Source organism: Anser brachyrhynchus (genome assembly GCF_964034855.1).
Source record: "Anser brachyrhynchus genome assembly, chromosome: 2".
NCBI classification, from domain to species: Eukaryota; Metazoa; Chordata; class Aves; order Anseriformes; family Anatidae; genus Anser; species Anser brachyrhynchus.
The window spans coordinates 148582461-148654549 of NC_137695.1; the positions used below are offsets into that span (position 1 = coordinate 148582461).

The window sequence follows — 72089 nt, forward strand, 5'->3', positions numbered from 1 at the left end:
CTTGGATATAGGACTTGAGGGTATACTAAGTAAGATTGTGGGTGTCATTAAATTAGGAGGAGCTGTTGACTCTCTCAAGAGTAGAGAGGCCTTGCAGAGAGATCCTGACAAATTAGAGAGCTTAGCAGTCACCGACTGCATGAAGTTTATCAAGAACAAGTGCCAGATTCTGCATCTGGGAAGAGGCAACCTTTGACTGTACATACAGACAGGAGGACAAGAAGTTGGAGATCATCCCCATGGAAAGGGATCTGGGGGCTGGTCAGCAGCAAGTTGAATATGAGTCAACAGTGTGCCCTGGCAGCCAAAAGGGCCAACTGTATCCTGAGGTGGATCAAGCACAGCACTGCTAGCTGGTTGTGGGAAGTGATGGACCCACTCTGCTCTGCGCTGGTGTGGACTCCCCTTGAGTACTGCGTGCAGTTTTGGGTGCCACAGTATAAGAAGGCCATAAAACTATCAGAGAGTGTCCAAAGGAGGGCTAAAAAATGGTGAAGGGTCTAGAGGGCAAGATGTATGAGGAGCAGCTGAGGTCCCTTGGTTTGTTCAGCCCAGAGCAGAGCAGGCTGAGGGGAGGCCTCATGGCGGCCTGCAGCTCCCTCACGAGGGGAGCCTAGGGGCAGGCGCTGAGCTCTGCTCTCTGGGGACAGCGACAGGACCCGAGGGAACGGCATGGAGCTGGGACAGGGGAGGGTCAGGCTGGGGGTTAGGGAAAGGTTCTGCACCCAGAGGTGGTTGGGCACTGGGACAGGCTCCCCAGGGCAGTGGTCGTGGCACCGAGCCTGCTGGAGTTCAAGAAGTGTTTGGACAATGACCTCAGACTTATAGTTTGATTTTTGTGTGGTTCTATGTGGAGCCAGAAGTTGGACTTGATGATGATTGTGAGTCCCTTCCAACTCAGGATATTCTATGATTGTGTGATTCTCTCTACCAAGAAGTGTTTGCTTAGCAGCTGTAGATGAGAGAGGACAGCAGCAAGGGAGGAGACCAGGCCTTCTGCTTTCTCCTTCCTACAGTGAGGTGGACATATTTGACATTTTGTACAGAAATTGCAGTGAAGATAGTTTTAATATGTTATCAGAGAAAATGCCTAAATGAAAGAGACCCGAACCTGTATGAATATAATAACTCTTAACTTCATCACAGCCTCCAGTGGTCTCAGACGCCATGACCTTAAGGCAGATGCTAAAAAACATTTTCTGGAAAACCAAGCATAGGGGTCACAAGTTACATGTACCGGGAGAACAGGTATTTTACAAACCTAATTCATCTACAGAGTGTATCTCAAAACTTTTACCATATCTCTACAAGTCTTAATTTCTTATGATAGAGGTGGGATGGTCAGGCGAACCTGAAACCTCATTGGGAACAAGACTGGACTTTTAGTTAAACTATTTCCATTCTCAGCTCAAAGAACGGATCATTCTGTTCATGTCAATGAGTTCACAGGCCCAGAATGGGGTGGGCGAGTTGTGAGAAAACCTGTAGGAGAGGAAACAGACCTCGCTGTCCTGTTGTCAAGACATTGTACCCAGACTTACAGGACTTGGGAACAGAGAACGCAGGGCTGCAGCTTGTTTTTATAATATGTTTTCCAGGCTGGGATTTCATCCATTCCCTCTTGTCAAAGTAAGGACTCAATTCTTAACAGACGATATCCTGAAGTTAGGGCAAGCAAAAATTTAGGCAAAAGTAATATCTTCCATGTAAAAACAAACAATGATGCAAGCCATCATAGGGAGGTGCTTGCTGCTGAAGCCACACTAAATATACAAGACATGACAAAGAAACATGGGAAGAGTAGGTCTACAAAGTGCAAAGTTTACTAGCAAGCCCTGGATGTCCTGGTGATATTTGTTTATTTATCTGGAAGTGGTCTTAGTGATTCCATGACTAACATCTTAATTAATGAAAACAAGTGCTCTGGCCACCAAATCACATTGATGATGATTGTTATTTTATTTGAAAGTCTTGAGTAAGTGAGGGAGTTATCTCTAAGAACAGTCTGCAGAATTATCAGTGATATATTTTCTTGCAAGGTTTTTAGTGTGACACTACAGAACAATCTGTTCCTGACTGGTGGACCTGGGGCGTTGTGCCCTGGCTCTTCTCGTTCTGGATGCAGCTTTTATAACACAGGGATGGGGCACCAGGGTTGCTGCCTCAGACCCTGGCTTACCAGTTTCCACATAGTTTTTTTTTTTTTTTTTTTTTCCCTCCATTCACATGTATATCCGGTATTGCTCCTTTTGGCATCTGTTACTTTTTGGTTTAATCTTCTGTACCTTCCTTTCCTGCAAAACCATGACAATATAATAATATTATATGAACCTGCTCAGACTTTCAGACTTGCATCTCTGGGAATGTGCTTCTTAACTGTTTTTTTTTTTTTCCTCTTTCGCATACTCCTGGGTTTAACGACAACAAAGACCTATATTTTAACACATTTCTTCAGGCAAGGAACTGAAGTTGAAATTGCAATTTTTGAGATTGTGACTCAGAACCAGACCTGAGTTGAGAGCAAGGGGAAAAGGAGGTTTCCCTAGAAAGGCTCATTTTATCTATACCAGTAATAAGATCTATTAAGGTCAATAAATGTAAATGTCAGTGTAGCTGACCTCTTGCTGATTTTCCTACCTTTTTCTGCTCTGGGAAAATTTGTGCTCTTGTTATTGGTAAAGTTTCTGGGAGTAACTGTCAACTTGCAGCAGGACCTTTCTTCTTTCCTTCTTTTCACATCTCCTTTAGTTTTGCCCACTGCCCTGTGAAATCTCAGCCAGCAAGTCACAGAGTTTATAGGGCTTTCTTCTTGAAAAAGAACATATTCTCTGTTCTTCTTCCTCCTCACTTTTTTTAAGGATTGTGAACTCTCTTTTTGCAGAGCTTCCATGACCTGACTTATTTTCCATCTTTCTGTATTCCTTAAAATCAGACCAAGGTAAATCTTTAGTCCAATTAACCTCCTTTCTCTACATTTTACCCAGATTATTCTCTGAATTAACACACAGCCTAAATCTACTACTTTTCCTTCCCAGTAGCTTAAATCCCCCCACTGACACCACATGCTGTGTTTAACGTGTTTGTCTTCTTCTCTCATAAAAAGCCTCATCAGACTGATCTTCCTGGTCTGTTAGCTTTTAAAACTTCCCCTGTGAAATCACCCAGAAAATTCTCCCCGTCCTCATCCACACAGCCACCCAACTTCCTTCAGACCTTCAATTCCGGGCAATTGCACGCATCAGAGAAGATGATGCCTTCTCCCTTCTGCCTGCCTTTCAGAGCCATGTGGCAGTTGGGTTCTCCCACCACCCTTAGGCAATAATTGCCATCCAGCACCACATTTTGGTGGTCCTGAGGAGGAACATCAGAGTCTCTGGGTGGGTGTTGTCCATGGCTTTTCTTCCTCCAGCACCAGAGCTTGACAATCTCTTGCAGCCAGGATGCAGTATCTGTTCTTCGACTGAGCAGGTCTACAGAGGGAGTGGGAAGATGTCAGGAGCAAGACCTGCCTCCGGATCTCCTTCATCTTCCACAACTGGTCCTACTGCAAATCTCTTTTTCTCTCTAGTGTCTCTTCCTGTTCCTGTGATTAAATCATAGAGTTTTTCAATCTGGAAAAAAAAAAAAAAAAGGATAATGGACGCAGAATACAGCACAGTTCTGTAAAATGAACAGGGAGTTAATGTTTACAGTCTTTCAGAACATAAAATCTTAGGGGGCACCCAATAAAATTGTCAGGCAGCACAGTTTAAAATAGATAAAAAGGAAAACATTTTTGTGTGGCCTGTAAGTTACACTGTGGCCAAATAAATTAAATGAATAAATTCCAAAAGGGACTGACACATTCATGGTGGATGGGTGTTTTGGTAACTATTTAATACTATGCTCTGGATGTAATTTCAGTCTCAGGAAATCTCTAAGCTGTTGATTTTTGGAGGCTGGAAGGCAATAAAAGGACTCTATATGGCCTTATTCTTATACTTTTGTTTCAGTATCTGCTAGTAATCACTGTCAGAGACAGGATACTTGGCTAGACAGGCCTTTGATTTGACTGGCTATGGCACTTACATTTTTTAACGCATATTGAAACAGCTTTGCCCAGAATTTGCAGTCACAGAGTTTCTCCTGATCTGTGTGCTACACTCCTGCTCTTTTGCTGATAGCCAAGAAAGACAACTTATTCACTTACAAACTGTTTTCTTTACCAAAATACCTGGGAGCCTCACGCAAGGAGCAGGTCCCAATTGTGCCAAAAGCTGTTCAGATACAAACCAGAACAGCAGTCCTTGCTTAAGTAAGCCTGCAGCAAGAAAGGCAGAGGTTTTCTGATACTGGGATTTCTGGTGTTGAACTCTGAGTTCAGTCTGTCCCAAAAAACATAAAATTTGCCTGGAGGCAGAATATCACTGAAAGATGCTCTAAATCACTAACAGGTAATAAGACAGTGAGAAAGTTTTCATATCTGTTATGTCCCTTAAATGGGGTGTGTACATTTAATGTCATTGTACTGAAGAGGGCCTGTAGCTGCTAAGGGTTCTTTGCATCTCAGCTTGCTGAGCCCAGCAGCTCTCACTGATGTGATTTCAGTTCATAGGTCGAAATACAAGTCATGGCATCATAACCCCCAAACCTACCCACAGCCTGGGAAAAACAGTTTCATATGACCCTCTTCTACAACCCTATTAAGTAAGACTAAGGATGCTTACAAAAAGCTAAGAATCAGCAAGCAATACATGCAGTGTATGTAGTACACAGTAAACAATTACATACAGTGTTCACAAAGAAAATGGAAACACCGCTGAATTCACCTGATCCTTAGGCTATGGTGCAAGCTGAAATCTCGGAGTAGGTAAACGAAATGTTCCCCAAGCATGTCCTTTTCCTATCCTGCTCTGAAATGTAGGGTGTGAGGAATGCAGATGTGCATGGAGCAAAGCCAAATAAAATATTCCCTAATATTTTGAGAAATAAAGCTATTGTCTTTTGGCATTAGCACAACAGTACATGCAGAAAATTTCAAAGACACATTAACAGAATCGGTGTAGATCTTACTCAGCAGTTTCAGCAAATTCTGGGCCTTTTCCTTTCTTTTTTGTTTGCTAATTGGTTCTTCTCACTATTCCAGGGTTCTGCTGGAAAGGACAGAAACACAAAAATCAATTCTGCACAGGGCTGAGTGCCGTAGACTTGGCTGGCTGGTGTGGAAGATAACGATACCCTGCACCCATGCACAAGGTCCCTGCTGCCTGGCAGGATGAATCCTGCTAACAGGTGTGAGGCTGTAAGCTATTGACGAAGAGATTCAACTGTCATAAGTCCCATAAAGTAGTAGCATTTGGCAGATTCTCTTATTAATGACACTATGTTTGCCAACAACATAAATTAATAACACTTGCAAGTTAACAAAATTCAAATCATATGAAGATTTTCCTGCATTCTGTCCAAAAAGCTCTTGTAAGAGGCTGATTCATCCGATACCATTTCTATCCCAAGAGCAAGGGAAGATAACTTTCCCACTCTTCCACTGTGGGAAACAGAACCCAAAATCAGTACAGATTTAGTCCATTTGGTGTTTGCTGACATACACTACCTTTTTTCTATAAGTTTCTCTAAGCTGTGCTTGTTGCTACTTTCTAAAGAAGTGACTGTCCCTGCATTGTAAGGCTTCCCATATGGTAGAAATCCAGCTAATCGGATTGATTTGAGAAACAGAAACAAAGAATTTTCCTGCTGTCTCAGAGCCATGTGGCTGGAAGGTCCCTGAGGATTAATGTGCGAAATCCAAGCCCTGGCACTGTGGTCTTATTTTAGGGAGTTGCAAATACGAACAGAGCGAGAGTTCTGCACTTCCCCCGGGGCGTGATGACGGCAAGATCTCAGAGCATTCACTAATAAATCCATTAACTCTTACAGCCCCTCATATTTTTTCCTCCCCTTGTGTCATGAACATCTGGCTAATACTCAGGACCTTTCAGGACTGTTTTTTTTTTTCCTCCTTTGGAAGGAGACATCGGTATCATCACTCAGGTGTCATCTTTGCTGTCACCTTGTTCGCATCCAGTGAGTGGGCACAAGAACCTCTTGCCCCACGGGTACTAGCAAGTGTCAGCAATTCCTTGCTCAGAAATCTCAAATGTACCACTTTGGAGAAGATGTAAGGAAAGCTCTGCCTATCCTTTTCACCCCTCAGCTGCTCCTCATGTCTCTAAATCCCCTCAGACCCGTACTTGTACGCTGGTGCTTTCCTACAGAAAAGGGAGCCCAGGGACACCCCTGTTCTGTGTGGGATGGCTTGTGCCAGTGCCGGGGCCTGTGGTTGTGTCCTCCTGCCTGGGAGTGCGGTCAGACCAGGAAGAACTTCATGATTTGTTTTCCAGGGCTCCCCCAACTCTTCTCTCTGGAGGTGCTGACCAGGTCCAGGAATCTCACACTGGGGTGGCAAAGTCTAGTTTGTCTACAGCACCCCACAAGCTGGAGGTGTTTTTATGGGATATGACAAAGCTTTTGCTATTCTTTCTTAAAAGATGTCTGGATGAAGGCAGGAGTGCAAACATGCTCCAGGACAAGGGTGTTTAAAGCTTCCCTTAATTCTTTTTCTTTGAGTTTGTGCACCACTACAGATGATTGTGGAATGTCCCATTCCAGTGACAGCATCCCAGTGCCTCATCACTGTGCTTTCTTCTGGTTTTCTTGTCCCTTGAGCATTTTCTCTGAGCTATCCTGCAAAACAAATGCCATCTCTTCATTGATATTTGAAAGATCTTTCAGTGAAGTCATCCTTTCTCAGTCCAGGTTGGGAACAGGCTGCTCCTTTCTACAGGGAGTATGGAGGAAATCTGGGAGGAAGAGAAACACATCACTAGGTTATCACGCTAGAGGTATGCAAACTACATTTACACATAAAAAAACTATTCTTTATATGCTTGAGATTCCTGAGAGCAGCCAACAAGGCAACAGCACACCTTCCCAGTTACAAGCTGTGCCTTTGAGGGCCAGCAAACTGGGAACAGTTCATCTGCATGCTGTGACATAATCCCCTGCCTTGCATTAATTGTACCCTGCCATCTTCCCAGAGACAATTTGTATCTGTACAGTTCCTTTCCTTTCCTTTCCTTTCCTTTCCTTTCCTTTCCTTTCCTTTCCTTTCCTTTCCTTTCCTTTCCTTTCCTTTCCTTTCCTTTCCTTTCCTTTCCTTTCCTTTCCTTTCCTTTCCTTTCCTTTCCTTTCCTTTCCTTTCCTTTCCTTTCCTTTCCTTTCCTTTCCTTTCCTTTCCTTTCCTTTCCTTTCCTTTCCTTTCCTTTCCTTTCCTTTCCTTTCCTTTCCTTTCCTTTCCTTTCCTTTCCTTTCCTTTCCTTTCCTTTCCTTTCCTTTCCTTTCCTTTCCTTTCCTTTCCTTTCCTTTCCTTTCCTTTCCTTTCCTTTCCTTTCCTTTCCTTTCCTTTCCTTTCCTTTCCTTTCCTTTCCTTTCCTTTCCTTTCCCACAATGCATCCAAGCTCTAAAAGAGGCAATGTGTTATACATAAAAAGAAATATACATTAAAATGACTAATGGGGCTTACATAGATGTGGTAATGGATGTCACACCCAGACTGACCTCCATATGCTTCTTTTCCTTCTGTTTTTCTCTCTGGAGAATATGATTTCAGTTTTTATCAAATGCGTAAAGATCTTCCAGTTTCAAGGAAATGTTTATTTCATAATTGGATCTGCTATGACATTACTCAGTTTCTGAATATTGCCATTTTTTCCATAGATCACCTGTAATTTCCATGTATACATTATACTTCAGAGAAGAAAATATAGATTATTCACTTTCTAAGTCTTCTTTTTTAAAACAGTTTTCCAGGGTGAATTTTATAGGAGTAAGGTATATAATTTTCAGTCAAAGTTTTAAAAAATAGTTGATAAAATCCACACATTTAGATGTGTTTATATAACATGAAAGAATGATTTATTAACTTCCTTCTTCAAAAAATAATACATGTAGCATAGTCCTTTGGGTTTTTGGAGTCACTCTTTTTCCTCGTCTAGGTCGTTAGCGCAAACTCATTTTCCTGTGAAGTAAAAATATCTTTTTGTGAGAAAACCATGACTCTTAGAGCTTCTGGCTACAGAATGAGATTTGATAGAAAGGGATACTTTTCCTTCTGCTTCTTCTGGTCAAGTTAACTATTTAATGGAAATAGGCAGGTGAAAAGTAGAAAAAGATTTCTAACACTGCAAAAGAATCAACGTGAAATTAACTTTCAAACTGAGTTGCATTATTAAAATGTTATTTACTGTTGAAAATCTTCATACAGACACACTTGGGTTCATTTTTAAAGTGCATTTTGCTAAAAGCTTTTGCATAGTTTTTCCTTTAATTATAAAGAGAAGATCAGAAAACTGTTTTTTTTTTTGTTTGTCTATTTTTTCTTTGTTTTGTGGAATCTTCACTACTGTCTGTCACTACTTACCTTTATGACTGATCTTTGTTTTATGACTTTCTCAATCTATTAAAGAAATGAGCAGGTTGAAACAGCCTTCCAACTCTACATGTAACATCAAAAGTAAATTCAATTTATTTTAGAAAGTGCCACAGAGGTTTTTATAATAATACCAGCCAAATTTTCCTAATTAATCTCCCTCCATTGTAATTGGAAGAAAATTGACACTTTTATGCCTGTGTTTCTGATCTGCACGAACAATCCATCATTTAAAATATTCATCAGTTGAAGCACTTATTATGAAAAACAATTTGTGGATACATATTTTAGCTTACAATTACAAAGATCTGTTGTGTTTTTGTACATAAAAAATCATTTCTGTTCTTTGTATAGAAAGACAATTCAGTTACTTTAATCTTTCAGATGCTTAAGTGCATCCCTTATATTAATAATTTTTTAATAAATAAGAAAAGAATTAATAACTATCTGAGTTTAAAGACATGTAAAGGTAACACCGTCTGGTTCATACTCCATCATTGTTCTGTCTTTTTTTTTTTTTTTTTTTTCCTAGAGCTCATGTGAAAGTGAATTCTTTCCAGGAATTTGTTTTTAATTTTCTAACTCAAATCCTACCAAGTCTCCTGCTAACTGAGCAGTGTTTACATTCAGTCTGCTGTCTAAAATGGATGGTGTTGATTAGTAGTTGAGACTATAGAAAGACAGTAGATAGATGCTGGGGGTGACCTCCCTCACTGGGGTTCTAAGGTTTAATTCAGAAGTATTAAAATTCTTTGAGATCTTTATTGTACATTATAGGAAGGGAGCCTGAAGCCCATGCTTCCTTGGCACGAGGACAACATGACACTATTTTTGGCTCACTCTCTTCCTGCCCCTTTGACCCTGGCTTTCTTAGCCACACCAGTTTTGACAGCACGAGAAGAGGGTGTTGTTTCCCTGTGCTTGTCCTGCCTAGTGCTCCTGGGGGAGGCTGCAGATCCGAGTTGGAACAGCCTCTGGTTGAGGAGGGGGAAAGTTTCAAGCTTCAGCTTTCAGGTTAAATGCTTTAAACCTCTGGGCTGTTACATGAGGCAACGGTTCAGCTTCCCTTTCAGACATAGGGCCTTACTTGAAGATTTGCTTGTTTCAAGCAGAGATTAATGCTACAAATACACACCTTGTTTCTCCAGAGGATACCTACTAGACTGGGTCCCCTACCCACCCCCCAGGGACATGGGTGGAAAAGTGACCAATTTGCAAGTCCTAAAGGGCTGCAGACATCACAGAGGCACCAAAATGCTCAACTCAGAAGGGGTGGCAGACGACCAGGCTGCCAAGTACTGGAAGCACGCAGTGAGCTTTACTGGGGAGACCAGCATTTGTGGCCCTTCGTATCCACTGCAGATTTCTGTGAGGTCTTAAACTAAACATCTCAATTCTGCCTCCTCCCCCCTTAAAGCACCTCCAGCAGTTACTTTGATCCACTGGACTTCAGCAGGCCGCTGGGCACACACAGTTAGGCACTGCCTTTACATGACGCTTCCTGAACCTGAGGTAAAAGAGGCTGCCTGTCCTGCAAAAGTTGTTTCAATGCATAGGTTATTCCTTGGGAAGTTTCTAAGCAGGACTTTTGGTTAAGCATAAACATATTCTTGGCCAACTGATGGAGTCAGATGTTTAAGAAGTTCCATAAAAACCATTATCTAGCTAATTCTTGTCGTTGGGAATTAACAAGCTGACTTCTGCCAGGATCTGCACAGAAAGGGAACTCTGTAAAACAGGATGAGGCAGGACAGAGATTTCTGCAAAACTGGGTTATATCCAAAATGACTTACTGAAAAAAAAAAAGGTAATATTTTTTTTTGTTCCAAACCAGTACTAACTAAAATTTCCTTTATATCTGTGTGTCATACTGAAAAGAATTCAATAGGCATTAAAGATTTTAAGGAGATTTGTGTTTTATGCTGAATGCTCAATATTTCTTATGGGAGGTTATAAATGCTTCCTTTCTCCCGTAGATTTGTGAACCAAATGAAGAAAAATATATCCTGTTGCCAGAGTTGTCTGGTGTTTATTATTATTATTATTAGTAGTAGTAGTAGTAGTGGTATTATTTTATTTATATTATTATTTTATATTTTATTTCTTTTATTTATAAGTAACATAAAAATTAACAGCTTCATTTAAAACCATTTATTTGTTTTCTATTTTTCAATGCATGTTTCTGTTGTGGGAAAGATAGGTAATAAGCTACATGATATTTGTCTGAAGCAATACTGAAACTATGCGTACATTCACTAGCATCTGTGTAGTTTGGCATGCCATCACTTCAGTGTGGATTTTGGGTCTTGACTAATGGAATCACCCCCTTTTTCATTTGGAAAATTAAATTGCTCATTTGGACTGGATACAGCTGAAACCAAGTGTGGCCCAGTGGTTGTGCAACAGGCATGAGGAATGGTTGACTTCTATGCACAAGGTTTATGGAACATGTGGCAATTCTATAGAAGGGCAAAAATCTCAGGCAGTTAGTCTTTTCCCACATGGTTTTATCCTTCAGGGCCATAGGGCATCATTTACAAAAGCAAATCCAAGTGGCTTAACTTAAAAGGAATATAAACAGAAAGACTTTTTAGATTTGGATATGATGCAGCCTTTTGATCATAGGATGCTGCTCCTTCAAAGCCCATTGCTCCTTTTAATTACCAGATATTTAGTCTTTTAATTCCTTGTAGTCACAAAGAGAGCAGAAGAGAATCCTTTGTAACCATCTCCTTTCTGTTTTTCTCGCCTTTGTGCATTCCTGAGAGTAAAGTTTGATATGAATTCTGCTTACTGTAAGAATGCTATTGAATTGACGTATCACGGCTTATGTGAGTTGCACATCTCTACTGTGGCCTTAACTGATCTTTCTGGCCTATGACTAACTTTGACCAGACAATTAGACCAACTTTGACCAGGCAATTATAGAGACCAAGGTAATTTCAGGATAACATTTTTTTTAATTTATTTATTTTTAGAACAGTAAATTAGAATGCAAACTGGCTTTCAGGTTTAAGAAAAGAAGAACAAAAACCTGATTCTTTTTGGTATGGTATTGTAACTCCCTAAACCATGAAAAACCTGAGACTGAGTAGGAATTGCTGCCTATAGTTTGAAAGTGTAAACAGAGAATCAGTTGAAAATTGAGTATATCAAGAGAACAAAGGGGAATGAAATAAGTGGAGAGCTTCCACCACTTTCCTGGGAATCAGTATATCTACACTACTAACAGATTGGAACAGCTGTAGTGATTTAGCTGTAGTAACCTGGTTTTGTTGTTGTTTTTTTTTTTTTTTTTTTTTCTGATATAGCTAAAAACAGAATATAACTCTATTGTTTTAGATGATAAAATGTTCTAACAGCTTGCATTCAGATTGGTCTTTCTAGGAATTCTCAATCCTTAGCTGGCTGTGTTTCCTCTGGAATACTTAATCTTTGTCTGACATGAACAGGCAGTACACCCCAAGAACATTGTAGTGTTATCAATTCCCTTACCCCACCAACACCACAAGCAAGAGCCGTCAGGAGAGTAATTTGAAAAGACACCTGGTTCCAACCTGGTTCATGGTATGACTCGTTGGGTTTGGCCCCTGGACTCTGCTCAATATTGGAGATTGTCAGGTTTTTGCATCTACAGCTATTCTTAGTGTCTTGGAGATATGGGCAAAAGGAATTGCTACAAAAAAAATACTGTATAGCAGAATATTGAATGGGGGAGCAGAGCAAATAAAGTATAAATTTATTGTACAATCCTTACAAATTATGTATGGAGGCTAAAAGTCACATTGCTTGTGACTAACTCATATCCTTGACTTGGTTTCACTGATGAATCAATCCTACCTTTGATGTATGCCTCTGGAGAAAAGGATATGCTCTCTGTTTCTGAACATATGTTAACATTTCCTAATCTTTCTTTATTTTACTTACGTTACCAGAGAAAAGGAAGGAGGTTTTGGAATAATCCCAGTGATATGCAGAGACAAATGATCAATGCTTCCTATCCTGGATGTTTGATTAATTAATGTAGTCTAAGACAAATGGAGGGAAAATGTTGCATGTGTGGACTGTATTTGAAATAATCCCCTAAATTCAAAAACTTTGCAATTAGTTAAATATAGCCAACTTTGCAATTAGAAGTTGTGTAAGGCTGTCCCTTCATGTCAGAAATCTAAAATACTCTGAATAACTAGGCTGTTGACTGCATCTGGAAAACTAAGGGTAACAGAGAGATAGCAAGATGAAGCAAGAAACATATGGTCTTTGTCAGCCTAACAAGGAAATTATATAATTATCATGAGGTTGATTCAGAGTCTCTCCTTTTGCATATTTAAACTAAATTGGTTGTAGAAACTACCAACATTAAGACTGGAGACTAGTAATTTTATCTCGAATATTCTTCAGTTTATTAGTTTCCTGGTAGACATATTGACTATTCCTTGTTTCACTGTGGAAGATCCCAGAAAATGCCTCAAACAATCCTCAAACCAGAAGGTTTGTGCCTATAGAACAGAGATGCTACAGTTCATGGACAGATTTCCAACCCCTCATACTGTAAAGTCTGTGTTTGTGTTTTGTGTGTGTGCACTAATGGTGTGCAGCACTACTTTATGTGCTTGTGTGGCCATTCAAGTGTGCTCAAAAAGCTTGTTCAGTCTTCAACAAGACGAAGATTCCATATCACTGCTTTGTAAGAACTAGCATCTCCTCAAATAACAAAGGACAAAACAACAGCATGAGTTTCCAGGGGAATTATGCTTGGGCAACACTTCCACACTTACTAATGCCTCACCAGCTAAAGAACATCGACATTTCTCTTGGTATTTTGAAATTCACACCTGAGAAAGATAATGCAAAGCAACGGAGCTTGGGTTTGTAAAAGAATCAACGTCTCTTCCTAACAGATGTTATCCTTTGATTATGCAATGATTCAAAAAGGCAGCAGAAGATTGATCATATTCTGTGAAATCACTCCCTGCACGGCTGTTTTGTTGGGCACTGGAGAAAGTGCATAGCTCACATCTGAGTCTCAGTGCTTTATAACTGGTGACTGAAAAGGTAGCATCAAAGTCTTTCCTCTATACTAGGGCTGTGTGGGACCGCAGAGGACACAAGTCTTGGAGGTGACCTCTTTCAGATGGGATTTAGAATGGAGTCATGAAAAGTAGTGGAAAGAGGCCCTGCAGTGGCTTTCTGGGTTATGGTTACATGGGCTATGAGTTTTGTAGGTTGGTGGCACTGATAGCAATATAGCAGGTGCTAACAGACACTTCAGGCAACAAAATTAATAAGAAATATGGTGCCAGGCTATAATGAAGCACAAGGAGACTCATGAAAATCCCCAGTATCATTATATTCTTTGGTTAGAGTTGTGACTAAAAGATCTTTGCACCTTTGTATGAGGGGTCTTACTGTTAGAAATGCTAAAAGAATGTGCATCTCTATTTGAATTTAAACTTCTGCTTAATGTCTTTGCTATAACTACAGAATCAGAACAGTCCACATTCAGATCATCCACTTAAATGCTGCCATCCTTCAAAAGTAGAAAGTTCAGTTCAGCATATGGACCATCCCAGTCTGGCAGACCTGGTTCCTTCAGTGATAGAGTAAGAGAAATAGGTGATTCAATGTCAGCTGGCTGCAGTAAGGTGGTCTGCATGTCTATGCTAGGGCACAGATGTGTCTCATCCTGTTTTAAGTGTATAGGAACGAGTCTTCACTTCTCAGTCTGACATTGTTACAAAATCCTCTTTGGAAAAGGACCAAAAAAAAAGGCAACCTACCACAACTGCTTGGAATTGATCTGAAACAAGAAACATGAAACAAGCAGGGATAAAGCATAATTTTTCTGACTGTAAAACAAAGATATTCTTAAATTGAATTCTGGGGGAATCAAGCCATAGATCTGTACTGGGCAACTGAACTAAATGTGCCCCGGACTAGACTATCTCTAGATTTGCCTTTAAGAAGACAGATAAATACCTGTTCCAAAGCGTGTTTTCCATATGTGGCTAAATTGCAAAGCCGTTTCTCACCACTTATCACCCTGATCCATCTGGATGGCTTGCGGGGCTGAAGGAAGTGGGGTGATGCTGCAAGCTCAGAAGGAAACCAAAACAATACCAGGAACAGCTTTATGACACTCCACCATGAAGACCCAGCCCTGCTGCAGCCCAAAAGACTATCACGTTCTATCTCAGTGCTTCACAAATATTTTTGTCCAAGATGGTGTCCTCCCCACATCTGTCCATTAGTTTTGCAAGTTATTTAAACACATGCTAGCTAGGAGACAGACTCAGGTATATAGTTTCCGCTGAATGGACTGCAGAGCAAAGGCTGCTGGAGACCAAGGGAGAAATCAGATTTAAGGTCAAGTTAATGATCTTGGCATCACTGGAACAGCAGTTTCCAGACTGAATTCCTGGTTATTTTAGTTCCTTTGCTCCCTCCATTGTCCCAGCCTGCTCATCACCCCTGGTGCATGTGCATTAGTTCACACTCAGAATCTTTCTCAGCATGTTTTGCCTTGAGACCCAGCTACAGTTCTGGGAGGGTTTACTCCAAAGACTGCTTCCCACTGACAGTACAGATGAGATAGCACCACCTTCCCTCCCATATGTCCCCAACACCTATGTCAGTGGGTTTTGCACCCTGAAATTCCACCCCACCGTCTACAAACACAATCCCTCATCCCAGATCTGCAACCCAAACTGTTGGGTCATGCTATGAAGAGTCCCCTCAGGAAACTAGGATGCAAACAACTGGGCAAACTTACTGCTGCAAAATGCACATATGGATAAATGTCTTATGGCTTGCAATGAAAAATAACAATTTACACTTTTAGGTCTTGTCCTGGGCCACCCCAGGGTCCTTATGGAATGTAGTCCACCAGAATTTCAGTGTTGATGTCAAACTAGGCATTTATTTTGTATGGGACAAGTAACTCCCAAAAGGTATAGAACTCTACCTTCTGTCTATACAAGAGGCTAGAGTCTATACAAGAGGCTTATTTTTAAACATTTATGGGAAGGTAGGAAAAATTCTACTCCTAAGAATTGTTCCCTGAGTTTATTTGTTAAGCAAAGACCACGATGGAAGAAAACAACATTATTCTATGTGACATGATATTATAAATATTAACTAACCATGCAGTGATTTTATGCATGCATAGTTGAAAAACATTTGAAAGGGCTGTAACTTGCAAATGTAGTGGTCTCAGTGCAAAAACATCCTGAGACCTGAGAGGTTGTTTACTCTTCCCTCTCTCTCAAATATCTCAATACAAAATAAGTAGATTTCTACCAACAGCACAAGATAAAATGTCAGCCAGCTCCACAGTGCCATGCTCAGCTACTAAATCAATGCAGCAGTACTGACAGAAAAGGAATTAAAATTGTCTGTGTGGTGGTTTTCCATGGTTCACTTCAGGATATATTTGTAAGCAACATAGCAAGCTTGAATGCCAGCGGGTGGAAGGAACCCACCGCACTCACCTTCTCTTCAGGAGGGGTAGTTTGCTCTCAACACCTTCACCCCCCAACTTCCAGAGGTGATAAAAGTTCAAAAACCCCTCCAGAGGAGAGGGGGCTGCAGGGAGAAATGCCGTTGTCACCGGCTCTCTCAGCAAAGCACAATAAACAGTCCCATGACATCATAAAAACCGTGACAAAATCCATTTACAGTGGCGTGTCCACAAACTGCCGCTCAGCCTTCCTGTAAGCTCAGATAGGCAAACATTGACGTGTTATTTTAGGAGAGAAGGTTTAAAAATACTGGCGGGCAGCTGGTAGAAAGGGCCGGAGCTTTCCTGGGCCAGCAGACACGCACATGGGGAGCCGAGAGCTCGGGCAGCACAAGAGCTCGATTGTATCAGTGCATCATATCCCTGTGCTCATAAATAGACGTATTATTGACACGTAGACACTTATATTTAGTATTAAAAGTGAGGATTTATGTATCTTTCATGCAATTAGTAGCTGTTTAGGTGTGTTTTTTCTTAACTAAGTGATAAAACTGCTGGTGTTCTGGAGTGGAGCACGATGACAGAACAGCCTGTTTGTCTCTGCTGTTTACTCACTCAGGACAGGGAAGGGTCTAAAGAAACATCTGGTGTCAGCTTTTTTCCACAGAGAAAAAAAAAAATTAAGCCAGTAAGTTTTTTAGCCAGAAAAGCGGGTTCGTGAGTCATGAGCATTCAGCTAAAAATCACAGGAGTTAGAGAAGTGAAGACCAACAATGTTCGAAGTTCGTTCCTGCATCATCCATAAACAAGAAAGGGCCATTCTTATGCTTTTTTTTTTTCTTTTTCTTTTTTTTTTTTCCAATCCTGAATGTCTCAATTTACATTTTCAGCTGGGAAGGAGGTTGTGAGATATTTAGGTGCAGAGGCAAGAGGGGAGAGGAGGGTGGGAGATGGGCTGGCCACAACTGGGAGTTTACAGTGAGCAGAGAGTAATGAGGTGGCAGGGAAATTTCTTCCCCTCCGGCTTCCCTCTCCACCTCCTCATTATTTTTTTTTCTACTTTGAAAGAGGATGAGGGTTTCAGAGAAGCAAGAGGGGCTTTATTTGTCCCTCTCACTCCCCCCACGTCCTTTGCTCTCAGCCCTCCCATGGGTCACCCCAGGCTTGCTCACATCCCAGTGGGAGCTGTGGTCAGACACAAAAAGCAGGGGAAGACTCTAGCCCAAAAACTACAGCCACATGATGTTTGGGGCACCCATCACTTCTCATTAAAGCCTCAGGGCTGTATGGTGCGATACACCTTGAAGCAGATTCCCCATGCAGATTCTTATCGGGACTATGGGGTGGTTGATATGAAAACCCATTTTGCAGTAAATGTCCCTCCCCCCTAGTACCACAACTGCCTTGCTGGGAAATCCTGTAATCTAAATACAAGTTTAGCACCATCCATCAAAGGGAGGATGTAAGCAGCACTTGTAAAAAGTTAATAACCTCCGTGGTGGGACAGGGCAACGTAAGGGAAAGTGCTGAATAACAGCCAGGAGGAGCCTTTCATCTCCAAGTGAGCTCAGTGACGGGAAATGTGAAGTTCACTTTAGTTAATGGCAGCTTTTTAATGCCTTTCAAAAGTATTGTGGGTAAACAAACAAGCAGAGCAACTCAAATCTGACTTTTCTGATGTGAGGGTTTGGGGGTTGCTTTGTACAGCTCGACATTCTCCCACTCACCTGAATAAAAAAAAGTTCAGTTTTCAAGCTAAAAGTAAGCAACCAGGGTAAATGCTCATCTTCCCTTGGCACAAACAAAAGGCTGTAAACACATAGCGCCTGTCTCAAAAACTGGAGAGCAAAAAATAAGCCCAACATATTTTTTCTTTATATTTATTTTTCTTCAGCGTTAAGAAAACCCCATAAGTGCTGACATGCAGTTGTTGCCTTCTGAATTCTTGATAACTGCATCCCCTTTAAAAACTGAGCTGGCAGTACGTGCATGGGAGCACCTAAAGAGTGCACAAAGGGACCTCACTCATTTTGGTGCTAAGCAGGACTGTGAAAGGTTTTGACTTGATTTTAAAGAAAAGCAAACAATGACTAGTGCTTTTGAAGGCACAAGGTGTATCATAAAATGCACCCAACAAACCATTTACATTGCAAAAAGTTGCCCCAACTATTGTTTATACTGGAGGATAAATTAGCACATTCGTATCCTCTGGCTAGCAGATACCATCAGTTCCAATCACTTGCTGCTCATCAGTGACACTAGAAGGGGACATTCTTAAAGTTGAGGCATGCAGATTGATTTGTTTTTTAAAGCAGAGTTTGAACCTGTTTTGATTTACTAGAAAACAAAAAAAAAAAAAAGAAAAAAAAAAGAAAAAAGAAAAACAGAAAAAAGAAAGAAAAAAGAAAGAAGAAAATAAGAAAAAAGAATGTTAATGTTAAAATTTCAGTAAGTTTTCCAAATTGATGTGAATTTCGTGTAGAACGCACTCCAAAACCCTGTGATGTGTTTCAGTTGTGCATCTGTATTTTGTGGCTAAGGTAGATATGCTAAAGAGGCACTGTTAAAGTATGCGATAAATTGCTGCAAATCCGTATAAATACGCATAACAGATTTATAAATCAGCATGATTTATACAGACTGAGGCTTTAGCTTCTGATGTATCCTATTTAAGGCTTCTTTGCATTCATTGATTAAAATAAATAAATAAATAAATAAAATTGGTGGATTAGTCCTGGTACTGCTGACAGATTGTCTGTTCCTAATGGCACTACAAAATTTTTCTACAGGTGAATGTTTTGGAATACTACTTATCTTCGGTTTAAGCTCACCACTACATCTGGGGCTAGAAGGAGCTTTGTCTCAGGCCAAGATGGCAGGTAGAGAGGCATTTTGCTTTTACATATTGCTTCTTGATGTCTAAGGAATGCCTTGTACTTTTAGCCAACCTGATCCAGGACACCGTTGATGCCCTTTCATTCTCCTTTTCTTTCCAGGGGAAGTACTTTATGTCTGTGGTGGATTGATTGGTCTGTCAAGCCACCTGCACTATACAGAATTGCTTATGATTATGGGCTAAACTTAATGATCCAGGTGGGTTTCTTCAGTTGCATGTTTCCTAGTAAAATATAACAGGGTAAAAAATTGCTCTTACCTTGAATCAGTAGTCCACAGCATGGACCAGCCCTAAACAACACATTGTGAATGTGCTTTTGAAAGTGTTACTATATTGAGAATGTGAGAATATGCAAGTTTGCAGCTAGGACAGAATGTGAGTGCATTTAGCATGTAAAACTTAAAAAAGAATTTAATCTTTCAGATTTTTCATATTTTCCTCAGACAGTTTGATTTTTTTTTCTTCCAGAACAAATATATGAGGGAAAAAATATTGTTAATTTAGAAATAACTAAGACCAAAGATTGTTTTCAACACATTTCACCTTCGTAAAATTTTTGCTAAATGAACCTAGTAAAGAAGAATAACTGATAAACTTTTATTTCCTCAAGTAGAAAGTGGAGGAGATGTACATGAGAAGGATGGCGCAAAAGGCGGCAAGACACAATGATCTATGGATACTTTAAACTTACACATCAAACTGATCTCAATGTCCATTCAGAAACTGGAGAAATTTGGGACTGTTTCCAGATTTCACAATTGGCTTCTGTCTCATCACAAGCCAGGCTGAGCCCTCAGACCAAAACACTTTCAAACTTTGAGATACCAGCTCAAACCCTCCAGCCTGTGGTTGTCTCTGGGCAAAATAGGAACATTCATTAAATACCGAGTGCCCCACTTCCAGCCTGGGATATACATCCAAGCTTCCCATTGAAGTGTCGGTTCCCACAGTAGGACAGAGCCCTTCGGGGAGGTGTCAGTAGTCAGTAGCCAGTTGTCAGGATAATTCATTGCCTCAGGGGGAAATCTGAGTTGAGAAGCAGCAGTCTTCTCCTGTTCGGAGGAGGTCAGCCACATCAAAGCGGAGATGTGCGGCCTCTGAGCAGGGAGGAGTGGTCGCTGCTCTTGAAGTTGCCAGTTTTCCTTCTTCTATACAGGCTAGGAGTGGCAGGGGACATGTTTGAAGATCTGGGGAAAATCTGGGATCATTCAAGCTGGAGCTGAGGGACAAAGGAGAAGGACTCCCATTCAGGGAAGTTTGATGGTTAGATTTGGCTCAAATGGGCTGGAAACCAGAGGGAAGGAATACGCTGGGGCATTTCAGTTTGACATTGCTTTTGCACTAATACAGTAGAATTTACTTCAACTTCTCATTTAGATAAGAAAGAGCAGATCCATCCTGCTGAGAGCAAAAGGTGTTCCAGGGGTCCAGACTGTGTCCCTCATAACTGCATAGATTAGCTAAGCACGTCTTTCCCACTCCTTGAACTCAGGGAATATGGGATTGAAAACAGCTTACTGAACATTTTTTCTTTTTTTTTTTTCTTTTTTGTCTTCAATCTAAACAAGAGTTTATCAGGTGTGTGAAGGAAAATGAACTTTACCAAAGCATCTGTGTTTGGTGAGAGAGGAAGTGGACAGGTCTGGAGCTGGCAAAGGAGAGAGCAGAGTGATGGGAGAGAGAACTCTCTGACCAGAAAAAGTGAAAGTTGCAGAGTGTTGTTCATTTCAAGTTTTAAAAGCTGTTGATGTTCAGAATCACTAATGATTTATGGCTGGAAATGTGATCCCTATTCTTCCTCTTATATTGAAACATATATATAAATTTTATATAAATCTTGCTTGCTGTTGTATACATATATGCACTTATGTATTTTTAAACTAACCAGCAATTCCTGCCTTAATTTTTCTCACTTAAAACCTGTGTGTCACCAAGGAAGGAATTATCTGAAAATGTCTCCCTGCTACTGAGTGAGCAAACAAGAGGAGATGGCCCTTTGTCTGGGAGACTGCTCTGGCAAAGGGGGAAGAGAGTCCAAGGCATGGATGGAATGGGAAAGGATCAAAAAAAAAAAAAAAAAAGCGTGTGTGTGTAGGGGTGGGAAGATGCAGTTCAGTGCATTAAAATGGATTTTGTGTTTGATTTACATGGCAGTCATGGTACATTTCAAGCTATGTTTTCGTATGGTCTTTAGAATATATTTGTGTCTGCCCATTGTGTCTGCAGCCAGATTTACAAGAGCAGCTGTAACATTAAATGGGCTCTAAATGTGAGTTGTTTTACTGCACAATACAGATACTGCTGCATGTTTGAGTGCAACCCATTGAGAGGTTAGCCCTCTGGCTGGGTTATGTCACTGCTCTCCCCTGCTGTTAGTCCTGCTCTGTGCTGAGTTTCCTGTGATTTCCCATCTCTTCCTTTCTCCAGCTTCGCCATGCTCTTTGAGCGCTCCCAAATGAAGCTGAAGCCTGTTCACCTGGGATAAACAACCTAAGATGAGTTTGCCCGGCTTTACTGCGGTTAAAATGTGTGTAGGATGTAATTGCTCTGTAAGCAGGTGAAACAAGACGGGTACATGTGGGGCAGTCCAGAGTTTTGATCTGGAACATACTGTGCAAAGGACACAGCGTGATGACATTTATCAGCACTGGGCATCTAGTTAACAACTCTTTGAAATGAACAGGGTAAATAACACCTCAAGCCTATTGTTTCAAACAAAGTTGAAGCAAATATATAAACCTGTTCTACTCATTCTGTGTCTTTTCTTCAAGACATACATAGCTGGGAAATTTTTACTGAAATCTCAGTATCTAATGGACAAGGTAGCCCAATGAAATAAGTGCAGGTGCCAAACACGTCTCTGGGAAATGATCTTGCAGCAAGCCCATTTTGCCAGCTGTGAAAATGTAGACAGGGCACCACAGTGAGTTAAATGTCATAAGAAAACCAGGTGGTATGTTACAACCTCTCCCTAGTTTCCTATGCCAAAAAGCTGCCTGTGGATATCCTTGCTGAAGGTCAGCAGGGAGAACTCCAACTAAATAGCCATGAGAGCAAAAGTGATAGACAAGATCTTCTGAGTAGATCAAAAGCGAATAAAATTGATGGCATGGTATAAGTATGTTAAAGGAGTCAGGATTTCTGGCTGTACCTGTTGTATCACCATTAGCCTATGGGACTGTCGTTCCCACAAATTTCACAGGTATTAAGCTTGATTAAAAACAACTAAAGGAGTATTTAACTCTCAAAGAATCCTTTCATTACGGAGAACACTGAGATGCTTGTTACTTTTACACTTAGTGAAGTGCTTAAAAGACAGTTGCTGAAATACGTTGCACTCTGGAGTGCAGCTCAGCTAACAGAAATTACCTGGTTTTGTAAAATCTTGTCTCGACACCAAATCTAAAAAAAATAAAATAAAATCAAAACACACCCTTTCTGGAAGTACTAGTCATATCTTGCCTAAAAGTGTAAGGGAATCAAGTAGGCTCAAAATGATTGCAGAAAAAGCCCCCATAGAAATTCTGCGTACTTTGGCAAGAATTATGTCAACTGTCTGATCTCTTCCAGCAGAGAAGTGGAAGTTTCCACCCTAAGCTCAAATGTTGGTACAGGAAGGTAAAAGAGCAAAAGAAGGAATGAATTGCTCATAAGAAGCCATTCACTAGAAAATAATAAATAGATAAAACAGAAATATCGTAAAAAATACTGGATATAGCAAGAAGAAAGCTTGCAGCAGAAGAATAATTAGCACTTCAAAAAGTTTTTATTAAAACAAGTATAGAAAAATAATAAGTAGTCTTTCCTCAGGCAAAACACACATTGAATTTAGACCTGTAGATGAGTTCAGTGCCTCCTCTGCTACCATGTATATGGGCTTAGGACCTCACAAGACTAGACACATACCTGTGTAACACTGGGCCAGAAACTTCTAGTAGTTTTAGGTGTAGTTGCATTGGGAAAAGCCTACTTATGAATGTAAAACTAGGCAATTTGAGACTGAATTTTATGAAGTGCATGGGCGGTTGTATGTGTCAATTAGGTCATTCCCATTATCTTAGTGTCCCTGCTGACTTGGAATATACACACCTTGAGTTCATTGAGACCCATGTCAAACTAAAACAAAATTAAGGGAATCATCTTTTTTTCTAGCTTACAGATAGGCAAACTGATTCACAGAATCACAGAATTGAACGGGTTGGAAGGGACCTCAAGAGATCATCAGGTCCAACCCCCCTGCCAAAGCAGGTTCCTTAGAGCAGGCTGTCCAGGTAGGCGTCCAGACAGGCCTTGAATATCTCCAGAGAAGGAGACCCCACAACCTCCCTGGGCAGCCTGTCCCAGTGCTCCATCACCCTCACCGTGAAGAAGTTCTTTCACATGTTGGTGCAGAACTTCCTGTGCTCTATTTTGTGGCCATTACCCCTTGTCCTATCCCCACAAACCACTGAAAAGAGGTTGGCCAAATCCCTCTGTCTCCCACACCTCAGGTATTTATACACATTGATGAGATCCCCTCTCAGTCTTCTTTTCTCCAGGCTGAACAGACCCAGGTCTCTCAGCCTTTCTTCATAGGGAAGATGCTCCAGGCCCCGTATCATCTTTGTGGCCCTCCGCTGGACTCTTTCCAGGAGATCCCTGTCTTTTTTGTACCGGGGAGCCCAGAACTGGACACAGTACTCCAGGTGAGGCCTGACCAGGGCAGAGTAGAGGGGGAGGATCACCTTAACAACCACACAGACCCAAATTTTCATTTCTACACAGTACTTTCAAAGAGAGAATGAAAAGAGCTCTGAACCACTCCAAACCATGCTGTAGGAACTACCTTAGATTTCGGATTTATCCCATTATGCCTTCAGCTCTGGTAGCTGAAACAGCTGAAATAAAACAGTGTTGTCAAGAAGAAGAGGTTAAATTAAAGATTCAATTGCCATAGTAAATGTAGAGGTAAAAGCTGAGATCAGCTAGGGTGTGTGAGAACAGACAGAGAAAGCCTCAAAATCATTATTCGCCTCCATTCCTTGAGATGTAGTTGTGGTGCTTGCATTTGCCTGAATTTGGAGGTCTGGACTGTTGCCTGGGAGCCAGTCAATGCTCAGGGGAAGTGAAGAAGGCATAGTTTACAGAGCAGGAGGTAGCCTGCCTAGCTCATGCATGTTCTGTTGCCTCTTACCCTATGCCTATAGACCTGTCCAAAAGAAAAGACTTAAATATGCATGCTAGCTAACATGTCCTTGAGCATTCACTGAGCTAACCGAAGGCTTTCTGTGGACCGCTAGTGACTCTGTGGGATGTGAGAGGCTAGAAAGGATTGAAGACTGGCAACCAAATAGCATCATAAAAAGGAGAATAGGAAAAGCAAGGAAGGTAGAAAATAATTTGTGGCACAAGTAGTTGTGAACAAATCCTGTCAAACTACTCAAAACCTGCTGTTATGTGAGAGCAGAAGAGGGGGAAGCTGTAGATATGTTATTTCTCATTTTGGTGTGACTTTCAAGACTTTGCAGGACAATGTTTTGAGCAAATTTTTGATCCAAATGATGCGGCTGTTTGAACCTTTATAGGGCATATAGTTGGTGAAAATATATAGAAAATGTATATGACATCTGGTTAAAAAAAAAAAAAAGTTGTATTTCAAACAGGGTAAGTCTTAGCTAGGACATAATCAAGGTCTGTCTAGAACCCATTTATTTGTTTTTCAATGGCATTTGAGGATCAGTCAAATGGTGGTTGAAAATGAATTCAAACTCCAGGAGTTGGTAATGATGCCACAGAAGTTGAATCTATCCTTGCCATCATTCAGGATGGGTGATGCTTGTCCACTCATTTGTGAAATATTTCACCCAGCTTTATAAGTGCTCCTAAATCCTAGAATTCCTTTAGAAGAAATCTAATTTTACTGAATATTTATATACACAGGAGCCATATTTATGGAGTTGCCAGCGGTCTTCAGATTTTGACATAGAAGACGTCTTTTGAGGAGTCTTATTTTTACCAGAAGTGTGTTAAATGGGAGTGCATTCATAGGGCTACAGAGTTTCTTAAACAGTTTCTTATGTTTCTGCTAAACACAAGCATAATTAGGGGTGAATTTAAGAAAAAGAAACTCAACAGTGAAATTATAGCCATTAGAGATGGAAAAAACCTCTTCAGTGCTCTTCAACTTACAGTTAGTTTATGGGTGGAAGTAACAAGCAAAACTGTAGAAGTTACAAGCTAGACTCTGCCTGCCGGTCTTGTTTTTAGCTTTTTTCTTCTGACCACAACCAGTTTTTGAGGGTTCTCAGAGTTGTGGGTTGGAAAGTACTTTTCTAGAGTACTCTGCTCCTATCTAAGTAATGTGACACCATTCCTTCTAGCGTTTTGGTGTTTATGTGTTCCTGTTCATAATGAGTTGTGGCTTGTCTGAGTTTTACTGTTTGTATGAACATAATGATATAGGACAATCCATTGGGGGAGGAACTCTTCTACTCTTGGATAGACTCACTGTGATGTAAGAATGGCTTCTTTGGCTTTGATTCCAAATAGCATAGGTTTAAAAGAAAAAGCAAACAACAACAGGTGTGCCTGAGTAAACTCCCAGGAGTTTCATTGATCTAATTGATTAAAATGAATGACTTAGCATATACTAAATAAACTGACATGTGTAGACAAGGCTTTAAAATATGCAGCCCCTCCCTTTCAGAGGTTTGGCAGCAACAGCAAAGGACAATCCTAGCTGGATTACAATCTACGTGTATCAGGGCAAAGACAGTGTCTTCCTGATGTAGCTGTAACTCTTGAAGAATAAATATCACTAGCTTTTGGCTGCTGTTGTTGCCTCCACAACAAGGATCGCGCAAGGGGCTGAGATGGCTACTTACCTGAACATCAATATTCAGACATTTAATCTGAAGTTACCCATGGTGAACGTGGTTTTCATTAACCTGGCTAGTCTTGTACTGAAGCAGGAGAGGATGCAAAGCATAAAACTGCCTTTGGCTAGAAGTGTAACAGTGGGAGCATCTTGCACACCTTAGCTATTTTTTAATTGATCTAAAGTATCTGGCATGGCTTATATGCCAGTCTTCTAGCACACAGCATTGTCCAAGTCAACTTATTTTAGTAGTTTACCTTATATAAACGAGTGAATGCAACTCCGCTATTATACAGTTCTAGAGCACAGTGCTTTTTGCAGCATAAATGGATCTAAAGAATGAGTCATTTTTCTGCTTTTTATATACACGTGTCCTTGCATCCTGATGACTTGTCCTGTTTGCAGACAAGGGGACAAATCAATGCCAAATTATTTAATATCCATTAAAATCCATAGATCTTTTCAAACATCTGCTTATGCCAACGAATTTAATGTAGCTGAGCCTAAAGGAAGGGTTTTTCCAATTATTCTAGATGCAAATGTGCTTGATAAATGCACAAAATAGAGGCATCACTTTCCCATCACTAGAAATGTGGCCTTGTCTGCCTTCAAAAACATCTGTTTGCTGTTTATGCAGCCTTGTTTAGGGAAACAGAACTGTTCAGAAGAATACCGGCTCCGTTCAAACTTCGGGGGCAATTCAATTAAAATGAGTGTTAACTACTGGAATTTATGGAGTGTTTCCTGCCTAATCTTATGAAACATGACGTGTAATTGCTAGGGGTGGCTAAGACTTTAGTTTTATACCTGCCTGGCTTTGCTGATTTAAACAGAGATGTACCACATTAGATTTGAGGAAGTGGCTGAACAACAAAATGACGCAGGTGTCTCTAGCAGTGATGATGAGTTTCTTGGGGCTTTGCTTACTAACACACAGTGTGTCATCCAAAAGTCACAGGCAGAAAACCACAACCAAAATAAATTTTTTCTTTAGTTTCAATATGGAGTTGATCAGAAAACTGCATATAGTGCTGAGGAAGTCAAAGTTGATGCCAGATATATTCCCAAATGACTCCATCACTGGTTAGGTGTTTCCAAGAAAACAAACACAAGGTAGGGAACAATCAATAGTGTGCACAGAACACGATCCTACAGACCAGCACTCTCCACATTTACCAACGTGCTGCAGCAATGTATTACTAAGGAGCGCATTTCCGCTGACAGATTCTTTCCACCACAATTAGAGAAAGAATAATGGCTGAGAAACAACACCCATATGTCCCCATTAACTTTGCAATCTGTCTAATCTGCCTCCTTACAAAGCCCTCATCACATCTCAGATATTACAGCAATAACAGAATAGATTAGGCAGACTTCAAAGCTGCAGGAGAAACATGAACATTGGTTCCCAGCCATGATTAACTTGGCCAGAACCTCACACTCCTTTAGAATAATTAAGAACATAAGGAGCAATCAGATCAGTGACAAAATAAGAGAGGGGCTGAGCTGGCAGCTGCGGACAATATGCATTACCCAACAGGTATATATATAAAAATATATATATATATAATAAATATTTATTATATAAATAATATAAATAATATAAATAAATAAATATATACGTAAATATGTATATAGACGTGAGATTCTGGGGAGCACACTGCTGAGGGCACATGGATGAGGAGGTATTTTAATCACACTTGCAAGGAACACTGCTCTCTATTTGACTGATAGAATCCTGTGTTTTAGTCCAGGAACTGAATCGAGCCAAATGGCCATCAATTAATTACTAGCATTAAAGACTAATACATACAAAAAACGTAATTAATGTATTTGGCTGCTGCCTTTGAGCATGCTTTTATGTTGCAGTATGTGTAAAGCACCCATCTGTCAGCAGAAGAGCAGTGAACTGCTTCCAGAGGGGCAAGAGGCCCGAGCATGCACTGCAGAAATTGCTCCCTGCATAATACAGGATAGGTACACACCCGTTTTCCCAGGGGGAAACAGGCTGATGTGCCACTGCCTCCAGGCAAAGCAGTTGGAGCAATGCTCATCGACCACATAGGGATGTGCCATCTAGGGTGATAGCATATTTACAGCTTTCTTACGCTGCTTTTAGCAATGAAACCTTCACTTCTCCCTGCACTGCTGCAGGGCCAGATGTCGCGGTAGCACACCTGCCTCCTTTCCTTCCTGGCATATATGGGACTGGACATACAACATGTGCTGTTTTACTGCTTGGCTAATTAGTACAAGCAACCTATGCATCTGTCAGGCACTGGGGTTGCTTCACATGGGCATATGCAGCCGTTCAGCCAATAGCCGGCTCCTTGTTTAACCAAGAACAGCCCAAGGAAAATGGGGGCTGGTGGCATGAGGCAGCTGTTTTGGCTCTGGCCCCTGCCAAGTCCTGCATGAGGTAGAGAAGGGACATGTCCAGGGGTACACCTGCAGCCAGCCCATTTTAATTTGCTTTGCAGGAGGCAGTGTGTACTCGTATCTTCTCCCAGTGCCTGCGGGATGGCAGCTCCTTACAGCACGCTTGTGGTTGAGACAGCACATCTCGATCAGGCTTTTCATGTGCAAAGGGTAAACTGTATTAGGAGCCTATGCAAAACCACAGTGGAGTTACTAAATCAAAGCATAGTTGCTTTTATTTTGAAAATGCATTCTTAATAGATGCTTCCCACAGTTTAAATAGCCAGCTTGAAATCTCAGTAATTCACCTTAGCTCTCCTGGGTGTCGTTGAGCACACAAGCCCCTGGTTTATCTATAAGGCTGTCCATAGCAATTTAAGGTACAGATATATTTAAAAGATTCTTTGAGCAGCTTTGGGCATGAGTTTACACTGCCTTAGTCATCGTACATTGCCTCTTGATGTTTCCTCTCCTACCCTGTGGCAAACACAGTGTAACTGAAGCCTCCAGCGCTGCGGGCTAAGCTACCTCACACTTAACTGCAGAGCAAAGATTTGCCCAGGGCAGTCCTTATGGATGGTCTGATGCACTGTAAATTCACATCTTGGCTTATCTTAAGGTAATTCATGTCAGACTGAACTAAAATGTCTCTGGCACAGATCGACATAAAAGTGTCACGTTCCTCTGCCAGTTGGATTAAACCCATTTATTATCACAGTTTAAGTGTAGCTTTTTTCTTTGTTCAAGCCAGTAAACGGGAGTTCCAGTTTTACTGTGGGCATAATTTCCTAAGAAGCATAAATCAAATAAAGTAGCAGTTATTCTACAATAAGTAAAATCACAAAGAATTTGGTTACATCAGATAAACTTTCTTGTGCAGACAAGGCTTTCACAGTGCATATGTTTTTACTGTAATGTAAACCTGGCTTGTACCTGTTTAGCTTTCGTATTTGACAGAGATTGTAATGGATAGAAGTGACCAAAGAGAGCTCACAATGATTCAAAAATTCAATTCAATTCTTATTCTTGTTTTGCATTAAACTCCTGGGACATAGTCGTGGTGAGAGCTACAGGAATACCTCTTTTAGGTGGTTTTGTCTGAACTTTCTCTTGGCTGGAATCAAGCACCACAAATTTTGCACCCAAATATGTAATCTCCTTACCCGACGTGCTCAGCCAGATGGCAGGTCAGAGCAGCAACTTGTCCTTCTCTCCTGTCTCCAGGAAAAGTTGCCAGCATGACTCCTTGGTGGTCATTTTAAAGACAAGATCAATTTATAAAAATAATAAGGAAAAACAATCTCTGTTTCACAGCATTGCTGTAGCAGGCAGGTTCAGCATGTGTAATTGTACTATCTGATAAGATTTTGACTTTCTATGAGAAATATAGGCATATATCTAAAGTCATGGAATGAATGCCACTTGGTGTTTGAAGATGTCTTTTAAAGTCTGAATGCAAGTAAAACTTCTGCATGAACATGTCATCTTTACCAATAAAAACATCTTACCTTTCTTTTTTAATATCTTCATTTTCCCAGATTCACTGTTTCTGCTTTTCTCTTCTATCTGTAGTCTCACATGTGATGTCTTCTCACACAACTTATCCATCATGATAGAGTTCTGTGTACTCTAAAATGGTGCTTTATTAGTCTGTGTTAACATTTCATTTCTCTTGGAGGAGCCCTCTCATAGGGTCTTGCAGACTTTCAATACTGGTGTATCTTCTAATACATCTCATAGTGCGGTCATGGTTATCCGGATATCACAGATGCAGGCAGAACCGACTCTTGCTGGCAAGATATAAGGCAGCGAAGAAAGAGGGCAGATGGAAGTCACTGGTGATCCTCAGCATCAGCTCACTGAATGGGTTCAGCCCATAGGCTACATTAAGTAAAAAAAAAAGTACAGAAAAGATAAATGAAGTTTTTGGGAGCAGACACAGGCAACAATGTTATAATGAATTTAGAATAATAGGCCCATTTAATCTGTTTTCAGTCCCTTTCACCACAGTTCTTCGTGGCCACAGGGTTTTATGTGTCCATGACAAACTGTAGGATAAAGGCATAGTTACAATTTTCTTCCTACTGAAAATTGTAAAATAGATAATTATATGGCAGAGAACTTACAGAAACCAATTTCCTTTGATTCACTTGCTAACAGTGTCTCTCCTGTGCATGCTCTTTTGCATTATTATTTTTTTAAAACTAATTGATGACAAAGATCACACCTAAGCTGTACAAAACATGCTAGTTTCCACTCCATGCATCTCTCCTAACTGTGTCCAACATTGTTTGGGGCAGCACTATCTGACTCAGGGCAAAAACAAGCCACAGACCATGCTTATACTCGAAGAGTACTGAGTATCATGTACCAAAGCTCAGACGCACAGCCTGGGTCTCTCATTTATTTAGTGTAAATGTAACTACAAGGCCATTTTCCTTATGGAAATTTCAGGGCTATTCTAGGAGAAAATTCAAGATGGATTTCTTTGGGAGAGATAGAATCTTTTATTATACAAAATTACATAGCTGGAAGAAACAGGCCCAATTTGGGGCACTTATCCTTCCATCAGATCTGAAACTGAAGCAGCAAACTTAGGCCAACAGTAAGATGGGAAAAAAAACACTGCACTATGTTTAAGTTAATTGTGTTAACTTCAGAGAAAAGTGCCTCTTCCAGCAAAGCCTCAGTAGTACCAGACCTCATCAACTGCTCTTGATGTATTTTGTCTCCTCCTTACCATCTTGTCTCTTGCTAAGAATAAAATTCAGACAAAAATTTTTAACAGACATATTCTCAACAGCTTGTGCATCGGGACATGTTTGGCAGTACACGTCTGACAGGATTTTTTCCACCTCCTAGAAAAGTTCTGCTAAATATTCATGCATTCCCCACTGAAAGAAACCTGATTCTTGGCCAAACCAAAGCTTGTTAGCAGTCAGAACAGGAGGGCTCCTTCCTCTGTGCTGTACCTCTAATTCCTGAAGGTTCTGCTTCACACCTGGTCTTTGCAAACAGATGCCTTCAAACCCAGATTACTCTACTCTGGAAATGGGTTATAACCTGAGATAGTGTCAATTTATTTTTTTGGAAGTATATAATTATAAGTTTTCTGTAGAATTTATAGTTTGTGGGAGTTCCTTATAGTGTTTGACATAATCTATTAGCGGCTGAAAATCGTGTTTTTTAAAAGTTAAAAAAAAGCTCTTTTTTTTTTTTTCCCCTCTTATTATTCTCTCTCTTAACTGTGAGACAGCTCACAATTACATTCGGTATTAATGAAAAACACATTTCATTTTATCCCACAAGTTGTTGAAAATACCACAAAATAATTTTGAGATGAAAAAGCACAGAGGAAATATTATTTAAGAATTTAATTTGTCTAAATTAGATTAATTTTTATTTAGGAATAAAATTCATCAGGAATTGTTCTGCAGTCTGCTTTTCTGTTGAAACCTTTATTTTATTTTTTTGCAAGGCAGTAAACATGAAATGACTTATTCCCTACAATCCTTCTGCCATGGCCAGTGGGGATATAGGAAGGGCTCTGATTTTTCTGGGTATTTAGTACCAGCTGCTGGTGAGCTATTTGCATTCTGGGTCAGGCAAGACGCGTGGGGAGCAGAGATGGGAATGGGTTTCAGTTGGTTGGGACTTATCATTAGGAAGCTGACTGTCAGCACCTGCTTCAGAAAGGATCACAGGAGAATTCGTGTTGGAAGGAGCCTCGGAGGTCCCTAGCCCAAGCTCCTGCTCAAAGCAGGGGCAGCTCTGAGGTCAGACCGGGTGTCTCAGGACTTGATCCAGCCTAGTTCTGAAAGCCTCCCAGGACAGAGAATTCATTATCTCTCTGGGCAGCCTGTTCCAATACCTGACCGTCCTCATGGGGAAGAAGTTTCTGTTTATACCAAGCCCCGTTTCAACTTTAACCCAGAGACTTTCATCTTCCCACCAGGCACCACTGAGAAGATCCTGGCTCCATTTCCTTGATGACGTCCCTACACGTACTGGAGATGATCTTAGGTCTTTCCCACCAAAGCTGTCCCTTCTGCAGATGAACCAGTCTCACTCCCTCAGCCTCTCCTCACAAGGCCCGTGCTCCAGCCCCAACCATCATGCTGGCCCTACACTGAACTTGCTCCAGTTTATCAGTGACTTTCTTCCGTTAGAGGACCCCAAACTGCCCCTCATAGCAGGGACCAGTCCCCGCCCCCTCCAGGCACACACTCCCCAGGTGCTCTGCTATTCAATGGCAAATTCCTGCTTGGAAATCAGGCTGGCAACACCATAAAAACATTTTCAAAACCATGCAGATTTCTGGCTTCAGAGCAGAAGTGCTGATCAGAAACACCACGAATTAGTCATAATCTTATCAAAAATATTTTATTTATGAAAGTAACAATTATACTATACAACCTATATTGGAAGTACATTGAATAATTGCTAGAATAAATACAGGCAATTAATTCAATCTTTTTATAGAATGAGAGGATTTATTTGACATTTGAATGTTAACCCAAGCTTTAACTTACATCATAAATAGTTAAAAGGCATAGTCAAGTTTTTTTTTTTTAATGTTTCTTTTGCTTTTTTTTAATACTGTTCTATTTTGTAATCAACATGAATCAACTCTCCAATCATTAACAAAATATTAGTATGACTTTCAAGCAATCATGTACCTCAAGATAATCAGACAAAAAAGGTAGTGTGTGTGCAGTTCATTCTACAGCAGAATCTATTCATGTCTGCATAAAAAAGAAGCTGAAAATGCTTCTAAGTTCTTTAAGCATCATATGCTGATTTCTGCTTTACCACAGTGCTTTTAATACCAGAATCTAAAAAGGGCACATATCTGTACGCAGCTGGCTTTCTGTTGCTCTTTATGAAGTATATTAGGGCTCAATGCCACATTCCTTTGGCTGGTCAAAGACTGCAGGATTTAGTCCTGAATATTATTTCTTAAAATCGTGGTCCAAAATAAATGTCCAAGATGGATTGTTAGGCACCAAGGAAGTTATAGATTTGCTAAGACTTGATGTTTTCTGATAAAAGCTGGCTTCTTTTCTGGTAGATATGCTTTAGTCAAACACACATTATTGGGCTCAATACAGGGGTCTGTATTACACTGGAAGTCAGAGAAGCTGACGTTTATATTGTCTGTAAACACTATGAAGGACACTGCAGATGTTTTATAGTAAGGCACCCGCATTTAGGAAGTGATGATATGTTTACCTTTCATGTATTTTTTGAACTAAAAATTCTGTACTGCTTGATCCTAGCAGATTATGAGCAACTACAACCATTGATAAGGTCAGTTTTGGGTGTCCAATGTTTGTCCAATGACCATATGGCTATTGTGTATGCCAGAGATATTATGCTCTCAGTAGAGAAGCAAATTTCCCTATTACAATGTTATCCAAAACAATACAAAGCCCGAAATTGCACATATCTACCCCTTTGGCCTTTTTTTTTTTTTTATGCACAAATATGCTTGTATTTGAAAACTGACAATGTTGGGCCTTTTCTAGTAAATGTCTTCAAAGAGCATACTTAAATACTTTTTCACAGAAATAACCATTCAGCAGTTGCAAAAATGCAGAGAGACTTTTTATTCTTTCTATTATGAACAATACCAAATCAGCATAAATTTTTGGGAAGGAATTATGATTTTTTATCACAAATGTATTTAAAGAGGCTAAAGAACAAAACATTGGGGAGGCATCTTTTTTTGGCAGATAGTAAAATATAAAATATGTGATTTAAAAAAAAAAAAGTTGGCTTAAAAATACACACACACAAATAATACAATAATATAAAAATACAGCTCAGCCAATGGCCTCTTAAAATTTACCTTTGGCATTACATTTGGCAGCCTAACACAAAAGACCCTTCCTATAAACAGAACTATAAAAAAGAGAAGTTCATAAATTAGGTTGCAAGGGGTTGTAAGATCATTTTCTTGATTCTCCAAACTCCTTTCCTTCCTGTCCACACACATAAGCATGACCAGTGAGGTATATAGAACGTAACACTGTCAGGCAGATGCACAATAGAAAAGTGCATAAACATAAAAGTTCTCCCATTTTCTTGTGAACAGGTCGAAACTGTGTGTTTGGCTTTTTTCCCCCCTTGAAAAAAAAAATAATCATTTTCTATTGTTCTTGTTTCTGTTATTTTTTCTTACTTTGGCAGGATGAAAATGAACCCAGAGGAATAAAAATGTCCTATTCCCAGCAGCAGCGATCCATTTCCCTTGGCAACATTCATCTGATGCCACAGATACTACAAGGTCGTTGGGTTGCTTTAAAACTCTCTGGGTAACTTCCCACAGAAAAATCATACGTCTAGCACCATGTCATAGTGTTGCTCTTTCTTCCGCCTGCCACATTTGGTGATAAGAACCAAGTACAAAGTCAACAGCATAATCCAGTAACATGCATAGAGGATTGTGCCAATGATGAGAACTGTCTGTTTTGACTCAGAGAATGGCTTTTTTGATTCCTTGTAGATAGTGAAAATTACGCCACCTAGGAGGATTGTAAACCAAATGGAGACTGGAATAAGTCCTATAAAATTAACTACAATGGTTTTTCTTCCTGATGTGCCCCACCCTGCTTTGTTTATCGTGGCAATTGCAAATATCTTTGCTGGCAGTAAACTTGACATATACAACACTGAGTAGAGTGACATGAAAACCATGACAATGTTGCCCCTAAGGAAGCTGGCAAAGGAAGACTTTATCAGGCCCACTAACTGAACTGTCAACAAGAAAAGGAGGATGTTCCAGATTTTTCCCCTGTAGAAGAGCTGAATGACTGTGGCGATAAGGAAGAAAGGAAAGAATCCAGTGATTACAGCTTCATAGGTCATCCACAAATGGTGCTTGTGGAACCACATTGCATTATAGAGCCACTCTCTGAAGTATGATTTACTCCAGCGGGTCTGCTGATTCAGCCACCTGAGATACTCTATCGGTGTTTCGGTAAGGCACTTGGATCTAGCTGTGTATTTTGTTGCATAGCCCAGACTTAGCACTCTGTTAGTTAGATGCCTGTCATCTCCAAAGCTGCACTGGGAGCCCATAAATTCTTGATTGTACCAATCTTCCAGGAATTCGTGGAGTAAAGAGTTTCTGTACATTCCTAGAGGTCCACTGATGCACTGTACACAGCCAAAATAGGACTGACAGGCTCTTTCTATGTTAAATGCCATCCAGTACCTCACGCTGCTTAGAAAGGAGATCCAGGAATCATACTTGTTCAAAATCTGCAAAATACAAAAAGTTTGCGTTTTAGATGAGCTCTTGAGAAAGAAGATATACACATTGGATCAATAAGGAATTAGTAGAGACTAGAATACTGTTAGCCAAAATAGAGGGGAAACCTCACTCCCCCGTCCAACTTGTGGCAAATCCAGGAGTTACCTATACAGTCCAGGGCACTGACAAGAAAGGCAAAGTGAGGCCTTCAAGAATCTGTTCCACCTAAATGATTATTCTTTTCTCACAACCTTTCAATTTCTCCACAACTTCTTTCCTAGCTCATTTTTCCTTTCTCTTCACCCCGAGTCAAGGACCTGCTGCTGAGCTCGGCCTCTCCCTTGAGGAAATGGTGGAGTCCAAGCTGTGGCTTCCTGCTTCCCTGCCTGTGGTGGAGTAGCTCTTTCCCCAGTCTTGCCCCCGTGTACAACTTTGGCTCTGACAGGACTTCTTCCAGCCCTCCTAAAGCTATACTGGAATATGAGAGCAGCTAAGCACATGGTCTTTGGCCTACATTTTTGGTCTTATAAAGCTTGCCCTAGTTGTTTGATCCTGGACTATGTGCCTTTAGGTCCTCCAGGATGGCCCTAATTTCTGTCATGTCTGGAGGCCATCTTGTCTCTGTTTCAACTTAATTACAGAACGTTTTAGAAGCAGCAGCGCTTAGGGATGGGCTCAAGACTGGCTCAGATTTATTTGGCGTATGCTGAAAAGTGAGTTGAGACAAAGAAAGGCCAGAGTCTTCATTTTGCTTCCTTTCCTCCCAGAGGATACATGTTCTTCCCACATCTTTCTGCAGGTGCTTATTAACTACACACTTATGTCATAGCTGAACTCCCTCCACACGTGCCTAGTGTCTCACATGTGTAAGGAAAAGTGTGATATTTGTTTTGTGGCCAGACCAGAGCCACAAAGATATTCAGGCTTCTGTGGGAATCTTAATTTCTGGAATTAAGAGCCACATGCCTGAAATACTTCTGACCACTGGGGCATTCATCAGTAAGTGCCTGCCCGTATAGATAGCCCTTTCTCCTCTGTCTCACATAAAAGCCCAACTGAGTACAAGGAGCCAATCCCAAGGCCAACTGAAATATTCATATGCATTTTTCTTTAAAACTTGTAGCAGAAGCAATTGTGTAAAAAAGAATGAACAGCCTTTTGCTGTGGTTGTCAGCCAGACTCATCAAGGCTGGAAATCCTCACAAAAGTGGAGCTGGGCTGACTTTGGAGCTGTGCATTGTCCTGTCTGACAGAGATGCTGAGGACACCCAACAATAAACAGAGTGCATAGTGCACTGCATTTCCAAAAAAGTTTTCATTCGTGACAATCTTCGCTGCAAAGAGTAACATAATTAAAGTGCTTGAGGTGCTGGATCTGGCTTTGGGAGATCTGTTCTCTGTTCCCTGTTGCCCTAAAACTTTTCTGTGGCACCTTGACCAAACAGTCATACTCAGATACTCAAAGATGCTGCAACAGTCCTGGCAGTCCCAGTGTCCCATTTTTCACACATATGGGGGAGAGTAATACTTGTCCACTTTCTATGGGTGTTAAAACCACCCAGTGCTCATACCTGAGAATTTGGGTTTTGGTTCAACAGATAGAAAAGTTAAGGTCTCATAAGAGCCTCTGTGATGGTACCACAGTGTATTCAGTGTATTCCAGGCAGGGAATAGTGTTGCAATGCAAATAGTTGTTGAAATCCCCCTATTAATCTGAAAATCATTGTACTCACCTGCACATCACCTCCAACTCCTCCAACCATTGGATCTTCTTCTAAAACCTTTACCATCTCCACTGATGAGGCTGGATCAAGCACTGTATCTGAATCACAGACCTACATGAAAGACAAACAAAGAACAAAAATGGGTTAAGGAGTACACTAGAAAAGAGAATAAAAATCACTTGAGTGATAAGTAACTCTATATGCATATTCTCCTGAATGCAATTAAATCTCTCTTTGGAGTCTGCATTGACACTTCTTAAAGGCCGTTTGTATCAAGCAGCAGGGAGCGGTGCTGAATGAAACAGAGTGCTTGTTAGGGTAGTGCATGCAAACAATCCTCTCTTCTGTATCAGCTCTATTTGTTTTACTGGCACATTGGGCTGGCTGCTTTGAATAAGAGATATGCTCTCAGAGATGGAGCACTGCAGAGCAAGACAATGTTCGTGGGTGTGTTGCAGATTCCTGCTGAGCCCTGAAATAGGGTTTCCCCGAATTGGCTGCATAGTTTATCACCCTAGTCAAATGCTTCCCGCTACCATAAGAGAGGAGTGAGGAGTTAAATTCCAGATGCTTGTTTACGAAAAAAATAAAAAATAAAAAAAGGGAAAAGAAAAAAGTCAGCTAGGCCTCTGGAAAGAAACCTAATATAGTTCTTTCACGTGCAGAAGGATTTAGCAATTCATTTAAGACATGTATTTTGGATTACAGAACAAACTTATTTTTAGATATAGATGCATGGTGTGTTATTAGTAGTGCAGGGATTTGACATTTGATATATAGAAATTATTTGCTATTTTGCTCCAGCATTCATATAAAATATATATAAGTAAGGCTAGAGGAGTGAGTCCCAAAATGCAGTACTCCATTAGACCAGGGCAAAAATAGATGACACACACAAGGCGTTTCAACCACACAAATACTCCTAGTCAACTAGACACTGTGTACATTAGGACTTGGCTTTCCCCCGGAGAGTAGGAGGAGGGCTCAGACAGGCTGGCCAGTCTGCAAGGCAGCTGGCGCTGCTTTCCTTTGCTCCGGGGCAAACGACATGGGCTGCAGCCTGTTTAAAACAAGTGGGTGCCTCCTTCTCCTAGCTGCTAGTGAAGGAGGTGTCCCGATCGCCTGTAAGCTCATTTCACTGAAGCTCAGAGGCCTGAGCAGAGGAGGCTGTCCCACAAACACTCCTCTTGCCAGACAAATCCTGCCCTACAAATTCTCCTCCTCTTTTCAGCTTATCCACAGTTTGCATTTCTGTGATTTCAGATGGGAATGGTAGGGGCAGAAGTCTGTCTGAATAGCCTCTTAAGTCAAATCCTGGTGAAGCATCAGATCAGAAATCCTAATTTTGGCGTCCTGTCATCCAACCTTTCAATTCAGCCTAAGCCCCCCTGCTCCAGGGGAACTGAAATTTTCATTTCTGTCCTGCAAACAGGAGAAGAGGTTTTAGAGACTCTGTTATGGGCCAGACTTGAGCTGGGAGGTTACCCGGGATAACCAGGCTGCTCAGCTCGTGATGCAGCTGAGCGTCTGCCAAAATGCTTCCTCTCCATGCTCCCTTGGAGGGGGCTGAAAGGAGAAAGCTGATGAGAGCTCTCATATTTCTGTCAGGAGAAAAGCCACAAGCATCTCCAGCTCCCGCTACCTCAGAGCATCCAGTTCCTCTCCTTGGAGGACTCAGCCCGGAAAGCACCTTTGTAACCTGGCCAACGTGTTCCTCCGGCTTTGGTGGGAAGCTGTCATCAGTGACAGCACTTGGTGATAGAACGGGAGCAGAGCAGTTCTGATAAAGGGAAGAAAGGATGCCTGTAGTTCTGTCTGGGACTTTCTGGACAGGCCTGTCACTGAGTGCTTTGCATCATGAATTTGCAGTTTGCTAGCACCCAGGGCTCAGGCAGTGATACTCGGTCCCATTTCTTGTGACCATGAGTGGTCGGATGGGGTCAGCCCCATCCTCATTTCTTTGGCTTTCCCTCCTGTGCCTGTCACTCAGTAAGGCTGAGCAGCCTCCACCCGTCAGATGCATTTATCTATAGCAGAGAAATCTGCCACGAGCGACACCACTAAGACAAGATGAGGAATCCTGAAAACACTGGATTTATTTACAAATGACCAGCATGTGTCCTGGCCATGCCAGCACAGTGGACATGTCTGCATTCCTGGGACAAGCTGTCATTTTCCATCTGAATGAGGTTTTTCTAGGTGAAAAGAGGACATGCCCTGAGAAAAGCAACTTAGGAACCTGAATGAAACACACCGAGGGCTGGCCAGCCAGGGGTGGCCCGGCACAGCCCACGAGCCAATTTGCCATCTTTCCACATAAGGGCAGGGTGACCTAGAAATTACTGCCGTGGGTCACAGAGTTGCATGAAAGGGACGCTTGGCCTTGCATGCTGTAGCCTCCAGCCCTGAGCTAAGCTGTTCAGATGCTTGGTACAACCAGTGGTGGTTTAACCATGCTGCTCCAGGGGGCTCAGGCTGCGTTGGATGGTCCACACAGCTACCTGCATCAAGCCAAGCTGTGCTGCACCCTGATTGTACCAACTAACTCTGCACTGATGATGTCTCCCAGTTTAACTCATCTACAGAATTACTTTCACCCTCCTAACCTCCTCCAGGAGGGAAGTAAAGCCTCCCAAGTGATTTCAGGTATTTAGTGAGTCTCCGCTAATGAGCAACGGCTCGGTTATCTGCGGTAGCCTGCCTGCTTTATGACCGCCTGCCCATAGCCCTGAGGTGTGTTTAAGGACCGCAAGGCCCCCAGTGCACAGTGTCAGGGGAGAGCACTCGTGCTGACTGCTCCACTTTGTAAAGTGGTTGATCATCGATGCAGATTGCTCAGCCCTTAAAGTGCAGGGCCTGTTTAAAGTAATTCACTGTGGATACCCCCTAAAGAACCATGTGGAAAATCTCAACCTTCATTCATTCATAAAACAGAGCCACATGTTACCTGCATTACATCAAGACTGTGGCCAGCCAGGGCCACCAAGATGGTGCTCTTATAATGTAGATGTGACTGTGACATCAATCATCAGTGCAGCCTTTGGTGGCTGCTTACAGCAGCATTACAGTCTCTAACACATTCATCAGGACTTCTGAGTCAGGTCAGGAGTGTTAATTGACTGAAAGACCAGAAAAATCTCTTCCATTTTCTCAGTTTACGGTATGACTGTTGAAATAGAAACACTTTTTCCAGGTTCTCTGAACAAATGCAAGAGGGAGGAAAGTTGTCTTGAATCTGTTTCCTCTCTGCCTTCTCTCTCTGCAATCTGATACTTCTGTGTGAAGTGATTATAAAACCATGCTAATGCAGAAAAACAGCATTTTTCATCCCATCACAGTCCCTCACAGCACAAAAACCAAAGTGCAGACAATGGAGAATTTAAGCCCATTGTTTTCAGAGAATAAATCAGTTTAAGTTTTGTAAGTGCTTGGGGATGGGCTTTAAATCTTTTCTTTTCTCTTAAACCTCTGATAACTCTTAAAGCTCCGAAAACAGGGTGGCTCCTGGCACTCTTTGCTTTCTGCCTCTCCTGTGCGTGGAGGACTTGCTGCCTTTCTGTGCCCCTTGGACACCATGCTGTGTGGAGTGCACACAGAACTGCATAAGGCTCAGCACTGACCCCAGAAACACGTGCGGCCACCCCAAGCCAAGGGAGACCGTCTCTGCTGCCCCACCAGCAGAGCAGTGCCCCACTTCTGGAGGAAAAGCAATATTCTGAGGTCTGAAGAAGGCAGGAAGGGCTGAGTGTGATTAATTAGGAAGACCATCTAATAATCATTGGGATTTAGTTAAATGAACCTCGCAGGTCTTGATAGGCAACTAACGATCCCCAGGATCTGGCCTGGCCCTACACACCTCCCTCCACACACGGCCTCCTGCATTCTGCAGGGCTGTTTGCAGGAGCGAGGAGTGCTTCCATGTGTAAGGCACAAACATAGAAAATCTTTCATGGGATCCAAGGCAGCTGGAAAGAAATGTGTCTCTGCTGCTTTGGAAACCAGGAGAGAGGACCCAGCCTAATTCATTTTTAAGTGAATAGTGTCATAAGGGCTTTAAAGGCCAAGTCGCGGTGAGTGAGGTAATGCAGCTGTAAGTGATGAAGCAAAAGCTCCTTCAGGCTTTAGCTGAAGAAATCTTTCTTTCAAGACTGCACATTCACCCTTTTATTAAATACTCTGCACAGCCTTCAAGGACTTCAGCATATCCCCATCTTTTTTACAGACTCCACCACTGAGATATTCCCTAGTGCCACCAAAAACTTCTCTGTCTGCTTGCATATAGGTCTGCTAATATCCTCACGAAATAAAACCTTACCTAAGACCTTGACTTACAGGAGCAGAGAAGGGCTCTTCAGGAGGCCACTGGCTTTTCCTGAAGCAAAAGCACTGTGATGAGGGAGCAGGACTGAAGTCTGAGGAAGTATTTCAGATTTCTCCAGTAGCTGGTGCAGAGCTTTGACATATTCACAGATAGGCTGACCATTTTAAAAGGTAGCAAAATACATTTTTAACGGTCAAGCTGTTTCCAAATAGACTGAAAGGAGCACTGTGTTCATCAGGGACTAGGATGGCCTCTAACATGCAGCACAAAATATACAAAAGCTGCTTTCTTTCAAAGTGTGTTTGAATTGGCACCGACCTAGTGCTTTAATACCTACCTGTACATAATCCACGCTTCTCCCCAGTGCTTTGAATGCTGTGTACATTACTTCTCTTTTTCCACCCCATTTCTGCATGATGCAAACACTTTTGTTGGACAGGACCAGTTGAGATACGTGCTGTATGCTCTCTCTGTGAGACTCCTCCGTCTCACCTGGACCTTTGTCGTGGAAGTTATTATTCCAGATATAAGTGGCAGATTTGTCCCTACCCATGATTTCAGTGAAAATGTCCATCATGTAAACGTCGTCTTCTGAGTTCCCATCAATTACCATAACAACTTTAATTCCAGGGTAGGTCAATCTTTTCACAGAAAGTAAACATTTTCTTAAGTAGTCAGGATCCTCTTGATAGGCAGCAATACAAAGGGCAACTGTTTTATTCAGCTTGATTGGAGTCTCTAGCGACCGCTTCATTTTCCTGTGCTCTAGGAAGGCAAACAGGCTTTGGATGATGAGATGTGATGCCAGGATAGCACCATAGAGTCCGAAGGAGAAGTAGTAGTTGTCTGTTTGGATGAACTGGTAGCCCACAATGTAAGCAGCGGTGATTCCCAGCAGGAGGGACACCCCGAAGAGTGTGGTTCCAAGTATTCTCAGGATACATATAAACCTCTCACAATACATCTGCAAGGAAGCATGGAAACTGTTAGCAGAGCTACCACTTCCCACTACAAGACCTTGTCAGAGGTGCACGTGACGACAACAAGCTCAGCACCAACAGACGCACCCCCTGCTTCTGGCTGTGTCATGGACTTACAGCATCACCTGCTCAGCTTACATCTCATTCCCTTTGCAATATTTCCTCCACGTAAAGTAAGAGTCACATACACCTTGAGGTACCGGGGAGGTTTTCTGCTATTCTTAATGTCCTCACAGAAAGTGTTGTCTGTGTTAGGGTCTTACTTTGGCAGCTGTGGCTTGCTGAATGAGACGCTCTGTCATATTAAGGGACTTTCAGGCCACTACATACTTCATATGGTCATGGGTGGAAGGAACAGCTGAACGTCTGTGCAGCCTCTACTCGCCCCCAACCATGTCATGACTGCATCCCCACCCTGAACCACTTCTGTCGCTTACTTATGCTCGGAAAAATATTGGAAAGACATTCTTAAAACAGATGTCTGAATATATTTATAATTTTTAGACAGATGTCTGACTATATTTGTAATTTGTATTTAGATAATCAGACATCTGCTTTAAAAGGTCTTCTCAATACCGTTGCAAAAATGTGTTATTCATACATTTGTGCGCGTAGATATACCCATCTGTGAGCATGGCCAAAGCCTGACGGAGATTAAGTCTGTGGCAAAAGTATACATTAATTTAACAGAGCCAAGGTTTCACCCTGGACTTGAAATTCATTAGATTACCAGCTGAATCTGACAGCTTCTGCACGAGTAGGTTACCTGGCTGTAAAATCTTCCAGTCTAAGCTCTAGGCTATGGATGAGCAACAGCTTTGTCATAACTATAGAAAAGTCAATGATGTTTGATGTCAATACCTTTGACCTTAGGGACATAAAGTGGATAATGTCTGTTTAAGGCTACCCCAGTAAGCACATTGTAAGTCAGAGTGTGAAGCACATACTCGAATAATTTGCTGAATTAGGGCCTCTTAGGGTGATGGACTTAATATTTGTGTTTTCTTACTGTTATTCATATTTTCCCTTCTGCTAACATCCTGCCTGATAATGTTTGTTTCATCATCTGCTGGCCAAAACTGAAGCTGGAACAGCACTTCCTTACATCATATATGTTTTTAACTCTTTCTTGTGAAATGTTGTGAAAAAAATACTACCAAGCTGCAGCAGCATAGCTGTCAACAATCATATCTCTGTCCGAGATGTTACAGGCTTGGAAAAAAGAAATTGTCAACACAGAATGTATTACAAAATAAAAATAAACCAGGCGAGCATCAAGTCTGAGATTACAAAGACTATGTTTTTTTCCACTAGCTATTTAGGGTCTTAAATTTCAAGACAAGGGGAAGCCTCTTAAATGTATATTTGGAGACGCTGTTAAAGAAATCGGACCCTATCTCTAGGACTTCCTTGAATACTTATGGCTGGGCTCTGACAGGTGCTGTAATCACCCACCAGCACCAGTCCCTGCTCTGGCCTGTCTGGAAGTCTTTCACAATAGGGGTCATCAAGAAGCCTAATAAAAGACAGCTTATATGAGCCACCACTATAGGTGAATTAAAACCCAGTGCCCAAAATAGACGGGCTTTAGAAAACAGATTAAGTAATGGATCCCTTCTAGATTACCTTGAAGTCAAATAGCCTGTGTATTTATTAATCCCCCAAGTACGCAGAAGGTCACAAACATCAAGGTGAATGTTTCATTAATGGTGCAGTTGTACGAGGCTTTCCCATTTGGGGTCCACGACTTCTCTTCTCTTGCCAGAAATAGAAAATGCCTATTAGCGAGCAGGGGCTGAAGTCTGCTTACATTAAGAATTATATGACTGAAATCAATGGACCACTTGTACGGGTATAGCTCACCGGATTTAGATTAAGATCTGCAGCGTTTACATTTGACTGACTATACACTGTACCAGGCTTCTTTTTATATTAATTTGTTATTGCTCTTTCTTTTCCTATGAAGTGTTTCCACACAAAAGGAAGAAAAAGAAATGCATTCTCTGATCTTGTCATTACAGCACAGTTTCCCTCCCTCACAAAAACCACTCTTTTAAGATCAAGAAATGGATTTCTGGTCTTAATAAAATAGCATTTTTTTTCTGTCCTTTAACTGTCAACCTTGGGAAAATAAACAGTGTTTTGATCTAAATTCCTGGCTTTCATCAAAGAAACTTTCCCCTTTGTATATGCAATTGGAGGTTTTATGTATGTCTTTTAACTGACTGAATCTCAGGCAAAATCTGTAAAAAGTTGCTCAATATTCTCAAGCTTTAGCACGTGACCTATTGATAGCATGCCCAGCAGAATTGATCTGTATCAGCTTGAACGTGCCCAAACAATAACAAAGAAGCCAAAACCTCTCCACCCTTCTCCAATAATTGAGCCAAGAAGTTAAAAGGAAATGATGCTTGTACGAGTCTGAAGCCAAAACTGAATTGCTGAGTCAAATAAAAGCATTGAGGGTAGGGAATAGCTGCATCAGATTTTAATGTCAGATACCGCTGTTGTGAAAAACTAGTCTGGCCTAACACAGTGAAGTGTCAAAGGGCATCTGTAGTAACACATCAATCAAAATTTTCCTGATCTTGTCACATAAAGCTAGAATCAAGTATTATCAGAGAAGCAGTGCACGCTACTGCTTCTGAACACCGTACACCTGAAATAATGCCATAGTGAGTCAAGATGCAAATGTCAAGTGCTTGGTAAGGGACAAACACCCATATTCACTTTCGAAACCATGATCACTTTTCAATTATTTCCTAGATAATCACTCTAAGTGCTAGCAATATTTTTTCAGCAAAATGTAACGCTTATCTTCAATGCTGCCATCACTACAGCAGTTCAACTGCGCACACCTCGTATGGTCAGCCCAGCTCAGTGTTTTATGCCTCAGCCTAATGGGTCTTCAGTTCTTTGAGGGATTTAACCCAGTAAGGTTGCCCCAAAGAACAGGCACTGCAGCACTTTTAAACAAATAAAGGAATAAAAAAATGTGAACAGCCCCACATAGACTGGGGATGAGGTGGTGCAGATGGAAGACCTGCAGTTAGTCCCATATTCCTGGACCAACAAAAATGATAGCAGGTCATTTCTGTAGGGGCACGGAACTGCTGCTACATGGGAACAGGTGTGGGAGTGAGGAAGACAGAGCTCCTGGCCTGCTGAGTGGGTGGGTTACTGTCTCTGGAGTCAAAACTGGATCTTGCACTTTCAGACTGGGTTTTTTAATCAGCTCTATAAAGCAAGAGGAAGAAGACAGCACCTGCAACACTCTTTCTTTACTATTATTTTTAAAGTGAAAGCTATTTAGCACTGAAAGAGGTCAGATGCTCCACTGTTTTGTGTCAGCCCTGAATGACATTTCCAGGGGGCAATAAGGTTGAAGATTTGGATGTTCAGCAATTAACAGCAGACATTTATATATTAAAGCATGCTCTACCCAGAGCACTGTGTGAGGCTCTTTTTGGAGATGTGGATGTCTCCCCACGTACTGCATGGGAGGCCTGAGACAGAACTGCTAATCCTACTCTGATGTTCAGGCACCCGAACCCTTTACAGGCACCTTAATCTAACCCTGCAGTGCTGAACCCAGTACAAGCTTTAGCACAGCATCCAGCACAAGGTTTGTGCACACATGACAAGTGAATGCAGAGAGGCTTCAAAGTCTACTACTGAGCAATTTATCGTCTTGCAGCTGTTTATTTCCATGAATGGAGCTGGTCAGTGCTTAACAGCCCACCTAGTAGAAAAGAAATTTGAAAGCAGTGCACCCAATCCTAACGCTATGTAGGCTGTTGCTGATTTAAAGACACAAATTTTGATCCACCGAGCAGCCCAGGTATATATATGTCTTGTAGTGACTGTACAGGAGGAGGCGATGAACGTGTGTGCCTGTGTTTGGAGACTCCTGTGAAAGAGCACAGCCAAGAAAGAAACCCTTGCAGGTACTTGGCATCAGAGTCCACCCAGTGAATTATTTAGTGTCTATTCTGGTATCCTGATAAATGCACATAAAGAATATTTTTATTTTGTCACACTTATGTTAAGGAAGAACTTACTCTACTATTAACAACTGTCATAACTTCAAGCTGAAGCCTTCTAACATTATTTTCATTAAAAGTTTCAGGTTAACAAGGAGTTGACTGATATCCACATTGTACATAGTAACTGAGGGATTAAATCTAACACTAAAGATCACAGGCCTTTCTCAAGCTGAATAATGCCTTAGATCCCAAATCAGATGAGAATAGAAAAGTATGCTTGAGCTCCCTCTATTCTGGAAAATATTTAGGCTACACAGGTCTAACCTTCCTAAGATAGACACTCGACTGAAATACAGCAGGATCTAATGCCATGATTTGCACTGCGTATTTACTCAGCAAAAAAATGCTACTGCCTTCCAGAGCAAAGTGGCACCTTTCTTCCCCTCCAAAATTATATATCTCACAGTCTGGACATACAGTTATTAATCAGCTTTCATGGACCCCTGAAAGTAAGAGGACCTGGAGACGCACATCCCTTTGCAAAGTCAGGAGGCAAAGAGAAAAAGAGTTTCACTTGTTGCCAACACTTCAAAGAGTAATAAATAGAATAGGGGGAAATTCATATCCAGAAAATCTCTGTGTACTGGTGTCTGAACACATCAATACTTTCTGCACTCTGTTCATTTATTCTGTGTCAGCCAGTGTGTAGCTGCTCTGAGGACTAAGGTGCAGTCAGATGGTCCCCTGCATCTGCTAATACTGGACTTGGAACTGGTTACTGATGGGAGGTCAAAATGAAATCAGGTTTGCTTGCAATACATGGGATGCAGCTCACTTCATCATCTGTTTAAGAAGGTGTCTCTCATATACTGTCTCAAACATTGGCAAGTAGTACTTCTGGCTTGCTTTCCCCCAGAAGATTAAAAAAAAAAAGAGAGGGAGAGACTCAGGAAGCACATGCATGAAAAGAAATGGTTTGGAAGATTGTTTGAAAGAATTATCACTTACTAACTCCAAAAGACCTGAATATATTAAAAACAAACAAATGAACAAACCCTTGTGCAAAGGTCATTAAGGCCCATGAGACAGCAATAAAGGTTCAATCACAAGTGTGATTATTTCATCCCCTTCATCTCTAAGGGTTCAAAAGAGCTGTGCCCCTCTCTAGACTCATAGAGCTATGGCCATATCAGCAAATACTGTCCAATACTACAGGAACAGATCTGCAAAAAAGAGCAAGGGGTACTAAGGGCCTAGCTTCCACCCTCCGTATGTTTCTGATTTTACTCTGAACCAAGTTTAGTCAGACTCCATAGACTGAAAACCCTGAACAGTCTGCTCTAGCGGTACATCTTGCAATTAGTTTCATTCAAGAGGAATGCATCATGTGCTCCGTGTCACTTTGCATCACAAACCAAAGCAAGGGGAGGGGAATTGTAACGTTGGCTTCAATAGCACACTCCTGATTCAAGCTAAAATAATACAGACCAACCCCATGTATAACATCTGCCCGTCAGTCTTCTCTGCAAATCTTTGTTGCAGTCAGAAGTGCTGACCGCTGAAAACATTTGAAAGGGTCTCATCTTTACATAGAAGCTGAATTCTTGAATGTCTGCTAGTCATGGTCCTCTGAGCCCTACTGCTGAGGCTTTGGATTCAGCAAAGCATGTAAGCGTGTCATTAAAGATAAGTGTGCACTTAAGTATTTTGCTGAAGAGGGAAATCAGTGGATAATGTCTTCCAGTTCTGTAACGCAGGCATAAATAAATAAATAAACCTAACTTTCTCTGTGAAGCTGTTATTTCTGGAGCATTCACAATGAAAGTGTATGCATACATTGGACATATTTATTATATAGATTAATCTCTCTTCTGAACGTTGACAGATCGGTCATTGCTTAAGCCCTGCCTTTCTTACATGGGGGAATCAGAGAGAGTGGACCAGGACCTGGATGACTGGGATTTTGTTCCTAGTATTGCCATTCACCTGCTCGGTGACCTTAGGCAGGTGAATTCACCTCTCTTCACCTCGTGTAGAATGGGAACCATGATCATGCTGGAGGTTCTTGGAGGTCTACAGTACTCTTCGTAAGGCTTAGGCTACTGACACCTCTAGTGTTACTCTTTCTGGTATCACATGGGGACCTACCAGTTCCAAATTTCCACATAACTGTTTTTCCTAAAAACAAAACAAAACAAACAAACAAAAAAAACCCAGGCCACTTCCTTGCCTATATTCATCAGAATGTAGATTCAGAAGGAGCGTGCCTGTAGGAAACACGCAACTCGTACTCCACAGGGTGCCTGAGATCAGTGATGTTGGCAACACAAGAGCTGACACATGTGAGCATACGTGCATACAGCTACTGAGGGCTGCTTTGCACACAGCTTTTATAAGCATGAAAAAAAATCCTTCCTTGTGAGAATAATAGCATTGGTTTCTACAGATCAGCTGCTGGAATGACGCTGTGTTTGAGTGTGAGTGTGCATGTGCGTGCACACATTGTATGTGGCCTTATACACATATACTTTGTGTTTATACACAAGCATTATCTGAGCGTTATAAATCTTCATCCAATATTTAGAAACATTTAGCCTTATTTTGGCAGCAAAGTAAATCATTTATCTTTGAAGTACAAATGATTCCAGGTACGCATTAATTATGAGCATAAAATAGCTGCCCAGACACCCTTTACAGCCCACAGAGAGGAAACTGAAAAATTATGTTACATCTGTACATCTTTACTACAGCAGAGTTACCATATCTGGTACTTTTGGTTATTTATCACTTCCAGATTTTGTCATGCCATTGATCTTCTGGAAAGGGCTCACATAAGACTAAAATTAACTCTGGGGTTAGGTTTAAAGAACAGGGTTAGTAATGATGGTAAACTGTATCTGTATGCACAGGCTTTGATCATCAAATCAAGAGCCTCCTGTCTTCTCAATGTATGTTTCCCCCTAAAGTGCCCAAATTTAGTCTCTGATAGGTCTGAGTAGCTGCTAGGTGGATTTGTCCCTAATGTAAACAGTGATATGTTGGATGATAAATTAACCGAAAGAAAACCAAAAACACAAACTGAATGCTCTAAGAAATAAAACCAAGAAGTTAATCATATTTGTGCTGAGACATTTTAGATTGCAGGTAAAAATATTCTGGTTTCAAACAGCTTCCTGGTTACTGGTTCTGAAGTCCACAGACGCTTTTGGCACAAAACTGACTACTCCATCTCTCAGTCCAGCGAGTAAATATTTATTTGATGTTCATAGCTCGTTATCTTGTAATTTGTTTATCAAGCACAGGTAATATTGTGTTTGACTTAGTCAAGTCCTGCTACACTGAATGGAAGAGTAATTTGATGCTTTATATATTAACCTTGAGTAGTAATAAAATGAAGCACATATCTGATTTGCTTGCACACCATAAATACGACCAGCTGAGTTTGCTGCTAGCTCAACTAGCAAGGGAAACCCCACTGAACCCAGTACAGCTGTTTTCTCCTACTGGGAAAGCCTTCACCCAGGTGTTTTTGCCTTTGCACATAGAAGAGATTTATTAGGATGAAATGAAGTTTCAACAAAGTTCTGCTGACACAAAACTCCTCTAGGCTTGGTAAGGACTGCATTTGGGCGCAGTTTTGGGGGGAAAAAGGACAGATTTCACCACGATCACACCCAAAAGGACTGACCTATCCAGGGCCACTTCGCTACGCACTGCGTGTGCTGGGAAGCGCGTGGGTGCCTATGGAAAGACGACCCCATAAGGAGACCGTGAGGGATGCCCATGCCTTGGGGGATCGTGGAAGCATCGTGGCTCGACGAAACCCACCAGGGATGGCGTGTGGGATATGGGGGCCGCCCTCAGGATCCCCTCCATCCTTTGGCAGGACATTACGGAGGGGGTCGGGGCTCTGGGCAGCCAGGAGCTGCGAATTTGGGGCAGGTGCAGGGGAAGGCGGCTGGGGCCGGCTCGGGGGGGGGGGGGGGGGCAGCAGCATCACACCGCCCCCGGGGCAGCCCCCCCGCGGGGGGGGGGGGGAGGAGGGGGGGGGGCAACTCCGGCGGGGGAACCCCGGGCCCGCGTCGCAGCCAATGGGGGGGGGCGGCTCTGGTTGCGTCACAAGGGGTGGGCGGGGCGTCGGGGGGGATCCCCCGCTTTGCCACGTGGGGGGGGGGGCGTGAAGAAGGGGGGCGGATTATGGGGGGGGGGGGGGAAAATAGGGGAGGGGGCGCGGGCTCCGCTCCGCAGACTCCCGCCGGGCGGGGAGGGGGCCGTAGTATTGCTCCGGGGCTGCCTCCCCCCGCAGCATCCCGGGGGTGCGACCCCCCCCCCCCGCCCCCCAGCCCAAGCCCCACCGCAATTAGGGCCGCGCGGAGGGGTCGGGAGGTCTGGGAGCAGGCTGCAGCCCCCCCTCCCCGCCTCCCCCGGGGGCTCCGCGCTGAGACATCTTGATCGCGTTTGTTCCCCCTCCCTCCGCTCCGGCTCCCAGGCGGGGTTTAGCCCGCCTCCCCCCCGGCCTCCCCTCGCTTTCCTGCCTGCCGTCCCATCCCTCCCTCCCCTGCATGAAGGGGGGAAGCCGACCTGGGCTGGGGAACGGCTGCCGAACCTGTTGCTCCGTTATTATTATTTTCCAAATCGTATCGCTCAGCAAAATCTTAAAGGGATTACGCGGAGGGGGGGGGGGGGGGGGGTCGAAGCTGAAAACCTCATTCATCCTCGCTGCGGCCCTATTCATTGCTGAAATAGGTGTAGCCTAGGCACGGTGAGATCCTCCCCCAGCCCCACTCCTGTTCTGGGGATCTGTTCAGCCTTCCTCCCGTGGGGATGGGAGGAGAGGGTCTCCTGCTCCCCGAGATGACAGAAAGGGGGCTCGTAAAGCCCGTAAATCACGTACCTTGTTTGTCCTTCTGTCCTTTGGTCATAGAGGGGCTCCAGCCAGCTGTGTGGTCTCACGTACCGTTGCTCCCGCTGAACAGTTTCCAAGTTTGAGGTAAAAAGATCAAATCGCACTTTTCAGGGACTTATTCAGACGCTCAGGAATAAAAAATAATTAAAAATGAAAATAATAAAAAATAATCATTTAAGGCTATTCAGTCCTGCTCATTTTCTCCCACGTGTTTTCCCTATTACAACGTATTTGTCTTTCTCTGCTTCAGTTTCTAGTTCAAAGTTGTGGGATTTTTTTTTTTCAAATAATAATAATTAAAAAAAAAGTTAGAAATAATAAATTAAGAGTTAGTTTCTCGTGGTCGAAGCTGAAGATCGTATTTCAAACCCGGCTAGCCAGGAGCCTGGAGAAGTTGCAAGGCAGCGTCTGAAAGTTTGAGAGATGTACAGCATCAGATAAAGTCTCTTTGGTGATGCCTTGCTGACCGAGTAACTGTTTCAATGAGGTTTCTCAGCAGCAGCAAACGGGTAATATTATCTAGACGTCTTTTTCTTTCCTGCTGCTGCTGCTTTTCTGCCTCCTCCACGTTATGGGGTCTTTTAACAAGTGAGACTTGAGTTGGTTTAATAGGCGGAGGATGGGAAGAAGGAGGGGAGGGAACTCCTGTAAGGAGGAAAAAAAAAAAAAAAAAAAAGCCAACCCTGCCCATTGAAATGATCTCAGCCAAGGACCAATTCAGCGGCTGGAATTCAGCTAGCTAAGTCGCCAATTCTGCAAAGAGACGCAATGCACACACGTTGCCACCACCTGATTTCCTCTTCGTGCCCCGCAGTTTTGGGGAAGCCCCCCCCCCCATCTCTGGGCTCGGGGTCTGGGACTTGTCCCTCCCACAGCCACTATTCGGCTGGGACAGCTTCAGCTGCTGCTGGTTTTTATTAATAAGGGAATTGCCTCTATGAATGGATGAACTTTGCAGTTTCCAATTCTGCTTTACCCATTCGGTCTCGGAAAGATTTGCTGTAGTACAACCCGAGGAAGCCCCCCCTCCTCTGGCATTAACCCCCCGTGCCACTCGCGTTAAGACCAGCCCGGAAACACGTTAGACGGTTCAAGAAGTGGGAAAACGTGTCGTTTTTCTTTTATTTTTTCACCAGCGCTTTTCTCTGGGTGCTCTGTTGCCCGCTCACAGTTAACCAGGGCCGGGCAGGGGCAGCGCAGCCTCCGGCCCACCCGCGGCTGTGCCGGCTCCCAGCAGCTTGCACTCATCCGGATGGGCTCCTTCCCTCGTAGCCCTCCCTCAAAACCGCGTTTCCCCACCTTCCAGCCCCCCCTTTCCCCTTGAAATGTCCGAAAAGAGGCACTAGGTGGCACTGTTGAAGTGAGAGGAGCGGCAGGGCCCTGACGGGAGGCCCGCCGCTCAGCCCCGCCGCCTCCTCAGGGCCCACAAAGGGCGCGGAGGCCGCAATGGGGACGGTCTAGACACCATGGGGAAAGTCTGGGGTGACTCCTCGGCCCGCTTTACGTCCCGGGGTGGGAAAGCTCCTCCTGGCTGCTCTTCGGGGCTGAGGAATCGTAGAATCGTAGAATCATTAAGCTTGGAAAAGACCTCCAAGATCAGCTGGTCCAACCGTCCCCCTACCACCAGTGTCACCCACAGTGGTGTAAATCACACAGTCATGGAGTCACAGAATGGCCGAGGTTGGAAGGGACCTCTGGAGATCATCTGGTCCAACCCCCCTGCTGAGCAGGGTCACCTAACACACATTTTTCAGGATGGCATCCAGGTGGGGTTTGGATATCTCCAGGGGAGACCCCACAACCTCTCTGAGCAAATGGTGTGAAGTCGGCAGTTACCTGCATTGGAGGTTTCCCTGGTACCTTGGTCAGATTTTGGGGTGTGCTCAGTTGTTGCTGAGTTGTTGCTGAGAGATTTTAGGATGAGCCTGGAAGCCAAGCTCTTGGAGAAATTGGTCTGCCTCAAATAACAAGGTTGCCTCTGGTTTAGGCCAGCGTTTTGTGGCTGTTTTAGCTTGGTAGAGCCAGGGAAGGCAGCTGTCTCACCGTCCTGCTTTGGGCTCCTCATTCCTGCCCCTGCACTGCCCATTTCCCTGTTCTACCTGTCAGGAGAGATGACTTAGGTTAAAAAATAGCCATTCGAGCAAAGGAAGCAGCAAAAAAGTATGAACAAGTAACTTGGGCAGGGACGAGGCAGGACAACTGCTTTAGGAATAAACCTGGTTTGTGATGGCTTGGAGTGTCCTTGAAAGGCTTAGCAAGCATGAAGTCTAGCAGGGTTTTGAGGCATATCCCTGTTTCAGGCTTTCCTCCCTACACAGCACCACTCCCATGGTCCAACCACCTTCAAATGGCCAGAGTTGCAGCACCTCCTGGTACAGGGCCCAGCACAGCTCTCCTCAGGTATGGGTGAAATTGCCATGTGTGCTCCAAGCTGGGACAGAGGGCATGAAGGTGTCGAGAGAGCTACCAAAACCACTCTTCATGCTAGCCCTTCCTACCACCTAAATATCTAGCATAAGCCAGGCTTATAACATATTGGTCATTTAGATAGGCAGGAAGCTATCACCAAGCTCTGCTACTATCATACATGTCCACAGTGTTGTAACCAAGACATCAGCATCTGTATGAGTCCTAAAGCATGGGTTCCTAGCATCAGACTTTCTCTGGTGCTTCTGGAGGTAAAAGGATTAGAGTTCAACACAGATGGCCCAGGTCCATACCTGAACGTGGCCACCCCAGAAAGATGCACCTCGGGGAGCTGTTTTTGCAAGTCTCTGATGGGCTCCCTGGCCACTTGTTTGCCTCCCTCTCCATACAGGGACACCTGTGTCCTGCACAAGGGACTTCACATCCAGCACCATTTCTGAAATAATGGTTTGAGGTTGTTTGCTTGGTTGTGTTTTAACCAAATACCTTTTGAACTAATATTTCTTTGCTTTATATTCCATTTTTAAAATAGTTTAAAAAGGCTGCACTTCTCCTCTACTGATGATTGCATCTATTACTCTGAAAATTCACACTGTCCCACCGCCTTAATGATGTCTTCTTTGGGTTTGAACAGGGATCAAGAGACAGATCCCAGTGAGGCACAAATCTTCATGTCCTGCTTGTATTACAGGGGCAGCAATAGCAGCACTTAAATCACACTGCAACTTTTCTTTAGCAAATGACATAATGGGAGTGGTGAGTCTCTCATGTCCACAGCTACTTCCTTCTCAGCCATAGCTGTCATTGTGTGACCATGCTTTTAGAGCAAGAAAGACGTAGGTCTCTGAAGCTAGCTTTGCGTACCAGGAAGGAATTAAAAGTAAGAGGATATCTTTAATGCCAATACACACAGTGCTATAGAAAATGGATGTATGTGTATTTCATCAGAAGCATATCACATCTATGTTTATATGTTATGCTTCGTCTACATGGTTACCACTACCAAACAATCCTGTTTTCTATTTGGGATTTATAATCACAAGTAGCAGGGAAAAAGGACTTTGTTGCTACCGTCCACAAATGTAAATGATCACCAGCAGCAGGAGAGCAATCTGCTGTTATGAGTTAGTTAATGAACTAACCTGACTTCATTTTCTAATGAGGCAATGGGTTTGCCTGACAGAAATCAGAAAAATATATTCTGGGGGGAGTTTGACATAGTCTATGGTTCAATAAATTAATTACAACAGAACAAATTAGGGGATGAATTGATGGCATGTTAGCCATTCTCCAGTGACTACTGAGTGCTTTCTTTCAGCCTGAGGGGATGGCTCCATGTGCATTTTTCCTGCCTCTTCTTTCTTATCACCTTCTTATCAACTTCTTTCTTGAATGTGTTAATCCTCTCCCTAACACAAGCACACACACACATTCACTCACTACCACATGAAGACTAGCACAGTTTGCAAGACTAAATTGATTGCTTCAGTGAACAGATCTTTGTTAGAGATAACTACAAAGCATGAAAGCCATTTCCTACGTGCATGTACAAACTGGTTGCTCAGGGTGAGGGGAAGGGGGGATGCTGTAGGGTGGAAACCAGAAGCCAGTGGTTGCTGTCAGCAGGACTGACCTAAATAGCATCCTGAGTAGCACTGCTGCCAGGAAAATACAAATGGAGCCGGTCCCTCAGTGAAGCTGAATTGGTTGAGCCTGTCCATGCTGAAGGGCTCTTATCTCACATCTTCTCTAAGGTAAGGATTTACACTCTCTTTTATTACAGGTCAGCTACTGTGCAGACCTTATCAGAAATAAATGCAGGAAGCAAACTCTTTGCAATGCGTAGTTGTCTTCACAATAAGAAAATGGGATATAATAAGGATCTTTTTCATAAAACAGTGACAAACTAGAAGTTGAAGGTAGACATTTTCAAGTTAGACATGAGACACCTAATAGCGGGCTTTCTTTAACAGTTGCCTGAGCGATGAAGGAGAGGGGTGGATTCCTATGTTTTGAAATCCTCTGGATGCCGTTTTGGAGCTAGACTTTAATTCAGCGCAATTTATTTGACCCAGTACAAGAATAACTGAATGAATTTCCGTAACGGGGTTGTCAGGCTAAGTGATCTAGCAGTTCATTCTGTCCCTAACCTCCACAAAACTATGAACAACTGGACTGACATCTCAGGTATGTTCCACATCTATTTCCCTGTGTAGGAGATTCTGCTGGAAGTGGGAAAGTTACAAAGACTGATATAGGTGTAAAAGAAAGCAAAATCATGCTCTGTTATGATTTTATGGCAGTTGAAAATCCACAAGCAGATTTTAATATAAATGTCATGGGCAGTTGTTGAGGCTCATGAAGACTGGGTGCAGAAAGACCTAGAACGCTGTGGTTGCTGTCACTATACACAGAACTATTTTAGAGGTTGCCAGTGTTCTGGGCATTTAAATCCAAGATTATTTATAAGTGAGACTTGACAGGATCTGGAGAAAACCACTAGTCTTTAAAATGAAATCACTCATGCAAAATTGAAACTTTCCAACAGTTTCATATAGCAGAGGAATCCATAACTCAAACCAACAGTTGGAAGTTAATAGCAGACAGGTTCAGATTAGGAATAAGTCATGCACTTTTGGATGTGTTCTGAACTCTTGGCCAGAATGGGTTGTGACTGTCAGCAAAAATGCTGTTCAGGATGGTTTGAAGTAAGGAGTTTTAGTGTGTAGCCAGCATGGAGCAAAAGTAAAAGTGGGTCAGCTAGAGGTTTCTTTTGTGATGTCTAATTTAAGAGAAATGACTTAATCACATGCGTATAGTCTGCTGTGACAGTAGGATAGCCCAATTTAGAATGACTTGAAGTTTAAGGAGGATTTTTAAATAGCAGCATTATATTCCATGTAGGATCCAAAGATAAAAGATATCTATCGCATAAAACAAAGAGCACATGTAATTGAAATACAGACCTACAAACAATGACTGTACTAGTAAACGAAACTGACCAGAACCGGTCAGCTCAAGGTTGCCACATGCTCTTCTGTGCTATTTCACCACTACCAAGCTCATGGCTGCACTTGTCCTGACGAGTATAAGAGCCTGACCTTATAGGTGAAAAGGACCAGCTCTTCACCTGGGAGGAAGCTGGGACTCTCACCCCCACCAGGCTGCTCACAGAATGGAGGAATACTCCTGCACATTCTCAGATGCCTTCAGATGGAGAATCTGGACTGAATAGTCCACCCTTAAAGTGTTTTTTAAAGCCCCCATGGCTGCTTGGAGGTAGTGCCCTTTATTTATTGTTTTGCCTTTATTAATTGCCCTGCTGCCTTTCAGGGCATTGAAACCATGCCTCTGGGGTGAGCCAGCCTGGAATACCATCCTGACCTCCATCAACTCGGTGTTTGGGATTGTCCTCCCAACAGTGCTGCCAACTGGGGCACTGCAGTCCTCCTCAGCTGCTAAATGGGAACCAAGGCACAGGGATCTGGACCCTCAAAGGTGCTTAACTGGATGAAATAAAGTTTTCATTGAAATGAAGCTTCAATTTTCATTTAATTTCAGTTTTCATTGAAATGAAATTTTCATTGACTGAAATAAAAAATGAGTGAGACTTTCTTGGACCGTATGAGATTTAGGCAGGGGTTCAGAACACCCCTTCTATTTTTTCCTAGAGTGGTCTTTTGTCTGTTGCTGGTACATACCAACCAATTAACCCAAACTTGCCATTTTAACCTCAGTCATTACATGGTTTCTTGCTAACTTCCTGAGAACATAACTCATTTTGTATATTGGTGGTAGGAAGGTGAATGCTATTAAATTGATAGCCCTTCCCTATTGTCACCACCTGCAAGCGTCTGTGGACAGCTGCCCCAGCAGACATACCTCCCAGCACCCATACATCTTAGAGGTCTGTTTTCTGCCTGTGTTGTACAAAAATTTGCCAGATATCAAAGCACACATATCTCTTGTGTCTCTATCAGGAAGTACCAAGTTGGACCTATAGCTCTGAATGAAACTGATGTATTTTCAATCAAAAATAGCTGAAAATCAGGAGTAAACCTAACACCTGTGGGCTGCTGTGCACGTCCCTACTGGCTGCTGAGCAGGGTGGCTGCATGATGTGCCTGTGACCTGCACACCTTGCCAAGAAAGGGCACAGACCTCAGGATGGGCCCCACCTCACTTGCCTACACCAACATGTCTTATACGACTACACTAAAATAGTTGGGAAGGGTGCAGTTCCCACTCTGGGGAGCTCTCTGGCCTTCATGGGTCTTTTCAGCTCACAGCCTGGGTAGGAGGCTGGGATGCTGTGTACGGCCGCAGAGCTGTTTGGGCTATTGGTTTTGGCCCAGTGTTATGCAATGCATCTGGAGTGTGTGAAAGTGTCCAGTAGTGTTGCATTGAGGAGCAGGAAATGAACCTGAACGGAGCAAGCCTGCTTATAAATAATAAATATCAGAAAGTCCTAATGATCCCCAACAGCTTGCACACAAAGAAGGCAAGACCTGGTCATAGCCAAACACAAGCCAAATAATTTTCTTCCTTTCCTCTATGATTAGAAGGCATGTCACGGACCTTTTGCAAAAGTGCGTTTGAGTGTACATGCTAATAACAAAGCAAACCTCTGAGTGATGACAGGAGGCAGAGCCTGCTGATTCAACTTGCTCTCCTAATCTTTTTACTGAAAATGTTGTTTTCAGTTCTGGTTATAAGGGCAGATTTCAAAGACTTTGCTCTTTCATGCCTGTTCTCAGACCAAATCCTGGACAATGAGGGGGTCTTTCCTTGTATGTGTTCACAGAAGCAGGTGACATATCAGAACTAGTAGTGAATCAGCAGAGATTTGGCAATGCTAACATGCCCTGATGCAGACTTCAGTTTGTCTTGCTGGTGCTTGCTGCAGTCTGAATGATCATGACTGCCCGGACTGCAGTGGGTGAAAGTCTTTCTACTGCTGGAAAGGATTTCCATTGCAGAGGAAATCCTCTGGGTAGCCACAGCCATGGAAACATTGCATAGAATCATTTAGGTTGGAAAAGACCTTCAAAATCATTAAGTCCAATCGTCAACTTGACCTACCAAAGTCCCGTCACAAAATCATGTCCATTAGTGTCACATCTATAAGTCTCTTGAATACCCCCCAGGGATGGGGGCTCCACCACCTTGCTGGGCTGCCCGTTCCAGTGCAGTGAACTTCCCATTCAGCTGTCTGGGAGAGCTGTTAGCCTGGCTGCCCTGCTGTCCCCACCATGGGCTGCATGCAGTCCCACTATCCGATCTTCCACATGACTGAAAGCAGTCCAGACAGGCCGGTTTTTCCAAGCTTTTTCCATCATCAGTGGAAGATGGCAGCTTCTTCAAGAGGGTAATTGAGACCTGTTGTGCTGTGTTGTGGACTGACTCTTAAAGGAGCGTTGTAGCTAATAAAAAGTGATTTTTTTTTCCTTTTGAATATGCTCATCTGACAGCATGTGAGGCTGTGTCTACCTTACCAAACCAGGCAGACCAGCTGCAGGCCTCAGCCTGGTCCCATAGTGGACCTTGCTTTAAGTTCACTGTTAGCATCCTCCCTGGCATGGTTCTGGCCTGTGCCAGCTAGCACTTTCCCAGGCCATGGTGTATGCACAGTGTATGCACAGTCAGGAAACAGTTCCAATAGGCAGGCTGAACACAGCCATCATTTGTTCTCCCAGAAGAAAATTCAATTTTGTGAACACAAACAGTAACGTGGCCCTTCAGGGCCAGTGGACGGACTCTAATTCACATTATTTACTGTGGTAAACAGAGACTTTGTAATATATTATGTATAATACTTGAGCTGCATCAGCTTAAGGCTTTGCAGCCCATCTCTTGACATAATCAAATACACTTGCTCAGACCCCACTAAACTATATATTTGTAGAAATCCTTTAGCACTTTTTTTTTCCTTCAGTGGGTTTGAGCTAAGCATATGCTATGACTCATCTCAGTTGTGGTAGCTGCGTATGCAGCATATATTCAATTGTATTCAGTCCTACATACGTGCACCAAACTTTTGGCAAATTCCAGAACACTGTATTTGAACACAGATGAGGAAGGGGGCCTTAGCCCCTTGCTAGTCCTGCTAGGTTCACCAAGCAATATTAGGCTCATTTGTCTCATTCTCCCCTCCTATCCACAGTGTTGGTGGATTCACCTTGCATATTGCAAGGTATAATAAATACATTCATGTCTTCAAAGCCAAACTCAAGGGTACTGAGGTATGAAGAAGGACAGATAAAATCTCTTCACAAATTTTCTGGATTTTGTGGCATAGCTTGGTGCTTCAGGTTGTTACTCTGTTTTTCCCCATATTTAAAACATCTTGTCAGTGAAGTGCCTCCAAAATGATCTAAGCAACTTTCTAGCAAGCCATCTTTGAATGGGCAGATAAGTAGAAAATGAGAGCGTAATGTGGTTTCTTGATAATATGTATGGTCATATTGGGGTATTCCCAAAGGAGTTTTCTGCCCACATTTTCTGCAGATTAATATTAACTGATATTAATTATTTTTAATGATTAATTTACTCGATGAACACATTTTTGAGAGAAAAATGCAAGATGTTTAACTACAGTGATGACATACAAGGTACAAAGTTCATACTCTTGGTTTGCAGATGTCTGAGTAATACTGAGGGGGAGCGTCTTGATTTGATTTCTGATGTAAGTACGCTGGAGATTAAAACAACTTCAGTAGCATAAATCTCTAACTTCTGTCTGTGACTCCAAGTCCATTCACTCCGAGCAGACCCATTTTGCTGGCTTTTGGCCAAATCTGTCAAGGAGAAGAATCATGTTGTAATGCAATAGCATCCTGACTCTGCAGGACACTGTTTGATCTTGCCTACATAGATGGGGCTAAGTCATGCTATGATGGCATTATGGCAATGTGCTGCAGCCTATTGGAGATCAGGGGGTTTCTTCATCTGTGTAAGTTGTACTCCCAGTTGGAAGGAGACCCTTCCCAAGTGAAGGCAGAGAAACAGAGAAAATATGGGAAAAGCAGAACTACACTTGTGAAGAGTTTACAAGCTAGAGTGAGTACAGAGCTATTCCTGAAGAGGCTTTTGCTGCTCAAGGCCAGCTCCAGGCCCCAGCTGAGGATATCTCCATAGCACCTGTTTAACAATATTATTTTAACACTCAGACCACAATAATGGGGTGCCACATCACCTCTTCCTGAGGTTTATTTATTGTTTCTAGAATGGAGCAGTGGAAAAACAAAACCTCAAATCCTCCTTCTCAGAGCTTCCTTTAAGCTGTATCCTGCCTTTCAGTTTGTTCTCTGTTATGGGTGGAGAAAGAAAAAAGGGACTATGTATTTCAGTGATCTGGCAATATTTACTTGCCAACAGGTGGATTTGTACCTCTTAATCCTGTTCCAGACAAACATTGTAAGCTTAGTGTAAGCTCGAAGAAAAGGAGGCAGCATTAGATATTTCCTATAGGGTGCTGCAAAGAAATGAGAAGCCTTCACCTTCGTGTTCAAGAGGAGTTTGCTGGTGCACCCAAAAGCTAAGGAGACTTGGAGTGATGATAATTCATACCTGGGAGCCTGATGTGTCAGAGAACTTTTCAGATTTTTCCCTATTCTTGGGCTTTAGCTCTTTGTCCATCACAAACCCAACATTGCAAAGGAGCACCTGGAAAGTGGCTTTCCAGAAAAAGACCTAGAGGTCCTGGTGGGCACCAAGTTGAACATGAGACAGCGATGTGTCCTTCCCACAGTGAATGCTGACAGTATCCTGGGCTGCATTAGGCAAAGTGTTGCCAGCTGGTCAAGGGAGGTGATCATTCCCCTCTGCTCAGAACTGGTAAAGCCAAACCTGGAGTATCATAGAATCATAGAATATCCCGAGTTGGAAGGGACCCATAAGGATCATCAAGTCCAACTCCTACTGTATTGTACTGAGTACTGTGTCCTCTTCTTGTCTCCCCAGTAGAAGAGAGACATGGACATGCTGGAAAGAGTTCAATATAGAGCCTCAAAGATGGTGAAGGAAATAGAGCACCTCTCCTATGAGTAAAGTCTTGGGATTGTTCAAGCTAGAAAAGAGAAAGCCCAGGGGGCCCTTATCAATGGCTAAAAATACCTGAAGGGAGGGTGCAAAGAAGGTGGAGCCAGGCTCTTTTCAGTGGTGCCTAGCGCCGGGACAAGAGGCAATGGGCACAAACTGGGACACCAGAGGTTCTGCTGGAGTATCAGAAAACACTTCTGTACTGTGTGTGTGGCTGAGCACTGAAATAGATTGCCCAGAGAGGTTGTGGAGTCTCCCTTCTTGGAGATCTTCAAAAGCCGCCTGGACATGGACCTGGGCACCTTGCTCTGGGTGTCTGTCCTTGAGCAGGAGGGTTGGACTTCAGAGGTCCCTCTCAGCCATTCTGTAATTTTGTGATTTGCCACATGCTGGTGTTTTGGCAGCCCTGTACAGCCACAGAAGACAATGCCAGCTCTGCACTCAAAAGTAGGGTGGTATTTCAGCTGAGAACTGCTGGGAACACCTGTGTTGGGAGTATGTGGTGTATAATCAGTCTGGTAGTGCCTATCATCCCCGTGAGGCAAAAAAACTGATCCTTGTCTTATCCTTATGGTCTCCATTTATGGCTGAAAAAATGGGAAACCTCACTGTTAGTCTTGTTTTGCACATATAAGTCAGACTCATTTTGCTCAAATAATGATGTACTGTACGAAACAATGAAAGGCAAAGATGCTACATTAGATGACTTGTGGAGGGGAACCTGAAGAGAAAGAATCGCAAAGAGGTTATCAATAAATTACTATAAATATCATCTTGTATTAAAGCAAGAGATGCTGTCACCATCAAGGCTTGTTTCCTGTCAAAATTTGCTGCTATGGTGTCTATGAAGAGCTGTGTCCATATTTGCCTCAGTAAGGGAAATTATTTTGTCATTTATTAGCCACTTTTTTTAACCAGTGCTCACAATATCTTCATATTTTTGACATCTCTTTGTCTTTGTGATTTATTTCATAGAAACTGGCATGGGCAGTCAAAGACGCTGAAAGGTTAAAACAAATAAATAAATAAAAATAGAGGAGGTTAGAAAAAGTTATAGAGACAAGGTGATAAGCACTTTTGCAAAAATAGACAAAAACATGAATGAAAAATGACCACTACAGCTAATGCCCTTTGCATATCCCATCACCTTGGCCATTTTTTTCGTGTGCAATGGATTTCTACATTTACAAACACCAATGAAGTTTAACAGCTCTTAGTCATAGGGAGTTGCAGTGGATTAATAATGATCCTGGCACGGTGAAGATTTCATTTTACAAATCCTTTCATTTTTTCCGTTATTAATCTTGGATGATTGTCCATGCCTCTTTCTTTATCTTCTCCCTTCCAGGAGCCGGTCTTCCCCCAAGCAGCCCAGTGGCCGTGTGGGCTGCTCGAGCCAGCCACAGCGAGGAGGGCAGGGCTGCGATGTGTCCTGAGTCCTTATCTCATGTCTGCTACTGGGAATCTCCATTTCCTCCACTGTCATTTGTTTCATCATCTTCTGGGTGGCTGATCAACCCCCTCGGCAGCTGGTCAGTGTTTCGGTAAATGCAAATCAGCAACCAAGCTCACCAGGGCACAGGACTGGACAGAGCCCATTCGTGGTGATACATTCCACTGGCACATCTCCAGTTCTTTCTCTGAAAACAGAGAGAAGTATTTAATTGACGTAAAATATAAAAGTGGTTTTTTTTTTTTTTTTTTTTTGATACCTGGCTTCTTATATTCCTACAGAAACCAGCAGCCCCACTGGGTATTTCCCATCTCCCTCTCCTGCTGGTAAAACACCCAAGCAGCACCATGTGTAGGCAGGGTTTGGCTTACTGAACAAACCACAACAGGGGCTCATGGGCCACCTCTACTGGGTTGAAATAGCCCTCAGACCAGGATTGAGTGTCTTTTTTTTGCCCATGTCTCTTGCCTGTATAAGAATTTGTGGGGCTGCTTCTGGGTTGGCCAACGTGGTTCTCCATGTAAGCGCAGCAGGCTCAGGGAAGCCACAGTGTGGACAGGCTCCAGCACTTTGTACCTGGCCAGGAGCTTCAGTGTCCCTGTGTTGAGTCTTCAGACGGCCTCTGCTCAGCCTGAGGGATTTTTAGGGGGCCTCTTACTATTTAACACAGGATCAGATGTGATGTGGGAACCTGACCTCAGACCAAGGTCCTGAGAATGTCCTTGGCACTGTAGGCTTCTCCCGTTGGATAATTCAGACATCACACAGATGACAAGCCCGTTCTCCTGGTCTCGGGCGTCCTTGGGTGGGCCCAGCCAAGTGCACTCCAACTGCCTGCTCTGCTTCCTCCTCACCCCCACCCAAGGCAGGAGCCAGAGGAGAGCGAACGCAGCCATCCCCTCCCAGCGGGGTGACCTGCCAACGCCTGGCAGGGCCGGGGGAGGTTAGTCAGAAACCACTGGAAACGGAGCAACCTGGGAGGAATCTGCTTCATCATACGGCTGCTATTGCCCAACCTGAGCTTTGCACAAGGCAGTGATCGGTTCCAGCTGACTCATGCTCAGCCCTGGCAGGGGATAGCTCGCGTCAGGAAGTGCGTGTGGTGCTGAGGGCCGGAGACACCGTGTTTCAGAGAGCCTCAGCTGGCAAGGGAGCTGGGAATGAAGCGGCCAGAGGGGATGTGCTGCTGACCGTTGCAGAGAGAGCTTTGAGCCAGTCAGGGTGAGGAAATGCAGCCAGATCCCTACCTCTCAGACGTGTTCTGAGAGCTTACTCTTTTGCCCAGAGAGGGCACTCCTATTGCAGATATATTAAGAGATCTGTACAGACAAGCGATAGCGCGGGTGACCAGAAGCTATTAATAATAATCACCAAGAACATTTCTCGCCTCTGCTCTCAGCTGTGAATATTTTATGAGCTCAAGTCAACATTTTGAACCCATTATATTTAAAAAGATCTAAAATAATGTAAAAAGGACTTACCCTTCTGTTTGCTCAGTGTTACTGGCCAGTAACAACACATAATTTCATATCCATTAAACAGAGAAAAAGTGATGACATAAAGATAAGGGCAACATGGATTTGGTGTTTACACACACAGGGAACAGGAGGATTTACTCACTTTTGGCCTGCATCTGTTGTAGTTCTGCTCAAGGTGACTTGGCCAGAGGGAAACCATGTTCAGAGCTGCTCAGATCAGTAATACATACCATGCTTCCAATATAGCTATTATGTGACAGGTCTGAGAGAGAGGACTTTTGAGCCACAGGATTGCTTTGCACAAAAATTGCAGTTTCTGATACTGCCCTTTCCAGTAATTCAGGGTATCAGTGGGATAGCTTTTTCTTTCTTTCTTCTTTTTTATTATCATTATTTTTTAACTGGCTTATATATGAAGGAGGAAGTGCCCTTTCCTTTTATTTTGCTACAGCTCACTGGTTGCAGCCCTTTTTTTCCCAGCCTTGTAGTGTTTCCTCCCTTCCCCCAGTCTGCCACAGTGTCAGTGAGAAACAAAACTGCTGAAACCTGAGCTTTCTGGCTAGAGAAGATGAAGAATGAGAGGAGGAGGTGGTAATTAAACCCTCCCCCATATTATTCATGCAAAGGAATTGTCTTTGAACACCACTCCATCCTGGGAGCCTCTCAGAGTTCAAAGAAAAAGCTCAGTTGCTGTCATTCTGGGGCCTTAATCTAATCACAATGTCCCCCTTTGATTTAAAAATCTTCTTAGGAGGTGGCAAATACCTCTTCCCATCTATTCTTTTATATTTAATTTTCATATTTTAGTCTGAAAAGTGTGCTACTTGTTGATTTGGTGTTTTTGTTGTAGTGCAGTTTTATTGTCCAATTTAGGCTGATTCCTGTTACTGGCTATCATTTAAGAGATCCAAGCCTTTGGTAGTATCAACAACAGAAAAGTTTTGTTCTCTGTATCTGTAGACAGTTCTCTATATCTCTATATACATGATAAGACTGAAAGGATCTCCAGAGTGAAAGTAGCCTCTATCTTTCAAGACATTTCCAAATTTATGCTCCGAGGAACAGTTTATATGTATCTGATTCTTGAGACAGGCAGGATCTACCATTTTAATAACTTGGCAGATAAAGAGCAGCAGTGGGTGCTTTTCCTCATCCTTTTATCGCCCCATTTCCAATGAGGAAGCCCAGAAAAAAAAAAAAAAAAAAAAAAACAAACTTTAAAAGTTAGTACAGTCCCATGAAGAACACACACACAGACCCTCAAACACAGTTATATGTTCACACACATGCACACACACTTGCCCTTTTTGTGTGTGTGTGCTTCATTGTGTGGGCTTCCAAAAGCTTGGAAGTGCACAAAACCCCTTCGATTATTATTTCCGAGATTTCCACAAGAAATTTGTAGTGTTACTCAAGAACCTGGATAAGATGGGGCTGCTTCCCACTTTACTGACTGCCCTCCAGCTAACTTCCTCCCTTGCTGTTAGTGTTTATTTATTTATACGTCTGCTTATTTCTAGGCTTGTTCTGAGTACACTTATCTGTATGAGGTGCCACTGCATATTCTTGCAGAGTTTCGGTACCAGAGTGTGCCACTGGATATAGGCAAAAACTAAGATACTGTCATTGAAGTCTGAGACATTTCTGAGCAAGTGAATTGTAAATTAGGTTCTTGGCAATCTAATGGCTGGAGAGTTGCTTGTCCAAATGCAAGCATGAATGCCTGGGCTTAGGTGCTGACTCTGTGTATGTCCCACCTGAGGCAGAATTTTAGGACATCCGAATCTTGTTCTTAGATTCTAATTTAAATGAGGCAACAAGATTTTGATGTTGTTTTGTTTTTTTGAGGATAAAAAACCTTCAGGCCAAAATCAATAATAATAACAACACTTTCAATAATAGAAATAGTAACAACATAAACTTCCCATTAATTTAAGGTTTACAACATACGGTTTCATTTCAAAAGCACTGGACAATAGTAGCTCTCCTCCATCTCACATGCATCACTATACACACTTTAAAATACCACTTTTTAAAATGTCCAAATATACAACTGGCATACTTTTAACATTTTGTTTAGATTATTCATTCTAACAGTTGTAGATGTGGATTTACAGAAAGGTGATAGCTACTTAAAATCTATATCCAGGTGAAATTTTTTCATGCTATTTGTAAAGAACAATTTCAAAAACTTCTAAGTAGTTTTGACGTACTTCTTGTGCTTGAGTTCATCTCTCCTTTGCATATCTAAGTATTAGGTGTTGACTCTTAAGATGCTCATTTAAGTTCTCCTTCACTACTCAGTAGACAAATGTAGACACTGCTGATAACAATTTATCCCTTCCTAAGATTATTTGGATGATGGTTTCAATGAGTGCTTCATGAGAAACCTTGGGTTATCAGTTAAAGAGAATGTCTAATTTTGTAAGCAGCTAAGCTAAGCCCATCCTTAAGACCCTAAATCTTGGCTTTCACAGGAGTCAAAATCTGCTTCATTAAGAGTGACTGGTGTAGACAAATGTTGCAAAATTGTTATAATTAATTTTGCACATTGAGAAATGCCAGTGGAGGAGAGCTGGGAAATGAAGATTGATAATCCAGAAGCTGACTAGTTTCCTGTCTCCCACATGTAAATGCCCAGGTTGAGTCCTGGCTGATTTTGAGCTGGAGCAATGGGAAGGGAAGATCAGCTGAAATTTGCCTTCCTCTGTCAAAACTATGTGATGATGTCAAGGAGAACTTGTTTTACAGCAATCTGCTTGGAGAGCAATTTTTGTGTTCTTTAGATTAGCCCCTTCATATTAGAATAGATCTTTTTCTTTTGCAAATAGAGCTTGATTTTTTGTTTGTTTGTTTTGTTTTGATATGAAATACACCTTGTAAAATAGGATGAAAATCTCATGAACAGACAACTTGAAAGTAGTCTTTTCATAAACAGATGTGAGTTCAGTTGCAGATGTTATCAATAACAATAAAATGCCTGACAACAGGGAAATAAACAATTGAATGATGAAATATAAATTTACAATTTTCTGTTAAACTAAGCCAGGCTGTTGAAAATCACAACTTCCATTTCTAGTAAAATCTTGGATATTGTATTTCTGTAGAACCTGTTTGTACTTTGGTGATATTTATCTAAATAAAATACACGTGGAAAGATACGAAAATGTGGACTTGAATCTCTCTGTAACTTTATGTTGGTTCACTTAGAGACAAATTCAGGATGACCTGACCTATCCTGAATGTCATCAGACTACATAAAATGATATAAATACCCACAGTAGAAAAAAACAAAAACAAAAACAAAAACACAACACACTGTGTAATCAGTACTCCAGATCTCTGATTTCCATTCACAAAAACCAAATGAATGCATGGGCAAGGTTATTGGGGTGGCTTCCAGAGCCACACTTCCAACATAAAACAGCAACTGAATTTGTTTGTGTTTGGATTTGACTGATTCAGTGAAACCAAATCAAAGCTGTGGGCCTGGTTCCTTAAAATGACCAACACAGCTATGATCACCATTCACATCTCAACATTAGGCAATTTTGTAACATTTAATGTGGCTTACATCTGTGGCTGGAGGGCAGGGAAAACTGTAATCTTTTCTTCTTTTTTCTTTTTCTTTTTTTTTTTTTAATAAGCTTTGCTTTCTTTTTTTTTTTTTAAGAAAAAAATAGCGTAAAGCCTTATACCAAGAAAAAAAAAAAGCACATCTTTTCAATATTGTTTATTTGTTTCAAGAACAAATACTTATAAAAGGGCTAAATCTTGTTATTTTTGCTGCTATATGTTTCCTTTATAGTCTCTCACTAATGAGTGATACCACCACAAAGAATGCAAAACGATTATTATTCCTACTGTAAGTGGAGAAGAAATATCCACTGATTAAAATAAGGAGCATGTTTCACGTTATGCCTCAATGATTCACTGTGTAACTCTAAAGTAAGTAGGAGTGTTGGGCTATGGGTCTCTTGTCTGAGTTATTCTTCAATATTTGTCGTCTACAAAATGAATTTACCATCTTTGAAGTCTTTAGGCACTTGTAGATTTTTGTGGTGAAAAGTATTATTATGGTATTGGTCATTTTATTAGTCAACGAGGTATTGGGAAGCCAGTGTTACGTCACATCCCCATCTGCTTTTATTACTGGCATTCAAGATAATCTTTCCTCTCACAGTCTGAGGTCAGCCTTGTTGACTTGCACCTCTGATGCCCACCCTTCCCTTCATGCACTCCCTGAACCCTACTGTTACTTTGTCTGTGCTGCTTTTAATTCCCATTTCGATTTTTCCCCAAATTCCAGCATGTAGTGGCAGCCCATGGAGAATCACTTTGATGCTTTGGCCAGTTTGCCTATCTAAAATCATTCAGTGACAAGACTTCCTCACTTATCTCCAAGGATTCATGAACTCCTAAACAAGATGTGCAAATTTCAGCTGTTTCAGTTCAGCAGTTTTGGTTCCCATGCAGTCAGAGCTCAAGGGTATTGCTTTGAATGCTTAACTGGAAATGAGAGCCAGATAAACACAGAGCAGAGGGCCAGTGAAATCCTATCGTAAATCTACCAAGCAAACAGAAAGCCCTCCCTGACCATCAGGCTGGTTCCAAAACCGTGGTTAATGGAAGACTCATGTGCCAAAGAACTCCTGTTACTAGATCGTGGGGAGCTGAGATGTTATTTAATCCCGTGTCTTCCTCCTTGATTCCAGTTATGTGAGTGGACTTCAGATTCTTCCCTGCACCATCCCAGTAGCTGTAGAAGCCAATTAAAATTTTATTGAACATGTGAGATTCACTTGCTTCACTTATTCCAAGTATGTGGCTGCACCGTCTTCCAAAACACCCTCCAGACAAGGGAACATATAACCTTGACTTGGCCATGGTTAAAAAATGTTCTTAAATGCACTTGTGAGGTCAATAGCTCCGTGGAATGATTGCAATAGCTGTGGAATGGATGCAATATAAGCACGTTTCATACAACATTGTGATGAGGGAGATGCTTACGAATGCTCCTGACGAGAGCACTTCTGGCTGCCACAGCTCACGGAAAGCTGATTGGGGCTCATTCTTAAAAGACACAGATACGCACTGGAAAATCCATGAAAATTGTTTTTGGGTACAGGACTAAAACCTGGCTTTATAGAGGTGAGGAGAATTTCTGCTGATTAGATTAGGCCCCAGACATCTTTTTCCAGCGTGGTTCCTAGCTTAGCCCAATCTCATGCTGCTTCCTGAAGGAGAGGCAAGGAGAGTTTTGCACTTGATGTTCGCTGAGGGCAGGTCTGAGGCTGGGAATCAGCTTTTGCTATGGTGGGTTCATTAGCTCAGTGATTAACAGAGGTTGATAGTGACACACGCTGAGTGCAGACAGTATAGATTTTTGTTCTGGGTAGCTGCAGATTACTAATTCCTGCAGCTGCTGATGAGAAGTTGGTCTGCTAACAATAAACAAATTCATCTGAGAGCTCAGCTTCCTCTCCAGAAGCTAAAGCATTTTACTCACATGGATTATGTTTGCCATCTTCTTTCGCTGCATATATTTTTGCCTTCTTGCCTGATTTCCAAGTGCAGAATAAGAGCAGTCAGGTCACCTCACCTTTTTTTGTCTTCAGGTTTTCGTCCTCAGAAAGAAGTCCTTCTCCAAGGAAAGTGAAGCTTATTACCCCCTTGCAGATGGTAAAACTGAGTCATGGGGAGAGGTGACTTAGGTCATCAAGAGGAAAATGGAAAAAACAGTTGCATAAACTTGATCTCTAGAGTCCCTGCCCAGTTTCTAGCTCCCGTAAATGTCAGTCCCACAGGGTTTAAGCTAAAAACAATATTGGTAAATAGGAAACGCCCTTTAGACTTTGATGGGCTTCAAAATCAATATGTATTAATACACACACAAGCACACACATATATATGTACCCAAGGACAACAAGCTCCAGCTCCAGCAGCATAAAAGCATGACAAAAGTTTTCCACAGCCTCAAGTAGCTGTGTCTCAAGTAGCTTGTCTCCACGTTGCCTTGATGTCATCAAAAAAGTGTTAGATTGACGCAGTGATTACAGTTCCTGCGGTCGGTCAACAGTAACCTTATCACCATGGTTGCGGGCTGAGTGATTGCACACAATGAGAGGGGATTTTTCCCAGTGAAAGATGAGAGGGTCCCACTGCTGTGGGTCTGGGTCTCCTGCAGGCTTCCTGGACCGTGTGGTCTGCCTACGCTGGGGCGTTCGGAGATTTCTCTCTGTCTGGGTGCTGCTATGGGAGCACTCATGGGATGGGGCCAACTCTTCCCTTCCAGGGCAAGGTAAGCAGCAGCATGGCTCCTCCAAGACCTGGCACTATGGCAGTGCTTCAGCTTGCTCCCTGGGTTTGCTTACACCGCTTACTCTGCCCACGCTGGATCAACACTCCTTGAAGTATTTTCTGAAGAAAAGGGAACAATGGCAGTTCCAGGGAGCTACACGTGTTTTTCTAAATCATGTTTTAAAATTCCCCTTTCCTAAATATAGGAGTTCAAGCCTTCCATGTCACACAAGTGCTACTAATCATCATTTTCCTTCCAAGCCTGTTAAAACTTCCACTAACTCATCTGGAGTCCCCCGTTTCAAGACATGATAATGTTTTGTGCTCAATTTCCCTTCTAATTAGATTGTACAAACACTGTTAGCCTTGCTAAGAATGAGACTATCAGTAACAAAACACTCCATCGACTTCCAGTGCTTTAGCAAAATCCCCTTTTAATTTTATCAGTACAGTGTGAAGCCCCCTGATTAGGTGTTAACAAGACAGAGTATTTTCCCTTGATAATCCTTAAGCACTATAAATATATATTCACTTCTTAAACATCAAATCACATGTAATGTAAAGGTTTTCTGGTTTCCCATTCACTGCCTTGTTTCATAAATCTTTGTTTCTTGAAACCTTCCATGTTAAATGCTTATAACAGCAGTATCAGTATCATATCTGGGTATGGTAATAATTTTTAAAGAAAGGAACAGTTCTTATTTATGTTGCTGGCATGTCATGAACCATTTATTTGATATATGTTAGATTATCCATACATGTAAATTTTTATGAATCTAAGATATTTATCAGTGACCACATCTACCTGCTAAGTACAACTCTTTGCAAGACAGGCAAATTATCTTCAGTGGATCATGACAATATGACAGAAGAGAGCTGACTTCTGTGGCCAGTATTATCCTTGGAAAAGACACCTCACCTTTCTGCACCTGCTGCTCCACCTGGCAGAGCTGGGGTCTTCCCCTTCAAACATGCTTCAGGCCTGGCAGATTCTTCCTTCTGGGGCATTTACAAGATAGAAATGGGAACTGGACAGAAGATAACCAGAAACTGAAGAGCCTCAAGGAAGCTTAGAAGGAAGGGATACTGTTAGGCCATGGCCATGTAGGGCCTGGGCAAGGAT

General features: G+C 42.3%; 1 protein-coding gene across 1 annotated transcript; it reads right to left on the reverse strand.

The window, feature by feature from the left end:
- Window positions 1-32460: 32460 nt before the first annotated feature.
- HAS2 (hyaluronan synthase 2) lies at window positions 32461-51833 on the reverse strand. Its single transcript, XM_080580705.1, has 4 exons — window positions 51257-51833; window positions 41734-42360; window positions 37085-37186; window positions 32461-35359 (listed from the first exon to the last, which is right to left on the reverse strand). The coding sequence occupies exons 2-4, from the start codon at window positions 42358-42360 to the stop codon at window positions 34430-34432; spliced, it is 1659 nt and encodes a 552-aa protein (XP_080436831.1). The 5' UTR covers window positions 51257-51833; the 3' UTR covers window positions 32461-34429.
- Between the last annotated feature and the right edge of the window lie 20256 nt (window positions 51834-72089).

What these genes read in the sequence shown, in the direction of transcription:
- HAS2 (XM_080580705.1), bottom strand. Translation starts at nt 42,360, where the DNA reads ATGTATTGTGAGAGGTTTATATGTATCCTGAGAATACTTGGAACCACA. An exon ending in GAAGCGTGGATTATGTACAG is followed by an intron (nt 37,187 to 41,733) that starts GTAGGTATTAAA and finishes TCTTTCATGTAG; the next exon opens with GTCTGTGATTCAGATACAGT. An exon ending in GAGTTGGAGGTGATGTGCAG is followed by an intron (nt 35,360 to 37,084) that starts GTGAGTACAATG and finishes TGTATTTTGCAG; the next exon opens with ATTTTGAACAAGTATGATTC.